Source organism: Leiobunum rupestre, chromosome 5 (genome assembly GCF_980474605.1).
Source record: "Leiobunum rupestre chromosome 5, qqLeiRupe1.1.hap1, whole genome shotgun sequence".
Taxonomy (NCBI): domain Eukaryota; kingdom Metazoa; phylum Arthropoda; class Arachnida; order Opiliones; family Sclerosomatidae; genus Leiobunum; species Leiobunum rupestre.
Genome location: NC_143388.1, coordinates 56290403 through 56362491, shown reverse-complemented (window position 1 = coordinate 56362491; position 72089 = coordinate 56290403). Strand labels below are relative to the sequence as shown.

The 72089-nt window shown below is 37.0% G+C and overlaps 2 protein-coding genes and 1 long non-coding RNA gene across 3 annotated transcripts; 1 reads left to right on the top strand and 2 right to left on the bottom strand.

The window, feature by feature from the left end:
* Positions 1 to 37285: 37285 nt before the first annotated feature.
* LOC149945348 (nose resistant to fluoxetine protein 6-like) lies at positions 37286 to 52896 on the bottom strand. Its single transcript, XM_090176529.1, has 12 exons — positions 52850 to 52896; positions 52006 to 52082; positions 46877 to 47050; positions 46711 to 46804; positions 44820 to 44921; positions 44588 to 44753; positions 44231 to 44310; positions 44034 to 44159; positions 39074 to 39200; positions 38612 to 38795; positions 37513 to 37655; positions 37286 to 37453 (listed from the first exon to the last, which is right to left on the bottom strand). The coding sequence occupies exons 1-12, from the start codon at positions 52894 to 52896 to the stop codon at positions 37286 to 37288; spliced, it is 1488 nt and encodes a 495-aa protein (XP_090032655.1).
* A 6688-nt stretch (positions 52897 to 59584) lies between these two features.
* LOC149945347 (uncharacterized) lies at positions 59585 to 60245 on the bottom strand. The gene is made up of 4 exons (XR_016480833.1): positions 60148 to 60245; positions 59926 to 60006; positions 59762 to 59852; positions 59585 to 59645 (listed from the first exon to the last, which is right to left on the bottom strand). It is a non-coding gene; the product is annotated as an uncharacterized LOC149945347 (long non-coding RNA).
* A 716-nt stretch (positions 60246 to 60961) lies between these two features.
* Positions 60962 to 61864, top strand: LOC149945346 (uncharacterized). Its single transcript, XM_090176528.1, has 2 exons — positions 60962 to 61103; positions 61428 to 61864. Exons 1-2 carry the CDS (start codon positions 60962 to 60964, stop codon positions 61862 to 61864), a joined length of 579 nt encoding a protein of 192 aa, XP_090032654.1.
* Positions 61865 to 72089: the final 10225 nt, after the last annotated feature.

Sequence of the window (72089 nt, the reverse complement as noted above, 5' to 3'; positions counted from 1 at the left end):
TACATCCATGATGGACATCTCGGTATTGAGAAATGTCGACGAAGAGCACGACAAGCTGTTTATTGGCCAAATTACAATGCGGATATCGAACGCAAGTGTAAAAGTTGTGCTGTTTGTAATAAGCTACAATATACACCGCAACACGAACCTCTTATGATGAGAGAAACTCCGAGTAAAGCATGGGATCGGATAGGAACTGACCTCTTCCACGTGGCAGGCAAGGACTACGTAGTCGTAATTGACGCGTATTCAAACTACATCGAAGTTGAAGCGATACGAACTACATCTGCAAGCACAGTAGTAAGATGTCTCAAGCGAATATTTGCGCGTCATGGAATCCCGAAGGAGTTATTATCAGACAATATGCCGTTCGATTCAGCTGAGTTTAAAGCTTTTACCAAAGATTATGGTTTCAAATCCACTACCTCAAGTCCACACTACCCGAGGTCAAATGGTTTAGCCGAGAAGGGTGTACAAATAGCCAAGCGCTTACTAAGAAAAGCAGTTGCAGCGGGCGAAGACTTTGAACTAGGACTCTTAAGTTATAGAAACACTCCATTAGATAATGGCAAGTCCCCGGCTCAATTACTTATGGGTCGTACTCTTCGAACTAGGCTCCCCATTTTCGAGCTTCCTACGAAAGACAGCTCAGTCAAGAAGCACAAACAAACATCAAAGGGTCGTGCGCTGAAGTTCTTGAGGAAAGGCGATGTGATCCGAATAAAGCGTCAAAATTCTACAGAGTGGGATAGGAAAGGCAAGGTGCTAAAGCAAGTTGCGCCAAGATCGTACAAAGTGCAATTAGACGATGGGGCAATTCTGCGTCGTAACAGACATCAGATATTGCGAACTGAGGAGCCTGCGAATATCGTATCAGATTCCGAGGATGAGGAATCTAAAGATCCTCCGGAGGCAAAGGAAACTCCTCCTATACAAGAAACGCATGTACGAACAACGTCACCAGTGACAACGCCTAAGACACTTTGTAAATCACCAACGGTAAAATCAAATCCCACAACACCAGTGCAGTCCCAGAAACCAGTGGTATTAAGACGCTCTGGAAGAGTGGTTAAACCACCACAAAGACTGAACATTTAAATTGTAAGACAATAGCGTTGTTTCAACTTACCTTAAAATTAATTAAAAAAAAAGAAAGATGTATCAATATAGTAAGTTTGTATTTGGTGGGGAAACCGCAAGTATAATTGATAATAGATGGCGTAACCATCTCAGGCGAATATTTAGTAAAACAACGTAGCTCCGCAAAAGACTGGCAGCACGCTGTAGATTGACAGACAATAAACATGTTACTAGAGTTTTATCTAAAATGTCGTTACTTTCATTAGACTGGTGATTATTAACACAGGTATGAAAGATTAGAGAAACGATAGAGACCTCTAGTCCAATCACGATGCGTGAAGAAATTGTCTAGTCGAAACGAAAAGACCTAGTCGTAATGAAGTTTTGACATGTGTAAATTGTGTCGAGTCAAGAAAAAACTTAACTCCTTCCCAGCCACGCCCAAATTAAGCAGCCAATTTCTAATGGTTGAATAAATAATGAGCCTAAATCGTCATGTTTTATTGGTGGAAACGTTGCAAATTCGATGGGATTCGGTGAATTAAAAGCCAATGAATGTCCAAAAGTGTTGCTTGTGACACTTTTGGCGTTCCATATGCGGGTCCCCGGAATAATAGCACCGGCCACTACAACCAATCAACTTGGCTGTAGTTCTTCTATATAATTCTGTCGCCAATTTAGTAAGTTCTTGTCGTATTTGAAGGAATATTATTCCATGAGAGCTTGGAAGAAAAACCTTTGGGAATGAGTTATGACAATCGTAATTTCACATACATTTTATATTACTTGTCTTTTTCCTTGTACGTTTGATGGTTATTCCGCGTGAGTATTATTTAATTATCACATTTTGATACTTTTCTCATAAAAATAAAGATTATCAAAGGCTAATGGTCCGTCGTTATTATTTACAAAATGGTGTAGCCTAGGTATTGATTTACAAGCAGACCACCCGAGGTGATATTCACCGACTTTGTTAAAACTCAGGTTTAATGCACAACTCCATGTAACTTGAGAAACCTGCAAGGTAAAAGTTGCGACGGGCTTTCGTTTCGCCATCTCAAACAAAAACGTTTTTGACAACATGATTTTGAAATGTTTCCATCGAAAATAACATGGGAATCTGATGGATTTTAAAGGTAAAACGTTTGAAAAAATGAAACATTTTGAAAATTTCAAAAATGTTAAAAATACATTAAAATTGATTTAAAAAAATTAAATTTCATTAAGTTTAAATCAAATTTCGTCAATTTGATCAAAACGACGAACCAGTCAAGGCCTATTGAAAATTTAAATGCTTTCAAAAGTGTACATAACGCTTACTTTTGGAAAATAATGATGAATTATTGAATATGAAGATAAAAATTACTATTATAAACACTGGCTCCATTTCAGAAGTTAGTTTTTTTTCCAATTTCAAACTTAAACTCGTGTACGCTCGTATTTCTCGCTTTCAACGTATAGGTCTTCGAGCGAATCTCGGATCTATTTGATCCGAGATTCGCTCGAAGACCTATCGGTACGAGTTATTAGTAATTTTTTTTAATTTCTTCAAATTTGTTTAGGATTTAGATATATTATCCCTTTTAATTATGGACTAATCTACTTTTTCGCGTATTTTATCATCCTTCTCACAGTCCATAGGTGGTCTCTTCTAACTCATTTAGTATAAGACTGGTACATTTGTAAATTTTGTAACACTTTCGGAAATTGATTTTTTTTCTAAAAATTAATTACCAATAAAGAAAATTAATTTTAAAAACGTTCATTTTTAGCAGTCATAATTCAATTTAATTAATCAAATAATATCGACCTTCCCCGTTAGTGTTTATACAGAAAATTTCACAGTTCTAGGTAATATAGTTTTAATACCTGGGGTGATCAAATTAAAACACCCTGTATATAATTAATATAAAGTGCCTTGAACTATCGTTGCGACGGTTGCGCCACCTAGTGGTGAAACTTCTGCGACAAATGCTCACGATCGTCCTATAAATAATAAATTTTTATTCTTAATATTTACATATTTTATTATAATTATAAAAACTAATTTCAATTGTTTAATTTTGAGTTTTCAAAGTTTGTCAGGTTATTTGATACGCATACGAAGTTTCCTCGTGAACTTCTCTGTCCATACATTGAAGTCGAATTTTTTAAACAGGACAAATGAACATGGGTTAGAAGATATCTCAAAAGAAAACACGTTGGCTACACATGGATCGGAGTTAAACGGGACAAACAAATTCTTCAAATGCACAATTGCGTTTCCCCCAATGAATCAAATTGTCAAAATGGTAATTTAAATTTGAAGTTGTAACCCAGATAAACACTATATTTAAATTAATAAAACATTTCAGTAGATAAACTTAATGGCAATGGAAAAAGAATTTGGGATTTAAATCCAGAATTGATATTCTCAACTAAACGCATTCAAATAGAGCATAATTATAACCATCCAAACGAAATATACACTTCAAATAATGAAAATGAATATGGTTAGATAAAAGTTTTGATATTTATGGAAATTAATTTAACTAATCTACTTAAATTATTACACTAGTACTAAATATAGGAGGGAAAGTAGAAATTGTAGTTTCCGAAAAGCAAGTCCAAATAAGTCAGTTCGAACCAAAAGATTTAAAACCAAAAGAGAGTTAAGCCTTCTTAAAATACTCAATAAGAAAAATGCAAAAATCCTAAGAATGAAAAAGCAGTTAGCATGTATGAAAGTTAAACTGGCAAACAGTAAAAATATTTGAGATGTCACAAATGCTACTAGGTTCTTATCTGACTTTGCTAAGAAATTATTTGATTCTTAATTGAAACTAAGACGAAGAAACAAAAAAGGTAGGAGATACTCAACAATGTTAAAGAAATGGGCTTTTTCGCTATTTTATCACAGCAATCAGGCATACAGAATGTGGAAAGGTGTTTTATGCCTTCCAACAAAGAGAACGCTGGAGAAATGGTTAGTTCACATAAAAATTGAACCTGGATTCGACCACAAAACGCTTGAAGCCTTGAAAATAAAATTTCAAAATAAGAAAATTAGTGAAAGAGTTGTTGTACTTTCTTTTGACGAAATGAGCTTAAAAGAAAAACTAAATTACAATCATGGAAACGACATCATTGAAGATTATGTGGATTTTGGTCCGTACGGAAGAACCAAGCAGTACGCAAATCAACCTCTTGAATTCATGAAAAAGGCATAAAGCTAAAATGGAAACAACCAATTGGTTACTTTCTTTCAAAAGATGTTTGGCCAGGACAGACTTTAAATCTTTTGTTTAACTGAATAACTCACCTAAAAAATATTGGACTCATTGTCAAAGCTGTGGTTTGTGACCGAGAGACGGGACACCAAACTTTTTTCAGAAGTATGGGGATATCAGTTGAAAAGTCATGCATTGAAATTGATGAAGAGAAAAATCATTTCTTATTTGATCCTCCCCATCTCTTGAAAAGTGTGAGGAACAATTTCAAACGTTATCCAATAATGGTAGAGGACAAAGTAGTTTCTTGGATAGATCTTAAAAATTTCTTTAAATTAGATAAACAAAATTGGAAAGTTTCGAAGCGCTCATAAGCTGTCACACAAACACATTAATTTACCTGCATTTTCCTAAATGAAAGTCAGTTTAGCAGCAATCGCTAGTTGCAATCAAACAACATGCTTTTTGGCATAAGGAGACTTAATATTAAACAGCTCACTTTCACGGCCGAGTTCCTTCTACACATGAACGACCTTTTTGATTTGTTCATTAGCAGGACTTCGAACAATGAAACCCTCTGTAAGAGAGGATTGAGTGATAAGCGGAAGGAAGGTTATTTATGATGACACAGAACAAGAGCGGTCAGATTACTGTTCCCTGAGGTACACCACTCAAAGGAAAATGTGTCTCCGAAGAAATTCCTTTCTGAACCACCCTTTGTGAACGATTGTTTATTAATTCTGCAATCCATTTGAGAGCCAACTCACAAGGAGACGACCCGAGGTGTTACACACCGATTACGTTCAACCTCGGGGGATTGGTAGACCTTCATGTAACTTGAAAAATCCTAAAGGGAATTTATTCAATGGGCAACGGTTTTGCCATGGCAACGAAAAATGTTTTTGACAACAAAGGTTGGAAATTTTCCCATTGAAAATAACATGGGATTTTGACCGATTCCAAAGGTCCCCCCCCCCCCCTGTGAAAAAGATAAAAAAATTTAAAATACCAAAATTATAAAACATGGATTAAAATTGACGAAAAAAATCAAAATTGATCACATTTTGAACAATTTGAACTAAATGGGTGAAAATGAACCGATATGGATAAAATTGGAAAAAATGTGAGAAAAAAATAAAAAATTAAAAATTGAAAAAAAAATTTCAAAATTGATTAAAATAATTTTTTTTTCAAAATTGTAATTTTTGTATTTTAAATTTTTTTTCTTTTTTTTAAATTTTTCACAGGGGGGCCCCTCGGAATTGGTCAGATTCCAATGTTATATTCAATGGGAAAATTTAAATTTTATGTAGTCAAAAACATTTTTCGTTGCCATGGCAAAACCGTTGCCCATTGAATAAAATCCCTTTAGGATTTTTCAAGTTACAGGAAGGTCTACCAATCCCCCGAGTTTGAACAAAATCGGTGTGTAACACCTCGGGTCGTCTCCTTGTCAGTTATTCCGGCTGATCGCAAGGCCGCGAGTAAACCATCATGAGGAATTGTATCGAAAGCTTTGCTTATATCAAGGAATACCACATCAACAGCTCTATCAGATTCCAGCCATTTGGTTCGATCATTGGTGCAGTGAGAAGATTACTGGAACACGATTTACCAGGAAGGAAGAAATGTTGGGAATTACAGAAAAAGCCGGTGTCATTCAGGAAATTCTCCAATTGCGGTTTCGCAATACGTTCCGCAGTACTTGAGATTTGGCTAGTTTGAGCGATACCTCTAAAATTTCCCAGTTCCGTACGACTACCAGATTTATGTATCGGAGTGAGGTTTGTAACTTACCGGTAGTAAAACTATGCGTGAAGATACGGTACAGTGGTTCAGTGAGTGAAGCCGCTAGAGATCTCAATAGGAAAGGGTGTAGTCCGTCAGGACCCGCTGCTTGGTTCATATTCAACTGTCGAAGAAGCGTAAATACAGTACACAGTTAAAAAAAAGGTATTTTAAAGGTTTGTTAAAGTATTTTTTAAGAAAATTATACCTTTTGGGTGATAATATTTTATTTCAAAGGATTACAAAAGGTATATAAAATATAAGTATACTCTTTTTATTCCCTCTTATAGTTTAAAATACCCCTAATGGAATATTTTAGGAAGTTTTCGATAATAGAAACCTTTTAAATGCCTTTCGTGTTAAGTGATAGATAGGGTACAAACTTTTTATAATCACCTTTTCAAACCTATTATTAAAAAATAATTCCATTTAAATTCAACTAAATCAAAGTGTTTAATATCAAATTTACACTAAAAAACACACGAATTAAAGTTTATAGTATCAAATTAAATAAATCTTTAATTATTGACCTAACTCTAAAGATTATATCCTGATTTGAACTTGACATATTTGATTAATACTTATGAGTTACACAGGGTGTTACGGATATGAGTACCGAAACTTTCTAAATGCATTCTATGGGTCTCTATGAGTAAAAAATGTCAAATAAACATGGGTCCTGAAGTGGTTCGTTTCAGAGATATGGGCTCCCAAAAAACGGGACACAGCCTTAAATCTGGCCAACAATATTCCTCCTTGAACCAAATTGTTTTCATTAAACTATCAATTGTTTTTTATCCGTGAGGCGAGAAACTTTAATAACAAGTGGCAAAAGTTAATTAATGTCATTTTAGAAGTAAAATGAGTTTGAAGTCAAATACAAGCCATTTTAATTTATTGATACGATTTTAATTATTAAATTTAAACATACTAATGTCATAAAAATTCTAAAGGAATGGTTTTAAGCAGGGCTTCCGCATTTGATATCTAAAATTTCGCTTTTGTGTTAATTTCATTATACGAAAAATCCTTTTTTTGACTTGGAAATTCCAATTTTTATCCCTCTCTATATTTTGGAGATTTTAATACTTATTTATGTAAATAATCAGTTTAATTCTGAAAATAATTCCAAATATAAGGTTTTATTTATTTTGAATGATTTTGCCCTTATATATGTCGCAAATGGATATTTAAATCATGACATAAAAATGACCAGAGAGATAAGTGAGTGCGTATGCCGATAAGGGGGCACCTGCGGGCGGGGGAAACGGGCCCCTGTAGGGGCCCCCATTTTGCGTACATTTCCGGCGGGTCAAAAGGTTAGGTCAATAGGTTAGATGATTTACGATGTTATACCACCTCATAAAACCTAGGTGGTAACCCCCCATTGTGGGTCAATAGGTTATCTGCCCCTATTCGACAGGAGGTGTGGATAACGATGTTATGCAAACAGCTATAAACCGTTAAATAGGGTGGAACGGGCCCCTGTAGGGGCCCCCATTTTGCGTACATTTTCGGCGGGTCAAAAGGTTAGCTGTTTTACGAGGTTGATTTACGATGTTACCCTAGGTGGTAACCCAATTTAGGTCAAAAGGTTAGATGATTTACGATGTTATAACCCATAAAACCCGGGTTATAACCCATAAAACCCAGGTGCTAACCCATTATAGGTCAATAGGTTATCTGCCCCACCCTATGGCGGTGACACGATGTTATGCAAACAGCCTACCCGTCATAGTGAATGTCACCCCCCTGTCTTTCGAGTTGGTTGGTTTTCGCCGACAAACACTTTCGGGCCCCTAAGGGTAGCGTAAAATAGCGGGCGGTCATCGGTAAAAGTGTTTTGGAAAAAAAGAGCAGAGTGTATACAAATTATAAGGTTTTATTTATACATTCAAAGTTACAGTACATTAAGCGGATGAAAACGTTTAAAGATAAAACAATTTATTTTTAATATATTTATGGTTGGTAGATACCATATTAAACAAATTGTAAAAGTTAAATACACAAAACATATTTTGGTTGGCCACTGTTTCTTTAAAATCGTCAATAATTTTAAATGCTGTTACGTAATTGGACGCGTAGCGGACAACGGTATCATACCTTTCATGTTCATCCGATATAAATAAATTGTTGGGTGCACATGGTTCTTTATACAATATTTCGTAAATTTTACGATAATTATCGGTTATAACGTAACCCATTAATTCAAAGAGTTTTTGGTTCACTTTAAGGAGTTGAATGTGCGAATTAATGAAATATTTGAGTCTGTCCAATTCTCGAGTTTCCGGCGCTTTGATTACGACCGACGCTTCGGATATCGTACTTTGCAAGGTTAATTCTTTTTGGTCAGACATGGCGGCGGTCACTAGCGCATCAGATAGCGGGAACGGTGATCGAAAGGGCAACCGTTGGGGATCATTTATTTGTTCCCAGTGGCCGTATAAATCATCCCAGGCGCGCGAAGACATTTCAAAGACCTGGTGTGTGATTTTATTGCATAGAGCTACAGATATATCGAGCTCAGACGTAAAACCCGTAGTAACGAAAAGCTCGGATGAAAGTGAATACCGAGGGTTAACTTTCCGCTGAGTCGGATCAAATTTAGACATTTTAGTAGGCGCTGGAACGTTATCTACACAGCTTCGTTTAGACATGATGCTCGAGAAACGGTTTGTAGTGTACTGCCGATGGATGACGGGGATGAATCCCTTATATAGCGATAATAATTTGATGACGTAATCAGGATGACGTAATGGGTTGACTCAATGACTCACGCGATTAGTCAAATTTTGCGGTGTTATGTGTATAGCGACGGCCATATTGGTAAACCAAAGAGATAGAAATTGTACAAGTCCCATTAAAAGTAAAATCAACGCGATTAGTAATGCGTTTTTAGGATTGTTCGCGATAAGGCGAGTAACGGGAAAGGCGGGATCGTCCCTATTCGGTAGGGCTGGTGGAATCATCTGACATGATGTTATGCAAACAGCCAGTAGCTATAAACCCGAGTAATGGGCCCCCTACGGCATCTGTCAAACACTTTTTTCCACGTGCGAGTGGTGTTATGAAATAAATCCAAATAGTTCAATGGGTCGAGCCCTTTGTGTATCTATTCATAACTATTTTCACCGACAAACACTTTCCCCGTGTAACATTATTTTCAAACACTTTTACGATGCGCAAAGCTATCCGTCTTACGGAATATCGGCCCTAAGGGGTAAAGGGTAGATAGAGGATGGCCCTTGCCCCCAGCGCGTAAAATAGACACAGCGGGTGTCCCCTCTCGCTAGCTAAAAGTGTCGTTTTTACATCAGGTGTGGATTCTTCGCGCTAAAATGGTTATAACAAACGATTGTTCCCACCAAAAATGTAAAATCCATCTCCGCTGTTCTCGGATGAGGACGTAGCCATTTAAGTTTTTATCAATTTTTATATTTTTAGCTTGGCGATGTATTCCAATATTAAATGGTAACCAGTATGCGTTACAATTTCAAGATGCAAGATACTCGAGAATGGTAAAATAGTCTATATTTAAAGTTAAAATGCGAAAACTATATTTGTATAGTCGAAATTTATTTTAATGTATTAAAATAAAAATTCATCTTTCTGACAAGAGTCTTACCCATCATACATACACCATCTAATCTGGAATCTATGTTTAACAATTGGAGGAATTCGTGTTTACGATAGGCTCTTTTTTAACGTAACTTAGTACATTAATTGAGTATTTTGAAATATTTTAATATCGGAATTTTTTTTGATGTATTAAAAGTAGAGTTAAGATGCTTTTATAGTATTTTCTATGTATTAGCATATCTGAACTTGCGGTTCAATTTTGGGTACATGGACCACTTACACGCTAATGATATTCAAATGAAGTTTAAAAATATTTCCATTTGAACGAGTCCCTCTTTTTATATCAGCAAAGTACTGAACGATTCTATCTTATGGATTTAAATAGTTCTAACAATAGTACAACTACAACATTTGAGAAAGACACTTTTCCCATTGTGAAAGTGGAATACAAAATAAGAATCACTTCAATTTAAAACGCACTTTAAATTTAAGTATAGACTATTTTACCATTCTCGAGTAACTCTTTTTTTCTTTAAAAGCTGAAGAAATATTAGAAACGACATCAGTGATCAATTAATTGTTTCTGAGTATGACAGACGATTTTTGATATTAAAGAGTCATTTTTCAAAAGTAAGATTGTTTTCGGTTATTTTTTTTTAAAGCTAGCTTAGAAATCACATTATTTTTATATATAATTATTTAGTTGTAATGTTAATTCTTAATTACTGGTAGCCTTCACTAGAAACTATAATAAGAATTATATATGAATTTATAACCAAGCGTGTATTTACCACTAGTGAATGCAATATCAGTCGAAGAATTGAAGAAAGACGGAATCACGTCATTATTAAGAACTGGTGACTACTTCTGTATATATTGTGACGGTTTAGTTTTTCATGTTCCAACTGTCGGACGGCTAGCATGGTACTGTGACGGATACTCAATCTGTTTGAAGTACCGTAAAGCTGTTTATTTCCAATCAAAAAGAATTCTAAGTATAAGAATTCCTCCAGGTGTATTAAAAGCGTTACCACGCATATATTTGTGTTTAAATTGTGATATGTTGGGCACTAAGAGAGCAGCCAATTTGTCATATTGCGAAGTAACTGGTGGATGTTGTGTATTTATAAAAATTAAAAAATAATAATAGTATGTGTGTGTTTTTCTATTATTTTTCCACCTATATTTGGCGTATTGAAAGCTATTTTAACGTATTGAACGTAGAGTCAGGGGTTTTTATAGTATTTTACTACCTATATTTACATTTTGGAAAGCTATTTAAACGTATTGAGCGTACAGAGTATTTTGCATTATTTATGGTAATAAAAGGTAATTATTGTAGAAAATAAAAGATATTTTAATTAAAACATTTCGGTGATCTATTCCAAAATTAAATGGTAACCCCGTATGCGTAACAATTTCAATATGCAAGATACTCGAGAATGGTAAAATAGTCTATATTTAAAGTTAAAATGCGAAAACTATATTTGTAGTGTTCAATTTAAAAGAAAATTACTTCAGCTTTTAAATAAGATTTTTTTTCTGTATCTACCCTATATCATTTACATATTATTTTTTTATTCTAATTTAACCATAACTTTAAAAACGTTGCACGTCTGAATAGCTGTGTAGAGTACGATTAACAGAGATAAATATTTCTGGGTTCAGTTAATGTGATGATTCGAGTGAAAAATTTGAATATGTTAAAGTTATTGGATTGAAGGAAACTTCAGTGTTTTCAGAGTGATAATTAAGGGAAGTTGCCGTACAATATAGTTGAAAATTATCTTTTTAAGTCTGTGTCCACCCATTGATTATGTTAGGAAGTGAAAAAATATCATTTAGCAAGCTTTTCTTCAATTTCGGTATCCACCCTGTATCATTTAAAAGCTCAAGCATTGTTTTTATCAAGTTAATTTCAAAAATATCTTAAAACAAGCTTCCCTAAGTCTGACTAGCTCTGTAGGGTAATAATAAAATAGCTAAATATTTTTTGGGTTTAATACTTGTGATGCTTAGTGAAAATTTTCCATATATTACCGTATTAGGTTGGCTAATTATTTTTTTCACCTGCTACCATTCTCAACGGGTGAACATAGAATAACAAAGATAATTGTCCAATATATTTAAAGCCAACTTTCCTTACATTTCTCTATGAAAACACTGAAGCTTCTTTCAATGCGATAACTTTATTACATTCATTTTTTTTCCAGAATTACAATTATTGAATCGAAAAAAATATGGAACCACCCTAGAATTAACCAACACAGGTATTCAGAAGAGATGGTGTTCAATTTAAAAAAATTACTTTTTTTGGATCCACCCTATATCAGTTATATAAAACCTGAAATTATTTATTTTTTTGAATTCTAATTCAACCATCACTTTAAAAACGGTAACTTCCCTTAAATTTCAAACTGAAAACACTAAAGTTTCATGCAATCCAATAACTTTGACTTTTGAAATATTTTCACTCAGAATCATCACATTAAATGGGAGCCACTCTGTATCGTAAAATTAAAAGCTCAAGCAATTTTTTTTCCAAATTCATTTTTAACTTATCTTAAAACACGCTTCACTAAGTCTGACTAGCTCTGTAGGTTAATAATAAAATAGCTAAAGATTTTTTGGATTCAATAATTTTGATTCTGAGTGAAATATTTGCATATATTACAGTATTAGTTTGACTAATTAATTTTTTTTTCATCTGCTACCATACTCAATGGTTGAACATAGAATAATAAAGGTAATTTTCCACTATATTTAAAGCCAACTTCCCTTACATTTCACTATGGAAACACTGAAGCTTCTTTCAATGCGATAACTTAATGACATGCAATTTTTTTGCCCAGAATTACAATAATTGAATCGAAAAATTATCCAACTCGGCTTATTACGCGGATAATACAGAAATATAAATTACTTGATCAAAACGTTTTACGAATAATTTTGAGAGCTTTATCTATTGAATAAAAGTTAACCATCCCCAACCTCAAGGGTGGTATCGCGCTTAGATAGAAGACCCGATATGTTCGCGAATTCCGACAACGACCATAATTTCAAACTATGTTTTTTATATTTTTTATTTATTTCTTTCTTTTATTTTGTTTAATTATATATATTTAAAATTGAAGCTGAAACAAATTTTAAAATTACTTTGGTTTCCCCATAAGACATGCTACCCTCCCCACCTCGCCGTCTTGCACGCGTGCGCTGATTTCCCTTGGGGGGGGGGGGGCGCGGTCTGGGGCGCGGATTTCTCGGGGGGGCGCGGTCGGGGGAACTTTGGGACGAAAAAATATTTATGCATACATATAGTGGATGCTACTGTTCTTTAGCCGCGCGCGTTTTTTCTCAAAGGCTTGTGTTACGTCGTCATAAACGGAGTATAAATTCCCGTCGCGCGACTACACCCCGTTTTATTCATAACTAAACCCTCAGTATCGTGTCGGTGGCATGGCGAGAATGGCCGTTGTCGAATTTGACTACTAGGAAAATCCGCCTCGCGCTCCGGCGGAGAGCCCCCCGACATTGTCGTGAAGGAACTAGCTATATCAACAGTATCGACCCCTCCCGCCGTTCAAGCTTGGACTTTCGAACAACCCTATCCAGTACAACAACTTCCGAACGCCATTAAAAGACAAAACGGCTGGGTGTCTAGGAACCTTCACGGTATTTGCTGGACCGCGGGGTATCTCCCCTATTATAAACTACCCGCCTGCCTTATATCAGCTGTTTCGAGTGCTGATATGATTTTTACAAAAGGAGACGTAAAGTGTAAATTTTTAGCCGATTATATTGAGACCGCCATATACGATTTGGAAACTTTTGACTGTCCCCGAGCTGTGACTTTTGATACGCCCCCGCCAGTGAAATGTCTATTCAGACATCAAACTCTAAACACCCGACAACCGTGTTCTTTGGAACGAAGTCTACTTTTCGCGCACGCGTGCAAGACGGCGAGGTGGGGAGGGTAGCATGTCTTATGGGGAAACCAAAGTCATTTTAAAATTTGTTTCAGCTTCAATTTTAAATATATATAATTAAACAAAATAAAAGAAATAAATAAATAAAAAATATAAAAAACATAGTTTGAAATTATGGTCGTTGTCGGAATTCGCGAACATATCGGGTCTTCTATCTAAGCGCGATACCACCCTTGAGGTTGGGGATGGTTAACTTTTATTCAATAGATAAAGCTCTCAAAATTATTCGTAAAACGTTTTGATCAAGTAATTTATATTTCTGTATTATCCGCGTAATAAGCCGAGTTGGATAATTTTTCGATTCAATTATTGTAATTCTGGGCAAAAAAATTGCATGTCATTAAGTTATCGCATTGAAAGAAGCTTCAGTGTTTCCATAGTGAAATGTAAGGGAAGTTGGCTTTAAAAATAGTGGAAAATTACCTTTATTATTCTATGTTCAACCATTGAGTATGGTAGCAGATGAAAAAAAAATTAATTAGTCAAACTAATACTGTAATATATGCAAATATTTCACTCAGAATCAAAATTATTGAATCCAAAAAATATTTAGCTATTTTATTATTAACCTACAGAGCTAGTCAGACTTAGTGAAGCGTGTTTTAAGATAAGTTAAAAATGAATTTGGAAAAAAAATTGCTTGAGCTTTTAATTTTACGATACAGAGTGGCTCCCATTTAATGTGATGATTCTGAGTGAAAAAATTTCAAAAGTCAAAGTTATTGGATTGCATGAAACTTTAGTGTTTTCAGTTTGAAATTTAAGGGAAGTTACCGTTTTTAAAGTGATGGTTAAATTATAATTCAAAAAAATAAATAATTTCAGGTTTTATATAACTGATATAGGGTGGATCCAAAAAAAGTAATTTTTTTAAATTGAACACCATCTCTTCTGAATACCTGTGTTGGTTAATTCTAGGGTGGTTCCATATTTTTTTCGATTCAATAATTGTAATTCTGGAAAAAAATGAATGTAATAAAGTTATCGCATTGAAAGAAGCTTCAGTGTTTTCATAGAGAAATGTAAGGAAAGTTGGCTTTAAATATATTGGACAATTATCTTTGTTATTCTATGTTCACCCGTTGAGAATGGTAGCAGGTGAAAAAAATAATTAGCCAACCTAATACTGTAATATATGGAAAATTTTCACTAAGCATCACAAGTATTAAACCCAAAAAATATTTAGCTATTTTATTATTACCCTACAGAGCTAGTCAGACTTAGGGAAGCTTGTTTTAAGATATTTTTGAAATTAACTTGATAAAAACAATGCTTGAGCTTTTAAATGATACAGGGTGGATACCGAAATTGAAGAAAAGCTTGCTAAATGATATTTTTTCACTTCCTAACATAATCAATGGGTGGACACAGACTTAAAAAGATAATTTTCAACTATATTGTACGGCAACTTCCCTTAATTATCACTCTGAAAACACTGAAGTTTCCTTCAATCCAATAACTTTAACATATTCAAATTTTTCACTCGAATCATCACATTAACTGAACCCAGAAATATTTATCTCTGTTAATCGTACTCTACACAGCTATTCAGACGTGCAACGTTTTTAAAGTTATGGTTAAATTAGAATAAAAAAATAATATGTAAATGATATAGGGTAGATACAGAAAAAAAATCTTATTTAAAAGCTGAAGTAATTTTCTTTTAAATTGAACACTACAAATATAGTTTTCGCATTTTAACTTTAAATATAGACTATTTTACCATTCTCGAGTATCTTGCATATTGAAATTGTTACGCATACGGGGTTACCATTTAATTTTGGAATAGATCACCGAAATGTTTTAATTAAAATATCTTTTATTTTCTACAATAATTACCTTTTATTACCATAAATAATGCAAAATACTCTGTACGCTCAATACGTTTAAATAGCTTTCCAAAATGTAAATATAGGTAGTAAAATACTATAAAAACCCCTGACTCTACGTTCAATACGTTAAAATAGCTTTCAATACGCCAAATATAGGTGGAAAAATAATAGAAAAACACACACATACTATTATTATTTTTTAATTTTTGGAAATACACAACATCCACCAGTTACTTCGCAATATGACAAATTGGCTGCTCTCTTAGTGCCCAACATATCACAATTTAAACACAAATATATGCGTGGTAACGCTTTTAATACACCTGGAGGAATTCTTATACTTAGAATTCTTTTTGATTGGAAATAAACAGCTTTACGGTACTTCAAACAGATTGAGTATCCGTCACAGTACCATGCTAGCCGTCCGACAGTTGGAACATGAAAAACTGAACCGTCACAATATATACAGAAGTAGTCACCAGTTCTTAATAATGACGTGATTCCGTCTTTCTTCAATTCTTCGACTGATATTGCATTCACTAGTGGTAAATACACGCTTGGTTATAAATTCATATATAATTCTTATAATAGTTTCTAGTGAAGGCTACCAGTAATTAAGAATTAACATTACAACTAAATAATTATATATAAAAATAATGTGATTTCTAAGCTAGCTTTAAAAAAAAATAACCGAAAACAATCTTACTTTTGAAAAATGACTCTTTAATATCAAAAATCGTCTGTCATACTCGGAAACAATTAATTGATCACTGATGTCGTTTCTAATATTTCTTCAGCTTTTAAAGAAAAAACTTAAATGGCTACGTCCTCATCCGAGAACAGCGGAGATGGATTTTACATTTTTGGTGGGAACAATCGTTTGTTATAACCATTTTAGCGCGAAGAATCCACACCTGATGTAAAAACGACACTTTTAGCTAGCGAGAGGGGACACCCGCTGTGTCTATTTTACGCGCTGGGGGCAAGGGCCATCCTCTATCTACCCTTTACCCCTTAGGGCCGATATTCCGTAAGACGGATAGCTTTGCGCATCGTAAAAGTGTTTGAAAATAATGTTACACGGGGAAAGTGTTTGTCGGTGAAAATAGTTATGAATAGATACACAAAGGGCTCGACCCATTGAACTATTTGGATTTATTTCATAACACCACTCGCACGTGGAAAAAAGTGTTTGACAGATGCCGTAGGGGGCCCATTACTCGGGTTTATAGCTACTGGCTGTTTGCATAACATCATGTCAGATGATTCCACCAGCCCTACCGAATAGGGACGATCCCGCCTTTCCCGTTACTCGCCTTATCGCGAACAATCCTAAAAACGCATTACTAATCGCGTTGATTTTACTTTTAATGGGACTTGTACAATTTCTATCTCTTTGGTTTACCAATATGGCCGTCGCTATACACATAACACCGCAAAATTTGACTAATCGCGTGAGTCATTGAGTCAACCCATTACGTCATCCTGATTACGTCATCAAATTATTATCGCTATATAAGGGATTCATCCCCGTCATCCATCGGCAGTACACTACAAACCGTTTCTCGAGCATCATGTCTAAACGAAGCTGTGTAGATAACGTTCCAGCGCCTACTAAAATGTCTAAATTTGATCCGACTCAGCGGAAAGTTAACCCTCGGTATTCACTTTCATCCGAGCTTTTCGTTACTACGAGTTTTACGTCTGAGCTCGATATATCTGTAGCTCTATGCAATAAAATCACACACCAGGTCTTTGAAATGTCTTCGCGCGCCTGGGATGATTTATACGGCCACTGGGAACAAATAAATGATCCCCAACGGTTGCCCTTTCGATCACCGTTCCCGCTATCTGATGCGCTAGTGACCGCCGCCATGTCTGACCAAAAAGAATTAACCTTGCAAAGTACGATATCCGAAGCGTCGGTCGTAATCAAAGCGCCGGAAACTCGAGAATTGGACAGACTCAAATATTTCATTAATTCGCACATTCAACTCCTTAAAGTGAACCAAAAACTCTTTGAATTAATGGGTTACGTTATAACCGATAATTATCGTAAAATTTACGAAATATTGTATAAAGAACCATGTGCACCCAACAATTTATTTATATCGGATGAACATGAAAGGTATGATACCGTTGTCCGCTACGCGTCCAATTACGTAACAGCATTTAAAATTATTGACGATTTTAAAGAAACAGTGGCCAACCAAAATATGTTTTGTGTATTTAACTTTTACAATTTGTTTAATATGGTATCTACCAACCATAAATATATTAAAAATAAATTGTTTTATCTTTAAACGTTTTCATCCGCTTAATGTACTGTAACTTTGAATGTATAAATAAAACCTTATAATTTGTATACACTCTGCTCTTTTTTTCCAAAACACTTTTACCGATGACCGCCCGCTATTTTACGCTACCCTTAGGGGCCCGAAAGTGTTTGTCGGCGAAAACCAACCAACTCGAAAGACAGGGGGGTGACATTCACTATGACGGGTAGGCTGTTTGCATAACATCGTGTCACCGCCATAGGGTGGGGCAGATAACCTATTGACCTATAATGGGTTAGCACCTGGGTTTTATGGGTTATAACCCGGGTTTTATGGGTTATAACATCGTAAATCATCTAACCTTTTGACCTAAATTGGGTTACCACCTAGGGTAACATCGTAAATCAACCTCGTAAAACAGCTAACCTTTTGACCCGCCGAAAATGTACGCAAAATTGGGGCCCCTACAGGGGCCCGTTTCACCCTATTTAACGGTTTATAGCTGTTTGCATAACATCGTGTCACCACCATAGGGGCAGATGACCTATTGACCCAGGTTTTATGAGGGTAACATCGTAAATCATCTATTGACCCTAAAATGGGGTGCCCCAGCTATTGACCTTTTGACCTGTCGAAAATGTACGCAAAAAGAGGGCCCCTATAGGGGCCCGTTTCACCCCCGTTTCCCCCGCCCGCAGGTGCCCCCTTATCGGTATACGCACTCACTTATCTCTGACCAGCATTTTAGGAAAGTATTAAAAATATTTTTTACATCTGTGACTCATAATATATTCGTGGACTAAATATATAATTAGAGTAGACTAGAACAGACAATGTTAAACGAAAAGCTAAAAATTCCATTTTTCTCCGTGCAGAGTACACTTTTCCCTCATTTTCACCCGCGAAATGCCGTTTTCCCTTTTAGCGTTTTGCAAGGTTGAAAAATCCAGGAAAAGGGAAAAATTCCCCGCATGTGGAAGCACTGGTTTTAAGTTTGTCTAATTCGTTCTGTAGCTATATGACACATTGGTCCAGGAACGCTTATTGCACGGATGGGCTCAAGAAAAATGGGTTAGAAGCTCAAAGATTCAACCAGCAGTAGATTATTAAATGGCTGGTGTCAGATCGACTGGCGTTTGAGTCTGTAGATAGACGGCTAAGATAAATACAAGACATCAAATGAACGTCGTGGATACGTCCCGATGAAGCTGATATTTAACCATAATGTACTAAATACTCTCCGACGAATTTAGGCTTAACGTACACTCATTCTCGGGATGTTTACTAAAAACCCGACGGACGTGCTAATACTTGAAAATCAGACATTTGCTCGTCTTTTAACCTCCGAGTCACGTCAATATCTCTATCTCCATCCGGTTATCGCGACATCATAAGGTCAAATGCAATATACCGGCTGTAACGGTTTTTATGGAAATATTAAGTTAGTTTTCCCCCTAAAAGCTGGTTCCCCTCTAAAAGCTGGTTCCCTTTAAACGTTTTTATATATCAACCGAACATTGGTTATGACAAGTGAAAAGTCAACGCATCGCATCCGCACCTGGAAAGTAAATTTCCGCTCTCCCTAGAATACTCGGAAAAACCAAGATATTTGGTGAACGCGCGGTCATCCCCGAGCTCCCAGCAGGAGGTCAAAAAGGAAGGACCAAAAAGGGGTCAGGACTCATGCAGTAGAGCTTTGGATGGAGGACTGAAAAGTCGAGTTATGTTCTCGCGACCTCGTGGTTAAATTTATGCGCGAGAAAGAAAAAAAATGAGTGATTGAGTGATACGTGGTATCCCGCAAAAGAATAACCTCGGAACCGACGGAAATTGAACCTCTACGCCAACGAGCCGCCATTATGACTGGACCTCTACGCCACGGATCGGGAGATCATCTCTAAGAGTTCATCGTCAAACCACCGAACGATAAACGATACGGTACCGTATAAACTTTTAATTAAGATGGGGAACCAGCTAAAGATTATGGTTTTAGTTTTAAGATTAGATGTAAGTTAGCTTACAGTTGGTGTTAGATTAGTTTTAAGTTTTAGTATGTTTTAATATGTTGGTGTAAATAAACCTTTTATTATTTCTTAATGTCGACAGTTTCATTAACCTAAGCTATAAGGCTAATTAATTAAATATTCCCTAGACAACGCATTAAATATCTTATCCCCTTTTATTAATAATACCATTAAAAAGCTGTCGCATTTTGGGGGTGTCCGTCCGGAACCTGAATATGACCAAAGAAATTAAGAAATTTAATTTAAATGTCATATAATGTATATTTATAGTTAACGTAATAACCCCTTTTTTTAACTAATGTTCATTTTGGCTAGGTCGCAGTCGCTCGCTACGACGATAGTTAGAACTTATGTAATTTAAAAATTCAAGAATTTAATTTTCATCCTCGGTTAATTGCTCACTTAATTTAATTACGTATTTCTTAGTGGAGAATACGGGTGTTGGTGCCAGTGTAATTTGTTTAACCGTTGGATTTGCTCAATTTTTTTTATTATCGTTGCTCGTACCGATAGCGGTATTTGTTAGGAAAACTTTCCCACTCTTTTGGTTAATTCTGGGAATTCCTTTATTGTAGGGAGCTTCAATTCATGAAGTTTACGCCGAAACACGCTAAGTGTGTTCCCCAATACAGTCGTCAAACGAGTTGTGACGTATGCTACCGCGCTTTTACAGGATTACAGAGAGACGAGCGCGCGGCGCGTAGACAAAGCGAACGCTCCTTAGTCCCCCCCGCGGTTAAGAAAATTTCTATAACGCCACGTCACCAAAATAATATGGCGCCAATCCAAAATTCCGCAAATGCAGACCCCACGCTGTCCGCTAGTGGGCCGACGATTACTATACCTAACCTTACGGGCACGACGCCTGGCGGCAGTACAGTTACTAGCGTAGCGCCATTTTCGGTTTCCAATTCCTTGCTGTCTGGGGGCCTAACGAATGTTGTCGCCGGTATTCCTAATAATACCGTTTCGATAAACCCAGGCCTACCAGTAAATACCATGGCTAATATCCCTCAATCTACTTCCAATGACCCCATGTAGGCGATGCAGCAACAATTGAGCGCTTTAATGCAACAAGTGGCTATGCTTACTAGCCAATTAGCAGCCCAACAGGCGAATTCTAGCGCCCCCCTTAACAATTGCACCCCGGTCAATTCTCTTATTCCAGCGCCCATTTCTACTGGAATACCGACGAGTACCCGTTCCCGTGACTGGTGCACCCTTTGCACCGCAAATGTTTTCTTCGGGAGGTAATGTTACGCAGGCGATTGGCACCCCTATTGTATCTCCCCAGGCAGGTCAATTTCCAGCACCTAGCGCACCGGTTCACGCCCCTAGTTTATTTCCTCCTTTGATAGGCACCGGAAATGCATATTTATTGCCCTCGGTAGCCGGCTCTGTTTTCGGTCTCCCCGCACCAGGCTTTACTCACTCGCAACCACACCCGGGATTACCGAAGTCGTGGTTACCAGCGGTATCTATGCCGAGCTTTTCGGGTGCCGCTAATGGCTCCACTGTTAAAGAATTCTTGACCAAAGCTCAGCAAATTTTGGCCGGCCGCGATTGTCCGGAAGCTGTTTTTGTTAAACGCTGGGTACCCGCTATGCTCACTGGGTCGGCTTGGGACTGGTTTGCGGGTCAGACTGAATATCAGACTTTTTCTGATTTTTCAACAGCCATTACCGCTGAATTTCAGCTCGATACAAATGACGAGCAAATCTTGGACCAAATACATAATCGTTGTCAAAAAGACAAGGAGAGTTCTAGCAATTATATAGAAGCTATATTGACCTTACTGCGCAAGCTATCAGAACCCCTTACGGTGCGCGAGCAGATCCGTTTAATTAGGCGCAATTTACGTAAGGATATTCGAATTCCTTTGGCTACAAAACAATATGCGCGCGTTAGAGAGTTGCTAGGCGACGCCGTCTTAACCGAGCACGCGTCCCAAGATCCGCGGGCAGCTCCACTACCTCTGCCGCGAAGTATTTCACTCCCGGTCCGAAAGCGCCATTAACTTGCATGCATTGTGGTAAGCCGGGCCATTATCAAAAATTTTGCCCCAATCGCCGTGAAACGTCAGCCCCGTTAAACAGTGAGGTGAAGCCTTTCGTCCCCACATGTCATGGCTGCGGCGAAAAAGGCCATATCAAGCCGCGTTGCCCAAAACGCACTCACCAGGGAAAAGATCACCCCGGAGAGGAGAAGTCGGGCACTCCCCCCGGATATCGGAAGTAAGCCCAATCTTAGAAAATATTTCGATCGAGACTAGTGGCCTTCCGCAATTAGCTTGGATTCAGATTTTCGTTAATGGTAGGGAGTGCACGGCTTTGGTGGATCCAGGATCCTCGTGTACCTTGGTAGACGAAACCTTTAAAAATAATTTAAGTTTAATTAATAACCGCCGAAATCGGCACAAACTTGTTTTAAGATTGGCAAATAAAACGCGATTAACCTCTTCGGGCTCTGCGGAAGTTGAATTCTCCTTGCCGGGAAAAACTAAATCCAATACTGTATATTTTGTTCCAAATTTAATTTGTCAGTGTATTTTGGTGATGGATATTCTCCGACAGTGTGGCCTAATAGCTAATTATAAAGAAATGCGGTACGAATGGGTTAGCGAACCAACGAAATTCTTTGATTTTTCTCAAAATGTAAATACCTCTATAAAGCAGTCCTCTCCTTTATTATGCCATGTGCAAAATGTCGAAATTGACGAGGTCGATTTAAAAAAGGCCTTATCTATTGCTAAAGTCTCTGATGACCAAAGCCAACAATTAAATGCTGTTGTTGCAAATTATAAACATTTGTTCGCGACGGTACCGAGACGTACCGGCACCGCCACGCATTATATTGACACTGCTGACGCGACCCCTATAGGCCGCGCCCCCTATCGATACTCACCCTTTAAAAAGAACCAAATAAACGAAATTGTCTATGATATGCTTAGTTAGGAGTTAATAGAAAAAAGTAACGGTCCCTGGAGCTTTCCCTGTATCCTAGTTTCGAAAAAGGATGGAGGATCCCGTCTTTGCGTGGACTATCGTGACTTAAATGACGTCACCATTAAGGACTCTTACCCCCTCCCGCGCATAGATGACATTTTGGATTCAATTCGCTCCCCTAAATTTATTTCGACGCTTGATCTCAAAGCTGGGTATTGGCAAGTGCCTCTTGACCCCAATAGTCGTGATAAGGCCGCGTTTATAACGCACAAAGGCCTCTTTCGTCCAAAAGTTTTAATGTTTGGACTGAAAAATGCTCCCGCCACTTTTCAGCGGATGATTGACCGTTTATTTGGACCTCTAGCGTACGAAGGGGTTAGCTCATACCTAGACAACTTAGTCGCGATTTCTCAGACTTTAGAAAAGGTTTTTAAAATCTTATCCGATGCCAGCCTAACTGTAAAGGCTAGTAAAACAACATTTTGCGTAAACAAAACTCGGTTGCTGGGCCATGTCATTAGTACAGAGGGAATATCAGTTGATCCAGAGAAAACTCGTGCCATAAATCAAATCAAAATCAAATCAAATAATTTTATTTTAAATTTGTTACATATTTTTGTAGTAAGAGGGCCAAGTCAGCATGTGACTTATAGCCCTAGCACCCCCTAAAAACATTAAAGCTTTAAGCTCCTTTTTAGGGATGGCCAGTTACTATCGGCGTTTCATTAAAAAAATTTCTTCCCTGGCGTCCCCTCTTACAGCCTTACTCCATAAAGACGTACCCTTCGTTTGGACTACCGCCCATAATTCCGCCTTTGATGCGCTTAAATCTGCTTTAACGTCGGCTCCTATACTCGTAGCTCCAAATTTTAAAAAGCCTTTTGTTATTCAGACCGATGCAATAGGCGCAGTATTACTGCAAAAACAAGATGGTCGACTCCATGTCATTCGCTACGCCAGTCGCACCCTCAGCGATGCTGAGAAAAATTATTGTACTACGGAAAGGGAAGCCCTAGCTGCAGTGTTGGGTGTAGCTCAATTTCGTCCATATGTTGAGGGATAACATTTCGATCTTTATACTGATCATTCCGCCCTTTTGTGGCTTTTGAAAACACCTGATCCTACAGGTAAATACGCTCGTTGGTACGCAAAACTCCAGGCTTTCGATTACACCGTGCACCATATTTCCGGTGACAAAAATGTGATAGCGGACGCGTTGTCACGTTTACCAGTGGCTTTGGACCAGGATGGTTTAGAACCACCTTGCCCAGAACCCACCGGATGTGTCGCCGTTGCTTTGGCAGCGCCACCTAATCTTATCGCCATGTCAGTGGAGGTTCTTGTTGAGGAGCAAGCTAAGGACGATCGCCTTAGCCCTCTGGTGAAATATTTTTCTGAAAACACTCCCCTCCCCTCTGACTCCACTGAGTATGCTCAACTCGTCAACCACTGCAAAATGCTTAATGGGATATTACATAGACTTCCCCGTAACGTTAAAAAGGCAGACGAAAACTACAAAATTTGGGTTCCTAAGTCACTTTATCATAGCGTTTTACAACTAACCCATGATGTTAAATCTGCCGGTCATCTAGGCAATTTTAAGACTCTTAGGCGCATGCGCGAAAGATATATCTGGGACTGGATGACCCGCGCGGTAAGAGAATACGTTTTCTCCTGTGACGCGTGCCAACGGCACAAAGTCCCCCAACAATCCCCCGCAGGTCTTATGCGTTCTGCGAAGATCACCGATCCATGGAGTGTCATTGGGATAGATTTGAAGGGCCCATATACTCCTAGTAGGCGTGGAATTACGCAACTCCTTGTCGTAACTGACATGATGACCAAATGGGTAGAGATATTTCCCCTCCGCCGTGCTACTACCAAACCTATAGTCAATTTGCTGGTGGACCAGGTATTCACCCGTTTCGGTTTACCAGTGACCATAGTTAGTGACAATGGTAAACAATTTGTGTCGCAAATTATGCGTGATACTTGTAAAGTGTTAGGTATACGTAATAGATATACTTCCTTCTATTCACCGCAATCCAATCAAACGGAACGAATAAATCGAACCTTAATAACTATGATAGCTACCTATGTGGAAGACAACCACAATGACTGGGATTTAGGCCTCCAACAGTATGCCATGGCGCTACGCACGGCCACTCACGAATCAACGGGTTTCACGCCCGCTTATCTTAATTTTGGTGAGTGATTGAGTGATACGTGGTATCCCGCAAAAGAATAACCTCGGAACCGACTGAAATTGAACCTCTACGCCAACGAGCCGCCATTATGACTGGACCTCTACGCCACGGATCGGGAGATCATCTCTAAGAGTTCATCGTCAAACCACCGAACGATAAACGATACGGTACCGTATAAACTTTTAATTAAGATGAGAAACCAGCTAAAGATTATGGTTTTAGTTTTAAGATTAGATGTAAGTTAGCTTACAGTTGGTGTTAGATTAGTTTTAAGTTTTAGTATGTTTTAATATGTTGGTGTAAATAAACCTTTTATTATTTCTTAATGTCGACAGTTTCATTAACCTAAGCTATAAGGCTAATTAATTAAATATTCACTAGACAACGCATTAAATATCTTATCCCCTTTTATTAATAATACCATTAAAAAGCTGTCGCATGGCGTACTGTCCATAGGACGCCAGAGGGATGATGTTGGGTTTTGCTGGGGCACTGAAAAACGCAGGGGCCCTCCAGTGACCGTAATTACTGTATTCGAAGGCATAAATCTATAATATCAATCGTAATTTATTTTGGAAAAATTCCTAGGTTGAAGATTTGGTTTTAAAATTATAAAAATTTCTGCCTGGCAATTTTCGGACGCAGCCTTAAATCGCCATGTTGCATAATTACCGCATGTTTATTAGACGATTGTTAAGAGCTTTTATTAAGTAATATAAGCTTAGAGCTCAAACTTCTACGCTGAATCAGGGAAATTCAGGCACAGCCTAGTTCCAGGGATAAGGGTAAATGCAGCGCGTGAAAAGGGGCCCAGACTCCTTATCTGCCTATGGGCTCAGGATCTCTAAGTCCGGCCCTGGACAAACGTCAATTCTACGAGGATAGTCAGCCTTGTTGAAGCAAGGTATGGGAGTAATTGGAGTTTATGTAGAATAAACTTAAAACCTTAAAGTGTAAATAATCCGTAATTCGTTTAGATTAACGCCAGCTAAAACTTATTCGGAAGTGATAAGCAAAAACCAGTTACAAATAATTATTATGTTTTTTAATAAATTTCAAAACCTCACAATAACTGCTCAAAATGCTCACAAGATTTCAGGCTTGTTCCGAATAGTCTCACATCCATCAATAATGCGTTGACGAAGGTCATTAATGTAACGGACATCTGTTTTATAAACAAGGTCCTTCAGATATCCCCAAAGAAAAATATCGCAAAGCTTTAAATCGGGAGATCGAGGCGGCCACGAAATAGTTCCTCCTCGTCCTATCCACCTTAAAGGAAATGTTGCATCAAGGTGATCTTGCACTGCGCGGCTGAAATGTAGTGGCGCACCATCGTGCAAGAACCACATTCGCACTCTAGTTCCAATAGCTCTGGTAACGATTCCTGGAGAAAACGTAGGTATGACTCTCCATTTAACCTAGGCGGAAGAAAATATGGTCCAACTAGATAGTCTCTGACAATGCCACACCAAACATTGAGGCTAAAGCGCTCTTGGTGAGTTGCGCCTATAGTTCCATGAGGGTTATTTTGGCTCCATTGATGATTATTGTGCAAATTGACTATGCCGTTCCGGGAAAAATTGGCCTCGTCGGCTGTTAGGATAATACTTGCGAAATGTGGGTTATTCAGTACTCTGTCCCCAAAGCACTGACAGAAGTTGGTACGTCTAGGACAGTCGGCGTCGTTCAAGTCTTGGACTTTTTTGTAGATGGAAAGGGTGAAAACGATGACCACGTAGAATTCTCCAGACCATAACATATAATTGTCTTCCAACTTGACGGGTACTTGTTCCGGGATCATCATAGAAAATTGTAAGTACCTAACATTTTAACAGAAAAATGTTAAAAAATCATAACTAAAAAGTAGTTATAAACCGAGATAGTTACCTTGCCTGTTCTTCCACGTCAAGTGGAATGTTCTGCACTCTCTCCCGAGATGGTTGAAGTTGCCCGCTCTCTCGTAGGCGCCGGTCTACAGCTTCAAAAGTTCGCCTATTCGGTACCCTTCTTAGTGGGTAGTGTTCTTGATACAACTTCCGGGCCACATCTCCTCTTCCTTCGGTTCGTCCGTTCATCAAGTGCACATCCGCCTATGCAGCGTTAGAAAAATATCGCAATTGTGGTTACAAAGTAAATAAGTTTCCCAAATAACCAGATATTTGATACTGATTTATTTGAAAAAAAGGCCAAAATACAAAGTTTAAACATGGTTTTTTTATGATTTGCATGTAACCTGGAGAGAGATACAAATAATATTTCGACTGGTTTTACCAAATAGACGAACGATTGAATCTTTGAACTTCTAACCCAAAAAAGCGTTCTTGGACGTGCCATATTAACCACAGAACGAATTAGACAAACTTAAAAGCATTCTTTTAGAAATCTTATGACATTTTATCTTTAATTTTGATAATTAAAATCGTTCGTAACGACAAAATGTTTTTATTTTATTTGGAACCTTGTAAATAAAATTAAAATGGCTTTGTCTTCAAACTCATTGTACTTCTAAAAGAGCTCTTCGGTTTCCCATTTCCATAAAAACTTGTTGAGGTCAACGGTAATAGTGAGTGTAGGGAGCTGTTGGTTCGCGTGGCATGAAGGGCTTTCCACCACCCTCCTACGCATTGTAACCCGGCCACATGAATTAATGGCTTTAAAAGTCGCTAGATGACTTACGTCTAAGGTGGTGCCTTGGGTATACCTAAAAGAAATTGTTTATGCTTAAATTAGTATAATGATTCGTGAAAAATATTCAGAATTCATTTTTACCAATTGGTATTTCCAATACGTTCATTATTTCCCGCTACTACTGGCTGTTCATTTTCATCTTCATTTGCAAAATACTCGGGGTGGTCAACAAGTAGATGCTCAAAGTTATATGGAACGGCCCCTAGGTTCTCCAATTCTTCAGCCATAATTTCCGTCAGGACCCTTTCAAAATTTAACTAAGTTTCATAAACCAAAATAAGTCTTGGCCTTGTATATTATAAATCGTGGTGAAAATGAATGTTTACCTTATAAAATCGCGTGCGTTGACTGCTGACCTAAAGAATAGATGTAAAAAAATATTTCTAAAGTAGAATAACTGATCAAAACGTTTATATAAATTAGTTATCCGAATTTATTTATGAAGAAAAGTGTCATAACAAACATTAGGCGAAAAATCGCAAAATGCAGTGGCGATGAGCGTTCGCCTAAATTCGCTCTCTCTTTGGTTGGTGTTATAAAAGTTGAAAGAGGCTTCTCATTGGATGCTCGTACAGCCGCGAAATACACAAATTTAAAGTATTTTAACGAATGAAATATTTAAATAGGCTTAATTATAGATGGGGAATCGAATAAGAGTAAGTTATTTATCGTCTTCAGCATCCCTTAAGAGAAATTATTTCATCGAAGAAAATCGTGGTCTGCAAACCTAGGCTTAGCCGTGTTTTGTTATTGATAGAGGTCAGTGAAAGCTAGGAGCAACAAACACAAGGAGAACGCAACTAGCCTTTAGACACGCTAACGGAGGGTTGTGTACACTTCTAATTGGTTCTCATGATATTGTCTAGTGATTGGCTATTTTACGATCTCCAAAAGTGTTTGCTAGAACGCGGTTTTTCGTGCCTTTAGTTAAGCCTCCTTTTTCAATTGTTTTAGAATTTTGAATTTAAACTAATTTTTGTATTAATACTTAACGTTTATCGTTATTACACCTAAAATATTTATTCAGAATGGTAGGAACAAGGCACTGTCTTTATCCCGGGTGTAAAAACGATACTATAGACAGAACTATAAATCTCACATGAAAGGGGTATTCTTTGTTAGATTTCCAAAACCGAAGACTGAATATGATAAATGTGTGCTCTGGTTAAAGCTTTGTGGTAAATCAGATCCTGGTAATGTAAAAAACCACTGGTATGTCTGTTCCAAGCACTTTGTTGGATGTAATGGGCCTACCAAAGATCATCCGCACCCAATACCGTGTAGCTCAACTAATGATGATGTCAATAAATTTGCTCAAGATTTGGGATGGTCGTGCAGGGAAACAAATAACCTGACAATGTTCTCAAAAATTGTAGATTACCAAGTTGCATTCCATGTTGAAATAAATGCCCATGGAGAAATTTCAATTACTATTTTAGGGAAACAAATTAAAGACAATCATAGTATTTGGGGAAATGTACCGAAAGTTGCAATAGGAAAAGATGAAATAAAAAGCCTTCTCGGAAAAATAAGTCAGTTTTCAGTCTGTCTTGGCAATCCTGAGACAGTATATTTGGAAAAATTTAAGGAAGCTAACTCTAAAACTGCATTCTTATGTACAAGTGGCCCTCGGGAATGTATACGCTCAGTTAGCTGTTCATTGGTGAAACCTTTAGGGTCACAAAGTAAAAGATGCCCTGCATGTTGTTCCTACCGAAATTATTTAAGATATTTAGAACACAAATTAAAAAAAAGTAAGCACAAATCTAAAACCAACAAAGTCATGAAAATAATTACACGAAAGAGATGCGAATTTTTTAATCAGAGGGCCAAAAATATGGAGTTGTTACTGGAAATTTATAAGGAACAAATGATTAGAAATTCCAAGGCAAAAGGGAAAACTGGAATTTATTGGCACCCTGATATCGTTGATTATTGTCGCACTTTGAAAGCTAAATCCTCAGCTACTTACAAGATGTTACGTAAATCTGGATTTTTGAATATGCCTTGTACATCCACAATTGCCAGAAGAACAACAAACAATCGAAGACCGGGATTTACCACTGAATCATTTTTGGAGCTCAAAAGAATAATTGGTGAAAAAGTGCAACAAGGTCATCAGAGATACGTATGTCTGACTTGGGATGAATTTAGTATTATGCCAACTGTAGAATATGACACTGCCAATGGATAACTTATTGGTTTCATATCACCAAACTGCTCCGATCCAAATATAAAAGAGCCAACTAATCAAGTTGCTACCCATATTTTTCAAATATTAGTCAGGGGTATTTCGACGAATATTAACTTCCCCTTAGCTTTTTTCCCATCTAAAACAATGCCAGCCCAGAAAATTCGTGAACTAGTTTGGGAAGCTGTAGAAAAATTAGAAGTTATGAACATTAAAGTTTTGGGATTTATCTGTGATGGCGCAGCAAGAAATAGAATTTTTTTCAACTTAGTGCTAATTGTTCGAGTAATGAAGTTCCAACTAAGGTGAAAAATGTTTACGCACTAGATGAAGACCGCTACATACATTTTATATCTGATGTCCCACACCTCATTAAAACAGTTCGTAACTGCTGGCTGCATAGTGGTTTTCAAAATAGAACAAGGAATTTGTGGAAAAATGGAAAGAAAATCCTCTGGCAACATGTAATTGATTTGTACACAAAAGACTGTAAGAGAAAATGGAGGCAAGCACCTACATTAACCTTCAGCCATATTTTTCTTAACACTTACTCGAAAATGAGAACTAAACTTGCCTGCCAAGTGCTTAGTCGTACTGTAGCTGCCGCTTTAGAAAATGAAAAAAAGGATGAACTTTCAGAGACGATAGCTTTCATTAAAATATTCAACAAATTTTTTGATTTGATGAATGCTAAACATTTGTACGAAGCTACAAATTCTAGAAATCCAGATGTAGCTGCTTACACTACCACAGATGATGAAAGACTAGAGGTTAAAATTAATAATTACTCTTATTATATAAAAAATTTTACATTGAAGTTAATATTTTTGATTTTCAGTGGTTACAGAATGATTTCTTAAAATACTTGGACGATTGGGAAGATGATGTTGAAAAAAGAGTCCATCCCAAAGGGAAAGTGTATAAGAAAATTGAAAAAAGTAAAATGCTTCTTAGTGTAGAAACGAGAACAGGACTACGAAGAAGCGGTAAAATATAATTAGTCATTTGTATTAATGTTTATTTTAATTGTTATTATTTTTCAGTTCATTCTATCGTTACTGTAATTAAATTTATGTTGGATAAAAATGCTCCATTTATCCTGACCTCGCACTTAAACCAAGACACGCTTGAGCAGGAATTTAGCCGACAGAGGGCTGCTAATGGCTCAAACACTAACCCAACTGTACAATAATATATGCACAACTCAAAAATACTTAGCTACGTAAAGCCAATTATCAAGAAATGTAAGTTATTTAACACTTTTAATACTGGATTTTGGTTAGGAATGTTTTACATACGAGACTGCGTGTGTTACCAAAAATTCTTATTTATTATGTTACAACATTCTGACTGTTGGATTGTATTCCTTTTAATGTTGGTCGGATACCTTTTCTCCCCATAATTCCATCCCTTCTAACAATTTGATACTGCTCCTTAAAAACTTTGGCCAAATTTTTTCCTTTCATTTTTAAAAAGTAGTTTATCACAATTTCCAAGTCTTTAGACTTATTGGACAGCTTAGCCCAAAGTTTTTTTATATCCCCATTTTTCAAAACAAACTTCAAGCAATATTTCCGTCTGCCCTTGTTCACAAAATCTTTCTCACAACACGTAGGATTATACGCTGTATCAGTTAAGGCATCGAGCATTTTAAAAAAATTGTAGCCTTCTTCCGTTAAACGAATGAGTTTACCCTTGTCCTAAGGAAAGAATGATAAGAGATGAGTGGGTTAGGAGAATACGTTTCGTATCTCAAAAGATATCAAAATCAGAAATACCTAAGTGGAAGACCCAATAACTTTGATGCCGGCTAAAAGACAGTTGGTGTGTGGACTTCATTTTCAGAAACGGTGGCATGAAACAAAAAGTACAATGTATCCTATATTCTTTAGAAAATATGTGTTTCCGGAACATATTTCAATCACAATGGAACGGGGAATTGGTATTCCTGATGTTGAGGCAAATGTTACTATTGGCTTTAAGGAATCTGTTGAGGAGATTGGTTTGATTAAAGGGAGTTCAAATTCTTCTACCAATGAAGACGGTTTTAATGATCATACTTATTATTCAACCAACTGTACTATTCAGGAAACATATCTACAACTACTGTCATTTAATCAGAGGAGCGAACTGGAAAAAAAGCTTTGTTAGAAGATAAGCTGGCTAAGAAATAGTTGAGCTACATAAAATCATATAAAATTTTGAAAGATTGTTACGGGAGTAGTATGCAAAGATAGCTGAAGCTAGTACTTCACAAGATAAGTTTTGCTATGAAATCATTTCCAAAAATACCCAACCGTTGAAGTTTTATACAGGTTTTCACAATGAAGAAGATTTTAATGCTTAATATAAATTTCTTGAGGACGATTTTAATAGTTTGCAATTTTACAACAGTGCTAAACCTTTCGTGCGTAAAAAACTAAGACATTAGTCTAGGCAAAGTAGACTGCCAGCGTTGGGTTTCAAAAACCAAATGTTTTTGGTGCTGTGCCGCATAAGAGTGGGATTACTGGAAGAAGATTTAGGCTATAGATTTGGAATAAGTCTACAAACTGTAACATATGGGTAACATGGGTGGATTTTTGCACCGAAGACTAACTCGCTTACAAATTTGGCCATCACGAAAGATTTTGAATGAATTCATGCCAGCCCCATTTAAAGAACTTTACCCTTCTACTCGTTTTATAATTGATTGCTCAGAACTCTTCATTGAGAAACCCAACCACTATACAACCCAGAGTGACACATATTTACAATACAAAAAGCACAACACCGCAAAAGGTCTACTAGGTATAACGCCTAATAGTTTTGTGAGCTTTGTGTCAGAGTTAGCACCTGGTAGAATTTCTGTTCAAGAAATTACGATGGACCGTGGATTAATGCACATGCTTGAAAAAGATGATAGTTTGATGGTTGACCGTAGAAGAGGAATTAGAACGCAGGGGTGTAAAGTTAAATATACCATTTTTAAGGGAGAAAAACAGCTTGCCAAAGCAGAGGTTGAAAAAACCAGACTAATTGCAAATTTGCGCATCCACATTGAACGGGTAAAAGGACTATTTCCCAAAATATTGATAATTTTCGGCAAATTTCCTTTGATTTGTTGGCATGGGCTCAATAAATTTTCCTTTTCATTTCTTTTAACTTATTTTCCCAAATTAATCCTTGGCAAAGGCATATACATGCAGAATAAGTAGTTAAGTCCATTATGAAAAGGGATAATAAAGCTAAACCCTACAAATTTGAAGAAATTTAAAAACTTACTAATAGCTCGTACCGATAGGTCTTCGAGCGAACAAAAAGCACGAAACTCGGTCAAATAGATCTTCGAGTGAAAAACTAAATTAAATTAAATTGAATAGCCAGAAATTCCAACGGTAGACTGGTTTCGTCCGATTTGGTACTCGTCAGTACCGTGCGGGAAATCTGGCTTGCGACTAGAACACCGAATAGAGAAACTTAACATTGCGTATATAAATGCAGCGTTTGGGTGGGTTGATAACGTCCTCCATCAGAAATCAAGTGCTATAGATTATACGTAAGTTATTAGCATTATAAAGCAAGTCATTAAAATATTCTTACCTTTTGGACTTTAAAACAGGTAAATAGTAAACGCAGGAAAGACCCGTTAAGCCGAGGCCTACCGTCTTCAAACGATTTTACTGCTGGAGGTACTCGTATCCCATCACCCCCTGAAACGCCAAAGACGCATGCACAGTTCAGACACCGTATGTCTGTAATTACCCATATTTTTAGGGGGGGGGGGCAAAACAGAGAGGAAATTTTTTCATTGAAACACCTGTCATGCAAGCCTCAACTTAGGTACTAATTGAAATATATTACCATTTATTTTATTTTTGTGATTAGTAATAATCGTTTTTTTATAGGCTACATTGAAAAGTTATTGGAGAAACTGATAGAAAGTGTGGCTATCAGTAATAAATCTAATAACCGCAATCCATATCACCCTTATCGAGTCAATATGTACGTCCAAATAAAGATGAAGCAGTTGCTGCTTATGAAAACCACTAAAATAAATGGTTTTGAAATAGTTCAAATTGGTAAGGCCTAACTCCCATTACTTGAGGTTCATTTTCAACTACTTCATTGCCTGTATCTTCTGTTTAATCGTTTTCTTCTATGTAATACTCGTCGTCGGTAAAATAATTATCCGATGATCCGATACTCTCTGTATCTGGTTCTTGATTGATCGATACGCGGTTAGCGTTACCAAAATCTCGTTAGGCGCACAGTAAGATGGGAAGAAAGCGAGGGGAGTGGGAACTAATATTTCCTCCTGTTTTACTCCTAAAAAGTCTTTATCCGGCTCGCTCTAGTAGCAGCCAATAAACATCAACCAAAATATGACGTCGACACTACCAGGCGACTAAAAAAATAACCGCAGGAAACGCTATAAAATTTTAATTTAATCGTGAATACTTATTTTTCTACCAAATATTTTATTTCTATAGTTTTTATTATTATACTTCATATACGTAGAAAACTCTGACACTATCTCTTTAAATATGTTTATAAATAAAATCATAAATTAAAAAATATCTTAACTTTATATTTGATTATTAATATAATTAATTGTCAAAAAAACATTAAAGATGTCAAACTCGAAAAACGCCATTAGGATCGTACAGGCGTTTCGGGAGCTTGGCTGTAGAAGAGATCGTATCGTCTACAATTCACCTATTTATCCGTCAAGAAATGACGGGCCGAGCGTATCACAACCGATCAATCGCCTCGCATTGGCTAAAAGGTCCCGGTCCAACTTGCATGACCGCAGTATTGTATCCTAAAAGATTTCTATGTATCATAGGATCCCAATAAATCAAGGTCTAAGAATTAGTTTCGACGAGCCCACCCCTTCTAATAAGAGCTATGTAATATCTTCGCAAAACATAACAATTTAAATTTTGCTCAAAAGAAAAAGCCTGAGCGCGTATTTTAAAATCACTTGAAGTTTGTTTCTATTAAAATATTAAGTATTAGTTTTATCTCTGGAAATTAATTAAGCCTAAGATCTGGAAAACATTGGGGACGAAGATCTTTTAGATATCTTTAAACCGTGCACATTCTTTAGTCTAAATTATTGTATCGGTTTCTCGTTCAATAATAATAATCAGGGCAACAAGTCATCTAGCGACTTTTAATGCCTTAAAAAGGTAGCTGGGTTAAACTGCGTAGCAGGGTGGTGGCAAGCCCTTCATGCCACGCGAGCCACTTGATCCCTACACCAACTATTACCGCTATTAGAATTTATGGAAATGGGAAACCAAAGAACTCGGGGGAAAACCCCTTAAATAGTGGAGAGGGAGCTTACAAACTGAACACAATAGTAATTTTCTCCCAGTGCCACAAGCTGGGATCGAAACCGGCATCCTCTTAATGCTATTTGATGGTTTCCAGTTTCGTAGTTACAAACTAAAACACGTCGAAAGGAACCAGAAACATAAAAAATAACGCAACCAAATACTCGTGTTCTACATTTAAGACATACGCATTGCGATCCTGGTTTTGCAACGACTCCCTTAACTGGTTACGCTAAATTCGTACATAATCTTTTCTCATTCTATACCTAGCATTACATTTAATGCATCTTGAAGCTCTGTTTGAAAGATCTCGACCTCTTCAGATAATACCAACGCTTCAATTGCCGTGTCAGCAGCAATTCCGGCAACAGCTCCCGGTAAAGTCATTTCACAAATGACAATAATAATAATAGAATCCGACAGCTAACTTATACTTAAACTATTCTTAGCTAAAGTAGGACTCGCGATAAAGAAACAATCCATTTTGACTACTTTTAACCATGAATATTGAATTATATCCTTACCCTTTCTACCATCTGGGGCTAAGATGGCCGGTGCCTTTCTGCGTTTTACGTAATCACTTAAGCCAATCAGGAGACAGGTGATTGTCGTTGACTCAATCTACAAAACGTTTCCAGGATTGCGCGACTTAACTGGTGAAGAAAATGACTCGTGATTCTTAGAAAAATAACTGTACTTAATTTATTATTAATATTCTTACATATTTTCGTTCAATAACAAATGTGTTAAAATTTTAAAAACTTAATTTCGCCTAAGCTTTGGCCCTGAAAGCTAGTCAAGTTTCAAAGCGTTGCCCTTCGATATAATATTTTAGCGGAAACGCGTGACCAACGTCATAATAGCTAAGCCCCTCCCATCCTAGTGACTGAGGCTAGAATACCTAATGCAGTTCGATATTCATGGTGGAAATGAATACATTAATGTCTAAACCCATTAACTACAAAATGTACATGTTTTCTCACCAAGGGGTAAACCATCACAAATACGAATTCGACCGAAAGCGGGTCAAATATAATTTTCTGTCGGGCCACAAGTGACAATTTTCATTCCCATCACTGGAATAAATGTTCAGATTATTTACACTATATGCAAATCATGAAAAATTAATAAACTTAAGTGGTAGTCATATAAAGCGCTCTTTAAGCTTGAACGGCAACATCGGGAGTACTTAAACGTTTGCGAATTAAAAATTCTTTAAAATTGGTTAGGCGTGCTTTTATTTCAAAAGTCATGAAAAACAATAAAGGTTCTTATAGAATTTTAACACATTGTAGACATTGTTTAGCAGGGGAGATCCAGCTTCCATCGAAACTCACTCAAGAGTCTAGAATGTAGAATAAAATTCCAATTTTCTTTCTTGTAGGCAGTGGCGTAGCCAGGGGGGCACAGGGGGCACATGCCCCCCCGAAACGTATGGTCGTACGTACAAATATTTTTATTTTTTTACTTTTTTTTCAATGGCGTGCCCCCCCCCCCCCCGAAACAAACTCCTGGCTACGCCACTGCTTGTAGGGAGGTATATAGAACTATCTTTACAGCAGGAATTTCTTCTACGTTCTAGACTGTCGCGTCACGAGTTAATATAGACCTTCCCTTCCCTACTAGGGATATAATACCTTTAAGAATTCAAATTTTATTTTGAAATCTGATTGTAATTCAGTCTTGTCACGGACGTATATATCTATACATTTGATATACAGCTATAAGCATTTCAAATTTATTTCCTGGGTCCATTGTATTTATTTTGTATTACAATTTAAGTAGTAAAATGAACTATTCAGAAGGGTTTTTTTTGGCGGTTAGAACAAATGAAATAACAATCTAGACCGAAACACACGCAGTTTATCTTTGTGCACTCGATTTCACACTAAAATGCGAAATCGGAATAGAGTGCCAGCAGCTTGAAACCCTGCGACGTCACCAATGTTAAACGTCTATTGAGAAAAAACGCGAGTTTTCATGACAAACATTACGGAAGCTACGGCTTTGACGTCACTAACTTTTAAAAACGCACTCTATTCGTATTGTCTACCTAAGCATTTCATCGTCGGGTAACCGATTACACATGTTGGCAAAATTTTAGAATTGGAAGATTGAAATAATGACAGTTGCTACCACATTAAAATAATTGAAATTTATATTTTGCTGTCCACTTGGGCTATCTCGTTGTCAAAGTTCATTTTCTTCTCTAAAATTCTTGGCAGAAAATTTTTTTCCAACTCAGTCAGAGGCGCTTCGAAAAATATCTTGACGGAGAAAGCGAAGGCATAGCTTAATCCAATCGTTCCTGTTGAGACGAACACCTACAGCAACAGCAAATCAATAAGAGTAACTTAATATTTTAAAATATTTTAAGTCTTACTAGAACGTTGTCGGAGGAGTCTATAACGCCTCGCAAAGATCCTACAAAATATAAGATGAACAGCGTGTGAGTGAGATACGTAGCGTAGGTAAGTCGGCTCAGCTGGGTGAAACCGTTCCAAGAGAGAACGCGGTTGATAAATCCTAAGTGAATAAATTGATTTCCATTAACAGTCATGCGACGGGATAAATGGTTCATAACTTAGTTTCAAACCTTAAAAAATACAGGAGAGGAATAGAAACTTTGGTAAGGCTTTAAAATGTATTTAGATTTTCGAGGTTGGCATAAAACTACCAGCAGTTAATGCAAGCACGAAGATATAGAAAGTCTAAGGGGGGGGGGGGGATGGGTTATAACACAACCAGATGAAATCGCGAGCGCAACGAGCGCGAAATTTTTCGTTAGCAATAACGCATATTTAAAGTACTGGCTAGACTCGGGACGAGTGACAATGACATTTCCGCATGTGTATCAAACGAAGTTTTTTAATACATTTGCGAGAAAATGATAATAAAACAAAGAACAAAATTGATATTGTTTTGCAAAACTTAATTTCGCAAGAAAGGAATCGAGTCCTAAGGGGGGGGGGGGTTGAACCCCCTAAACCCCCCCCTTATATACGTCCTTGAGTTAATGTCTCAAGTACCCCGAGGCAATATATTTTACTAGTTACAATTCCTATCGGATATTTTCTACGTTCATTTCATGCGAGCCTTATCTAGAAACTCTGAGAATGTCTAAAACAGGGTACACGACGAAGAAATAGTACGCATGGACTGCAGTCCTAAGGTGGCCTTTCACCATTACTGTACTATCGTCCAATCACTTAGCTCTTCATGCATAATGGTTTATTATTAAAAGTAAGCAATATCCATCATAACTACCGCTGAATCCTCTTCGCTAATTGGATCCCACGAATCAGGTTACAAGTTGAAACGATTTCATTAAAACGTCGATTTGTGTTTTAAAATGGAAAAATGCGTGCTTAGCAAACGAAAATCCAACAGCTAATGAACTTGTCGCGGTGACCTGATAATTATCTCTATAAGACTGATTTGAATGTTTAAACTAACAAGTAAGTAGTGCTACCGTTACTTACCTCCATTGCCAGTGGCGCATAAATATGTAATGGTGGTCAGCCCCAAAGCCCAGATTGTTCTAAAGAAAGTGACAAACACGAAGGCTTCTTGAGCAGTTGGTCTCCTGTGCCTGAAGGCGTATGCTGAGAATATGGATATGGATAGCAGAGTGACACCTAACGCCCAGGCCAAGTAGCTTAACCACTGGAAAGAACGAAAAATAATTAACTAAAAAGTTAGTTCTATTTCCATGATACTATTAACGTCTTAAGAATTTAACTATATAAATTGGTGAAATAGTGAGCGATTTCTTAACAAATGTCTCAAGAAATATGTAAACGCTTGTTTAATTTACTCAGAAAGTTGGCGATTCTATTATTTACTTCTTTGTAGTTATTACTACAAAAGGGTCATATCATTACTGGTCATTTCCCAGTAGTGTAAATAGGTTCTTGGTTCAATTATGTTTTAGTGCAACTTACAGCTGGCATCATTTTCTGAGGCTTTTCCTTCCTGGCAAAGTATATGCCCAAAACCATTCCCAAAGCGTAAGTAGTAAAATGGACGTGAGGCAAAAAGTGCGTGTACAGTTGTGTCTCGAAGATATCTCTAAATAGCGGAATAATGAAGTTAAGTCCGTGTTAGAAAACGTGGAGGAAAAATATTTCCCCGACATATAATCCAGGATTATTCAACTTTAGTAGGTTGGATTCATAGAGATAGAAAATAAGTAGAGGCCCAATGAAATCTGAGGGTTTGTTACGCGTTGCTATCCCCCTTCACGAGCTATGCGTTATAGGGAAGAAATACGTGCCGGATTAAGAACTAGGCACACTAGGCACGTGCCTAGGGGCCCCGGAAGATCCCACGTCAAAAAAGTTGTTGAAAAACCAGAGTATCACAAAAATATTTTATAAAAACAATATTTTTAAATTTAAAAATATACTCGAATATTACGGCATGCTTTTTCGAAATGAAAACAGACAACAATTTCGAAACTATATTGATTCTACTATTAATATTATTAGTATAAGCGAAAGATGAAATACTCTTTCGAAAAACTCATACACAACCCAATTTGAGGAAGTCGAGTTTTCTTGGATTTGGAAATAATTAAGGTAGCGCATAGCCTCTACCCCGATTTTCGGTGAGCTAGAGAGGTGCGACCGACGCGAAATCGAGTACCTTGTAGCCTTGCATAACCAATCTTTGGCCCACTCTGTGATTCCGTGTCAGGTCCGTCATCAGGGTTAGGCGCCCAATCCCCTTTAATTTGTTTGGCTCCATCATTTAAACGTATTTCCTAATCATTGTAACCGGGCCCTCTGTTACTTTATCACACACAAGCAACATTGCTTATGTGGTCGAAGGTGGTGCCTTGGGTAATAGCTCTATTGTTAAAAATAAATTAATAAACAACGTCTTTGGGATGAAAATTAACGCCAGTTGCACTGCAATAAACAAATTTGAATAGTCTAATTATATTAGCCCATAAATTGGATAATCATGGCCCACATTGATGGACAAAACTGTATAACTTTGAGCAAAATCATGTGCGAAGGGTGGACACAGATTTTCGACCTATTATGCACAGTTATTAACATGAGCTAATTTGCACAGCAATTTAAATGTTCAACTTTGCACATTATACAGACGAACTTTGGTCAAAAAGGTGCCCGCTTTAAACATTAAACCGGCCAACTTGAACGGAAAAGTGATCTACTATGAACAAAAACCTGAGCAAATTTAAAAATAGCCTGAACAATTTTAACCAAAACCCTGATCAACTAAGAACAGACACCTAAACAAAAGTGAAGTTAAACTGGCCAATTATGAAAAGAAAACCTACTAACTTAAATTAAAAGAGTGAACATATCCTAACGTTAAACAAAAACCCGACCTAGATTATACAATATTAAGATTGAGTAGAAAATAAGCCAGCTCTATATTTGAAACGCCAAAATTAGCTTTAGAAAACAAATGATATCTATTAGCAAAGTTCGTCCAAATATTACAATACTTTCGAATTGGTGTGAACTATACAGAAATTCTTTTATGTTCGGCGTTTGGAATTGGCGATCATATAGAACTATATTACGATGCTCAATGTAGACATAAGCCCAGTGCTCGTGGTTAGTATTATTGTCACTTGTGCTTTGTGATTTGATATTATTGTCACTTGTGCTTTGTGATTTGATATTATTTCAACACTTTTGTTATTGAGTGTTCAATAAGATAATGTTTAAAAATAACAAAACGACTTCCAAAAATAGTAAAGCTTCTTCGGCCAAAACCCCAAATTTATACTCAAATTAATTTTATGATATGCGCAGTTTTATTCAAAAGCGTGCAATCTTTGGCCAGTAGTGAGCAAACTTGAAATGCAGATTTTTGTAATTATACAAACTTGGCAGGTAATTTTAAAATCTGCGTCTTGTTCAATAAGGTGCAACTTTGGAAAGACCGAGGGAAAGACATAGTACAATTTTGGGTAGTACCCTTCAAAATTGACACGCAAATATACCATATGTGTGGAAAATTGATCGGTAGCGTGCAAGCTTAGTGATCCGTGCAACTTCAGTCAAAAGTGTGCAAAGTTGGGTAGCTTTTGTTAGCTTTAAGGGGGACTATGACATTTTTTTTTGTTCTAGTTACGTTGTCACTTTATTGTAGCAATGAGGGACGTATGTAAAAGTTAGGTTTTGCTTACTAAAATAGAGAAAACCTTGGGGTATTAAGAGTATAGGGGGCACACGCCCCTCAACGAAACTTAAAATTGTAATTTTTTTGGCTCATTTTGTTTAATTGCGTGTCCTCCCCCCCCCCGAAATAAAATCGCAGCTACGCTACTGGGAGCGTGGGCTCGGTGGTATATACAACAGTCTTACCATGAATATATTTAAATATATTCATGGTCTTACGTAAAACGATCCGATAAATGAACGAGTTATAACTAAAACGTTAGTAGGGGTAAAAGCTTTGCGTAACTGATATAGCACACATTTAAAGTAATTGCGTCACTCTTTTACACCACAAAAAGGTTCAACAGAAAAAACCCACGGGGCAAAGTCTCGCCCTTGAGTCCTCTACCTGTATTAAGGGGGCTCCGATAGTCTAGTGCCTAGAGGCCCCAAGGGTCTTAATCCGGCACTGCAAAGCTTCGTAGTAACCGAGGGTATTGCTGATTTTTTATTCTTCAATCCCGTTTGGTGTAAAAATTTAAACAGTTCTATTGAAGTTGGACCAAATCTTTCGTCGAAATTCAATAAAAGCTTTCGTTTTCTCATTTCATGAAGAGTTTTTTGAAGATGAATCATCTTCAATCTCGTCCATTTCAGTAAATTCAAAATCCATCCATACTGACTACAAATTTTAAATAAGGTAAATGACGGAATATTAATTATTAGGGCAACTATTTTCTTCTGTATATTCTTTATCTGAGGATGACACTTCTAACTCGGGAGTGTCGAGACCATAGAATGTTTCATATTGGACATCCGAAGACTTTTTGGGAGTTTCAATGCTTCCGTGCAACAGTAGGTGGTAGATGTATATTATTAATCTCGAGTCTCTCCGAACTGACCAAATCATTGTTAGCTGTAAGTCTGCTATAAAGTTGTTTTTGTATCACTAATATTATTAAACCCTTAAAATTGTTTACTTTTCTCCCAGTTTTGTTGAATCTCAAGGGAAAATACAATTTGGAACTTCACAAGCTTCAACTATTTTCAGATTTATTTAAATTACATAAGTACTCTAATTAAATTATTATAATTCATTCAAAATTGTATGTAAAACAAGTAATATTTCAAACTTCAAAAAAAATTACTTTATTTATGATAATAAAGCCTATTACAAGTTGAAACTTCCTTAGAGCCTAAAAAGTTTGGCTTTCAAAAGCTGTAGTTAGTTTCTCACGCCACGTAACTTCTTAAGACTTGTGTATATAGTTACGTGGATTTCGCTTTCAGGCGACGATTTCTAGTTCCTCCAGAACGATGTGATGGCGCTACGTGCTTCTTCCCTATAACGCATGCCACGGGAGGGGGGGGGGATGAAATTTCCATAACAGAAAGCAGCTCTTTTTTCCCCCTGTCTGGGCCTCTACTTATTTTCTATCTCTATGGTTGGATTACGAAAGCTTTCGAATGGCGCCTACTTGATGTAATCTAGTTCGGGAAGTAACGCGACGAGAGTTAGCTGGGTAGTTTATAAGTAGTTTTCGGAGTATTTATGTGGTAAACCAGGGTACACGAAAAACGTAAAATTATTGAACGCTACTAAAACAATTTGTAAAAAGCCTTTGGACTGTAGTCCATTTTAACCAATTCGTCATCTTGCATCCTTCTTTATTATAAAAAAAGGAAGTGAAACCGATTTGGTTTAAGGGGTAACCCGGCGAATATTTAGTATCAATTTTATTTTGCTGATGCGGTAAGAACTCCATCTGTTTGGCAGGGTAAAACACTGAATTACATGATTCTGGTGTATTGAATAATTCTATGGACGTGTTGGGGCTCTCTTAAATCCATCGACTTAATATATGAGGAGTCTATAATTTCGGAAGCATACATTGCTTATAAAGACAACTAAAAGCCTCCTTCACAAAGCGTTCACAGAAGTTATCGACTTTGTAAATTTCTCCAATATGAATACCCTTATCGGTGTGTATCAAAAACCACAGCTATAATAATAATCAGCTAGCATGATGGGCTTGCCACCACCCTCCTACGCATTGTAACCCGGCCACCTGAATTAATGGCTTTCAAAGTCGCATGATGACTTAGGCTTTGGGTATTAGCCTAGCTGATTATTATTATTATTTAAACGTCAGCCACATCGAGATGAAAATCTGCCGCGATAAGCATTCCAAGTAGAGGTATGGATTAATGTTATCTCCTTAAGTGGTCAGTATTATTGCCAAAATTGCGTTTTTAACCATATCGCCAATGTTTGGGTTTTTTTTAACTAAAAGGTTAATCAAAAATCCGTCTGATCCGAAACCTGGAGTGCATTTTATAGTATAAAAAAACCATCACTATTTTATCTTATTTCAAACGCCTACCATGTGGGAATCAAAATATCGTAATAAAACTTTTCGGAGTGTTTCATCTTAAACGTGTGCACCTTTCTGCTTACAATCGTATCTTTAGATCAAGCGAGACAGATACTTTTCCCTGTTTGCGCCCCTTTGCCGAAATGATGTTAACGGCAAATGTTTTTTAAAGATTTTGCAGTAATGAATAAACCCAGACTGTCAGAGCTTTTTCATCTAACTGCTTTGACTTGCTTATACGTGTGACTATTATCTTTCAAATTATATTATTAGTGAGTAAGTTTATATTAGTGAGTAAGTTTTGCGTTAGTAAAAGTGTAAGAACGTGCAGAGCCTGAGACCATGGATAAAGACGTCCATCGAGTATTAATAAAACTAAAACCTACTGTTTGTCGGGAGTGTTGATCACCATAATAATTGGTTGAACTCTAAGCCAGTAAATCAGCCAACCACTGCCTAACATAGAAGCAATGGAAATTATAGCCACTGTGATGTAAAACACACGTTCACTTCTGCAATTCAAATACGCTCATTCGGTTACCATTATTTTTAAAACGAGAAAAATTGTCCTAGCAATTTGTACTTGAAAAATATGATCATTAAGACCATTGCCACCAGGAGGAGTTGAACGTCCACTGATATGTACCATAAGTGAACCATCGGCTGTTTTGGAAAAGTAGGTTCTGCTACGTATGAGCTATTACTATGGTCTTCCGTTTATTATATCACATAAGTGTGTCAGTTTTTACTGAGAGCCATTTTTGAAACATGTTATCTTTGCCTCGTCGTCGCAATGACCCGTGCCTGAGCCTTAAACCACCGTGTATTTTACATATGACTTCAATTGGACGTCACTCCGGATATAGCTATCAGTAATTATTTCGACTATTTGACACGCTTATGGAACATAATTATCAACCTATGCTATAATGACTAGTACCGCTTCGAAAAGTGAATAGAAGTTGGAAATGCAGAGGGGAACCGTCCACCAGTTCTTCCTGATGAGTCTGGCGGTGGTTGATGTCGTGTCTTTCCAAATGGGTCCTTCGTTCAGCAGAGGAAGGACAACTCCAAAACCCATTGCTAACATGGCTGTCGGTAGAAGCCTGCACATTTTCAAAAGATATTTTTTTAAAACAGTGAAAATTACTGTTACATAGATATCTAAATACCTCCACAATCTTTTAACGATTACTATTGGAATATTGGCTTTGAATAGCTTCAGCCCTCTTTGATCAACGATTTTAACGATGGTATTGGACACTAAAATTCCTCTGAAAAATATTCGATTTAATTGAGATTTTCTTGAATTGCAACCTAAAAGGAGCATAGCCCTAGCAGGGAAAGTTAGTCTAAAACGTAGTAGAAAAGTAAAATTTACAATTTCGTCGTTTGGAAGACAGTGGCATACCGAGGGTATATGGCACCCGGTTAAAAGGTTTAAAATGGCGCCCCGCTATATACCAAAAAATTAAAAATAGCTTTTTATTTTTTTTTTCATTCAAGACCGTGATGTTTCACCTTTAGTTTATTATCGTCGTTGGTACGGTCTTACGTCAAATTTGATATAACCTACCGATTAATTTACTAACTATAAAATTAGTCCGTCCTTCGTAAATTGGATTTTGTTCTGTATATATCATAAATATGAGATATTTTGATACATTTTAGAAAAAACTAGAAATTTTTGAACGAAAAGTCAGAATTATCGCTGGTTGAAGGAACAATTGGACATTAAAGATAGGAGTGTTTTGGCGCCCCCTACATGATAGCCAGCTTGGCGCCCGGGTAAATATTAACCCCCTTAATCCGGGTCGGTACGCCTCTGTTGCGAGGTACACGCTTGTAGCAATATTTGCTACTACCAAGGATCCTATATGTTAGAAGGATAGGTTGCCCTAGGACCAGCCCGTGTTTTCAAAACCCGGCAGCGCCGTCGATATTAAGAGAGCCTCTAAACGTGGGACGTCTTGTTTCTATTCCCTCGAGGACAAATTTTGGCGGCGCTTCTTCCATGTTACGTCCTTGACGGAATCTAAAGACGGATTCTCTATCGCGCATGACCCACCGACGGCGCTGCCATTTTCGTCTCTCGCCTCATATCCTTCTAACATATAGGATCCTTGCTACTACGTTCTGGACTGTGAGTTTTTCAGGGTTCATACAGACCTGGGAAACCTTGAACACCTGCAAATAACAGGGAATTCGATTTTCGACAGAAAAGCCAGGGAAATATCAGCAAAATTACAATTTTTTTTAAAAATTAGGGAAATTTATGAGGGTTCAGAAAATTTGCCCCAATTAGGAATACAAATTTACATGAGTAAGTTTTTCCCAATAAAGATTTTACTTTATTTCTCCTTTGATATAATAATATTGAACCAATTTAACTTAAATTACTCTGTAAATCTTAGTTCAATTTTATGTTGCACCTGGAAAAATCAGGAAAATATTCGTGGGAAAACCTGGACATATCCGGGAAATCGGGTTGGCAATAGCTGTATGAATCCTGTATTTACTGAAGCTTGTGGATGCAGCTACTTAATTTCACAAATAGAATCATAAGAGATTCGTTGAAATTTACACAGAGTTGTTTAAGAGAATCTTCGATCGATTAATTTTTCACTATTCTTAGAGAAACACGGTAGGTGACCAATTTTTGGGTGAAGAATTTGTCGGTGATATCCAACTATTTGAAATACAACCGAAGAAATTAAACAATTACGTGACGACACTGACGTGATAAATTTGAAACCTTTGACCCGTAATCCACGATTCGCTTACTATGTTTTCTTGCTATTACTGAAAAAGCAGACGTAATAATTTTGACAGGCTTAACCTAATTTCATACAGTAACCAGATGAATATTATCAACAGGAATATTCCCATTGGAAGAACCAAAACGTTAGCCCTCTTGTGGACAATTATTGTACTATTGAGTTCAGCAAAAATTGAATATTAACTAATTTTTTGGTGGAAATCTGTAACCAATTAATTGGAACATTGGATATGAAAAACAAATTTGGTACCAACAAAATTGCAGTCGGTATTTGAGCCACCTACGTTATGAATAAGAAGACACCGACGCTCAGGGAACCGCTCGTCATTATTTGGAAAGACAATCTTTCAGCGTAATCTTTAATTGAACCTGTTTCACCTGATAAAATTTGCACGTTATTTGCTAAATGTTTTATTATCCGGGTAATTAAACCATATTACAAATACGTACGGGTGAAGGCCGGATCGACCATACAGTAGGCGTGGATGGTAATGACCCAACAAATGGAGATGACCTTCATGCCATTCAGAAAGACGAATTTTCGATCTTGACCTCCAGGCACAATGCGCACCACATTTCGAGAATTTCGCTCGAGAGAAAAAGCCCCAATGAGTTTTCTAAAAACTAATTACACCAAATATCAGTTGCTTTAAATTGTGTCATTTTTAAAAATTGGCTTCTAACTTTCCCCTCTCAAAAATGTTTTAATAAAAGTACGAAATTTTTATTTCATTTACGCACGCAACAACTTTTTAGCGCGATAGGAATGCCTTTACGCAAAGGACTGCGCACAGATCAGTTGAAACGACGTTGTTTTACTGAAATTATTAAGTGCGTTTGCTTAAGTAAGGTACCCGACTTAAAATGACTTTTCTCTTGTAGTATTGTCTTTCCACGTATTACTGCCAAAAATTGTTTAGTGTAGGGATGAACTTCTATGTTCAATCGCCAAGAAAATTTGGATTAAACATTAAATACAGCTGAAATTCACTTTCAAACATAAACCGCGCAGAATCAAACCTTTGAATAGTTTTACCGGGGTTATTAAACTTTAGGACGTTAAATTATGGAATCTTTCAGTGGACGCCTATAAGTCAGACCGGATTTTCAAGACATTAACCCTCGCTTATTGTAATAGTACGGAGCGCCATCTAGGTAACCTATTTATTAACATTGTTTGAAACATTGAGATATTCATAACTTTAAATAAATAATTACTGACAATATTTATCCACCCAAAAACCATTTGGTTAAAAATTGCAAGGTCCTTTAAACAAAAACGTCACGTTCTATATTACTCCAGGCCATAAAAGTAGTGAAATCAAATAACGGGCAAGATCTGTAATTATAACTATAAATATTAAATCTTTTAGCCATGGTTTATTATAAATTGTTAAATTTTAAAAAAGCTGCTACTTCATGACTTAGAAAAAACTTTATTTTATTCGGAGCTGAAGAAGGACCACGGTCCGAAAGCTCCGAATAAAATAAAGTTTTTTTCTAAGTCATGAAGTAGCAGCTTTTTTAAAATTTAACAATCTGTAATTATATTCCCATAAACGTCATAAACTGGACTTATTTATCGACAAGTGATGTGCTCTGAAGTAATATGCTAGACCTTGCGCGTCCTAAGTGTTATACTGAGTTAAAATCCTTTGTACAACCGTAAAACATAAATTTTCAAAGAGAATGGCTAATATTAGAAGAGACAAGTTTTCTTAGCTTAGCTGTAACGATTCTAATGATACAATATCAGTTAAATAATTTACCAAGTTAAATAAAGAAAAAGGTCAAAATCAGATAAAACATTTTCTTAAGAATGTATAAAGAGTGAACAAATCATAAAATTTACAACGTAGTGGACGAAAGGCAAGCATAAATATCAATGAATTAGTTCCTATAAACGATGTAGATGGCAGCATTACCTAATCACGGGACCATTTCAACCTCCCGACTTTAAAGTTTTCTTTCGTTCTCGCAAAACGTGGCCCGGCTTGTTTATTTTATTTATAGGTGCATATATTGTTTAGATCGAAATATATTATCTACTCTGTTTAGATTTACTCTTTTACCTTAAAAGCATAGTAAACGAGTTTCAATAATCAGAGTCAACATAACTTGGCAGTAAAATAAACGTTGGCACGTGTTTAATTCTTGTCTCGCTCAAAGTACCACCTTGGCCAACCGAGACAAAATAAAAACACTCGATAAAATTACTGAAACTGTCCGTACTAGGGGTACTCGAACATTTCTGTACATTATTATCTATTGAAACTGGCAAATTACTGAAAGCAGACAAGTTTTTGACTGCAGTGACGTAATTACTTCAGTCAACAACTTGTCAGCTTTAATAAATTATGGTTTTAAGGTAAAATAATAAATTTAAACAAAGTAGATAATATATTTCGATAGAAATAATATATTTGATACAATGCGATTCTAATATTAGCCATTCTCTTTGAAATGTTTTATGGTTGTACAAAGGATTTTAACTCAGTAAAACACTTAGGACGCGCAAGTTTTAGCATATTACTTCAGAGCACATCACTTGTCGATAAATAAGTCCAGTTTATGACGTTTATGGGAATATAATTACAGATTGTTAAATTTTAAAAAAGCTGCTACTTCATGATTTAGAAAAAAACTTTATTTTATTCGGAGCTTTCGGACCGTGGTCCTTCTTCAGCTCCGAATAAAAAGTTTTTTCTAAGTCATGAAGTAGCAGCTTTTTTAAAATTTATCAATTTATAATAAACCATGGCTAAAAGATTTAATATTTATAGTTATAATTACAGATATTGCCCGTTATTTGATTTCACTACTTTTATGGCCTAGAGTAATATAGGACGTGACGTTTTTGTTTAAAGGGCCTTGCAATTTTTAACCGAATGGTTTTTGGGTGGATTTTACGCCTTTTTGTTTAAAACAATAGAAGTGAAGTTATTATAATACCTTCAAACGAAACAAAGCGGAAATAATATCTATAAACAAAATTGGAAAGTGAACTTTCACCTATTTGGAATATTGAGAACTGCCTAGCTCTTTCACCAACATTGTGTACGTTTAGATATTGTTTACTTTATTTTTTTGAAAATGTGACGTCATTATGCTCTTTAATTCATTTTTTAATGTTAATAAATAAGCTTGTACGATTGTTATTAAACTTAACACGTTTTGTACTATGTTTATTACTCATTGGCGTCGATAACCGCCCTCTGGCGGCAAACTGCCCACCCTGACACTGGCGAGACACTTCGAACTCACTGCACCTCTTTCACTTAGAAACAACCTATAAATCAGTAGCATTCGAATGTTTAATCTATTTCCCTAGGACAAGATCTGTAATTATATTCTTATAAACGTCATAAACTGGACTTATTTATCGACAAGCCCTATGGCGGACAACCCCCACCCTGACACTCGCAAGACTATTGTTGTCGAACTCAGCACCCATTTTTACCTACAATCCACCTATAAATATGTTGCATACATAGTTTCCAAGTATATCCGTCATAGCGGGCTATTTTTTCGAACACAGCACCACTTTTTCACCTATAATCAACCCTCAAACCTTTTGCATTATTTTTTTTAAATCGCTGGTCGCTCCGGTATAGTACTTCTTATGTGTTTATTACTCCATGGTTTCGTTACCGACTCGCTGAACTGTACATTTGTCGCCATAGCTCAAGAACTATACCAGATATGAACTTCTCCTTTAGAAGGACACAATGGGAGATTAATTTGAAACTGTATACCAAATTTCATTTAAATCGGTTCAGTAGTTTTTGCTGTAGAGCGGTCTGCGAGGAGAAGATGGAAGAAGAAGAAGAAGAAGAAAAATTAAGCCTTACTTTGCCCCATTACTATGAAACGGCGCCTCAACCCTGTTCGATGGAATTCGTATATGTTTGTCGCGTGCCTGTAACCTTTCAAACGATACATCACTTGGTTTTTTACGACCTATAGTTTTTGAGATACGAGGGGGTAAAATCGGGTTCATTCTGACTGGAGATAATATAGCAAGTGCTCGGGTAGGTGCTCTACTCTATACCCGGACCTTGCATAGGGACTACCGTCCCTTTTGATTTATTTTCTAAATTATAAAAATAAATAAACTATTTTCATTTTCAAAAGAGAGTGCAAATGACTAATCAACATCAAACCCAGGCGAGGGAGAAGAAAAACAGCTTATTGTCTGACATGCGTTTCCATTACTGGTGTGGCGTCGTAATAAGTTGATTAACCCTGGTTACTTGCACTAAAAATATTTTATGCGGTTACTTGAAAAACATATTGTCAAATATTAAGTAATAAAGTCGAATAGATTCTAGACGCTACTAGTAAGATAAATAAAGACTTTCGGACCTACCACATGGTGAAGGGTAGATTTTTAGACATCTCACGCCATTAAACATAAATTGTTACAAAACTAGAGAAGGTTGGAAAACAATTCTACAAAAATATTTAATGCAATGTTACGGCTTTAACCAAACTCCTATAAAACTTGTTGAGGTTAATTGTAATAGTAAGTAAAAGTCGCTCGATGACTTAGGCTTAAGGTGGTGCCTTGTTTTTTAGCCTAGCTGATTACGATTATTATACTGTGCATGAGAAGGAATTAGAGCAATGATCAAAATCACCTCAACAGAGTCATTATCTCTAATTACACCACCTGTTTGAAATGTGGGGTTCAGGACGCAGAAAAAGATGGTTCTTTATTATAAATATAAATTTGAAGAAACTTCACCGAAAGCTAATTTCAATGTTAAATATGCAGGTCATTGAACTTATGGCAGGGTTATTCATTTTTAGCAGGTTCGTTTACGACGCTAAAAAAAGTAATACTAAGCCGTGTCACACAAACTTTCTTCGATCCCCACATGGGAACTTTCTGTTGATTTCTTAACATAGCCCTATTTCAGCTAAATAGAAATTTGTGAAAATATAAGAAAATAATAATGGAGTCGATTAATTATGAAAATAAATTTACTTTTATAATTTTAAATAATTAAATATTGGTATATATTTTCTCTTTTACCATGGTTTACGGTATTTTTCTATAATTTTAAAATAAAAATTCTGCTACTTCATTGTTTGATTGTTTTGATTTATAATATAACTCTCGGGACCTCCTTGTTCAGACGCGTGTAACGTTGCTATTTAAGTTTTGTTTTAATTATGAAGTCCCCTCACCCTTTAATGTCTATTTACAAACCCTTCTATTCCAATCCGGATCTTGACACGATACTTCTGCAGACTCTATGTTAATACTTCTGCAGACTGTGTTAATACTTCTGCAGACTCTATGTTAATACTTCTGCAGACTCTATGTTAATACTTCTGCAAACCATGAAGAAGCAGAATATTTATTTAAAAATTTTCGAAAAATTCAAAAAAATTCAAAATAAAGCTGTATTTACTTAACGAAAATAGCCTAGATGGCGCTCCTGTGCAAAAACGATAAAAGAGTAGAAATTCCGTAACATCAAGTCTGGTTTTTGGATTTTTTGGTAAACAAATAAGTTCCCAACGACTCAGGTGTCGTTGATGCCCTATCAGATAATTAAAACTGCTCTTACTTGTAGTATGATCTTGCGCCTGCTTGTCAATGAACGTAGCCAATATGGCGAAGGATACGAAAATGGCAATTGTAACTCTACAAATAATGTACATTTAATTAATTTATCGTTAATTTAAAATAATATCCTGAGAGATTTCTCTAAATCACAGGTGTTAAATAAAAAGGCGAATTTTAAAAATCAATTAAAAGTAGTTTTATGAAGCGGTCAAAAGTCAAACATTTTATTCGTAAGTTACTCGTGAGTGTGGCTCGTGTTCGTTTTCCATGGTAACCCGTATAGGTCAGCCATGACATTAAGACACCCATGGCGGTCACGTGATTATTTCGCGGTATCGCGTGGCGTTTCCCTCGTGATCTGTGACGGGAAATTAATGTAATGCCTCAGCTACGACGTATATTTCCGACGCTACGAGAAAATGCTGACAGGGTGGGATATTATCGATATGAGCAAGCACCCAATAAAAAATGCTGACATGGTGGGATATTATCGATTTCCAATGCTTGTTAGCTTAACTTAGCTACTAAATGATATAAACATAATTTGTGTTTGCCAAGCCGTTCAAGAGAAACCCCAGTGGTAATATCAAAAACAATAATTAGGTTTCTACAAATCAAAATAACTATACTGTAAAAATAAGTTTTTAGAAAAATCCGTTCGGGTCGGGCGGACACGTGTGAATCTGTCGTTAGTTACTTTCGATTTAAAATTAGCTGGTAGCAATTATTGTTAGTTCAAAGGTAAATTTTAAAAATATTTTAATTTAGGTAGAAGGTCATGTCGAAGCCCGAAATTCAGGCTTATGACAGAAACCATTGAGTGTGTAAAGAAATGATGTACTTACAGAACGGCAATTTGGTCCAACGCTATTGGTTCAGCGTCTCCCGCCATTTCGCACGATCGAACTTCGCTATTCACTCCCAGTGCACGGCTTACTGTAATTTAACAACCCTTGGATTATACAGGCTGAGGATGCTTTCAAAATATAAAACAGCTACATATAGGCTGATACCCAAGGCACAACCCTAGGCCCAAGACATCTAGCGACATATAAAGCCTTTAAACAGGTATCCTGGTTACAATGTTTAGGAGGGTGGTGGCAAGCCCTTCATGCTACGCGAGCCAACAGCTCCCTACATTAACTATTACCATTAAACTCAACAAGTTTTTATGGAAGGGGAAACCGATGAACTCGAGAGAAAATCCCTTAAACTCAAAGCGGAAGGAGTTATTTTCACCCAGTGTCACAAGCTGGAATCGAACCCGGCTCCTCTGGCTGCGAGGTGAAAATGCTAGCAAAATTTTTTTAAAGACTTTACAGATTGAATCATTTTGCCTGGTCGACAAATAAAGCGCCCAAAAGGAGTCGTGAAAGAAGCGTAGGACAGGCGTCTGCTCGTTCGTTGTTTCACCAGAAGCACTTATTCGTTGTGGTACATAATTTAGACTATGATATTTCTCTATGAACTGGATTGTGACTATGTTTAAAGGCCGACTACATAAATCTTCGGTTTAAGGGTAGTGAACAAATGTCCATACCTAAGTCTTAAAAAGTTCGATCTCCGACACAAATCAGAGGTTTTTATTTGGTGTATACTAAGAAGCTCGAATCTTTGCGCTGCATAAAAGTCACTGCTACATAGAGTTAGCTCGAGTTGGCGATCTGTCATGCTTTAAGATAGATCGGAAACTTACGTGACTTGGTTATTTCGGAAATGTCCTGGTTGGTGCACGTGGACGGTAAGCAAACTCCGATCACGTATGCTGTTAAATAAAATACGTTTGACAGTCGTAAGAGTTCGCTTCCGATCTGTCGACGAAAACATTTTCCATTTAGTTTCAATACCGAAAATTATTTTTAATACAATACAGTATTTCACTGAAACTAAACTTGCGTAATAACCTTAAAATACGTTATCACCCGGAAATTTAACAACAATCGATGAAAGATACAATTTCCGGATCAAAAGCATATTAAGGAACTCCCAGCCTGTCGTGACGACTAACGTGAAATAGCCAAAAACATGGCACCATTCTTAAATTCATTGAAGACTTATGAATTAGCAAATCTTCGTTAAATCAACAAACTGTCTGCTGAATGGTGGCTCAGCAACTAATCTAGATATTATACTGGATGATAAAATTAGCGAATAAGTATATTAGTCCATTATGAAAAGGGATAGTAAAGCTAAACCCCAAACAAATTTGAAGCCAGATTTCCCGAACGGTACCGACGAGTCCCAAATAGGACGAAACCGGTCTACCGTTTTAATTTCTGGCTATTTTATTTAATTTAATTTTTCAATCGAAGACTTATCGCTACGAGCTCTTAGTAAGTTTTTAAATTTCTTCAAATTTGTTTAGGGTTTAGCTTTACAATCCATTTTCATAATGGACTAATCTACTTATTCGCTAATTTTATCATCGTTTACAATGCAGTCCATAGGTGGTTCCTTTTAACTTAACATAGAGATTATACTACACATGTCAAAAATTTAAATTTTGTATCTGGTATTTTATAATAACCTAGAGTGGTATGCTAATAACTATAGTGGTTTAGTCACAAATCGTGAATTTTTAGAAATTGCTGAAACATAAATAACGAAAATTCGAATTTCGGATCACGAGCTTTTGTTTTAAAATGCGATTCAAATTAATTTGCAATTTCAAGTAAAAACCAAGATTATAAGAATATCACTCACCTCGGTTTTCATTGTCAAGTTGAGGAATTCTTTTGGTACAGTACTAAGCGTTAGTTCTTTGGGTTTCGGCGGCATTTGAGGCCTGAGTTGAACGAGGCAGTACTTGCCCTTGAAAAGTTCTGTGCCGGATTGCGAATCCTTCGCAGTAGTCTTTAAGCACAAAGAATGAGATCCCAGAAAAGCCATTGTTCCAGCCAATTGCCCTCCCATCGGTTTCCCCAATGCATCCAACACTGTGTTCAGAAAACCAATCTTAAATCATCCCTCCAATATAACCCAAAATTATATTTTACAATGTGTAAAATTTTTACCATAACGAAATTTATTATTTTCAAACGAAAGATATTTTTTTCAACTAAAACGTTTATATTTTAAAATAACAGATAATATTCAAATTAAAGTAACAAACGAGGTTCAAATTAAATTAACAGGTGAGGTTCAAATTAAAGTAACAGGTGAGGTTCTAATTAAAGTAACAGGTGAGGTTCAATAACATGATAAACCATATCTTTAAATGAGCGCTGAATGAAGTGGAAAATCGAGAGGCACCAATAACGTTCGGACGTCAAAATAATTCACTCCTTCTTGTATTCAATACACAGATTGATCTGCAAGAGTTCCGTTCTAGCATCACTGTGGAAACTTCGTGTTAAAATGCTCCACAGCAGCTCTAGGGTGGTGGTGTACCGTCACGTTGGAACGCGTTTACCACTTTGTTCTAAAAGGAACCTAAGTAATTATCTTCGTTCAGACGATTTGTCAGAAAACTTCACTCGATTCCCATGGGATTAGTCAAAATTTGACTATTTGATGATGTGGGATTTGGATAGAAACTTTACAGCAATGTTGATGAATGACTCATGTCTTGAAAATAAACGCTAATCTTAATTCAGAAAATGTTTGGTTTAGTCTTACATTGCGCAAAACCCGTAACAAAATTGTTAATTATGTTTCAAATCACCGAGATAAGTTGTAACGGAGTAGGGTTCTCCGGACATAGTTCCTTTGACAAACGAGGCCGTCGCTTGCACTTTGTTAGAACGAAGAATTTCTAGCATATTACTGAAATATTCTTATTGCAAAAAAAACCGCTTATATTTAACCTCATATACTATAACCGAACTGATTTTCACAGTTATTTCCGGTTTCGTTAGTGTCTAAAATATGCTCAAATAGAAATATACTAAAGCCAAGGACAATAATATACTACTGAGTGCTTATATTTCGGTGACCCCCCTTTAGTAGCACAGAACGCACCCCTCGCCCCTTAGTGCGTTACGTAACTTGTGAATTGTTCCGATCTTTCTCATAAAACGTTCTTATCTACCTCCTTCCAGTGACCAAATAATATTTTCAAAATCGTTAAAATTTTTGAAATAATTTAAAATATCCCAATAAAACTTTTGATAGATAAAGTGAATGACAGATCGATTTCAGATACTCTCTACATGGATATTTATCTGTTTATCCATAATTCAGGTATAGCCAGCTTATACACATAAATGTCCTCAAACATTTTATATTTCTGCTCTCAGCAACTTTTTACAGGGTGAAGGCTTGTCAGAGGCTTTCCTTAAAAATAATTCGGACATAGAATGTGGTGTGAGTGAACTTAACTGTTGAAGGCCCACAGCTTCCCTCGTCGCAGTCCACTGACCATTTCCAGTAGCGACGCCCCGCATTCCTCGCTCATCTCAATGTCGGAAGACATTTCCATCAAATCCGGAAGGAAACGGTCGAACGCCTTCTCGATGAGTGACATCAGTCCGTCCTCGGTTGACCTCCAGTGCGCGTGCAACACCGTAACATTGTCCAGCGTCTTCACCAAAACTTTGTCCTGAAACGCGCACTCGGTAATTGCTAACACTCCGGTTAGAAAAACGCAGATAGAAATATTTATCAAACGCTGCATTTCGAAGTATAACTGAACAGATCGAGAGCAACTGGCAACTATAAACTCATTTTCAATTTAAGGAAATACACATTTTAATATCCATAATAATGACATATTTTTTCGACTTTTTTCGCAATTGCACTTGTATTTTCTAAAGAAAGCGTATTTATTATTAATGGTAATTTTCCTTAAAGCAGTATATTTCAATTGAAGATTTCGGGGCTTTATTTTACCTGTAAATTTCTAGTTTTCCTTATACAATTTAATAATTATTTCCGGATTAGTTTATTTCGTCAATCTTACATTTCTGACGTCCGCTTGTCACAAACGCCACCATTAATGATCATTAAAACAATAGGTTGAGTTTTCAAAATAATTTCAGTTATTTTCAATGCTGTTTACATGGCCATCAACGCAATACGATTAATTTTAATCTCCTTTATACACGAAGCTTTGGAATATTTTCTAATCATATAAACTACGTTTTTGGTCTTAAAGGAAAACTGGCATCTAAGTAACAAAAGATAAATTCGTAATATTTGGGAAAACAAGATTTTAACTGAACGGCGCAGGTGCGTTCTACGTCACAAGATGTCGCATTGTCACTCCTTCGCAGTGGCGTCGCTAAGGTGTTTTAGGCGGCACTTGAGCCACCTGAAAAATTTCTGAAGCGCCACCTAAAATTTCCGAAAAGCGCCTCCTAAAATTAAGAATTTTTCCAATTCACTTGGCGAAATGTTTCTTAAACTTAAAAATGGTCATCAAAATTTAATTTTTCCTAGTCGGTCTCAATGTTTCAACGGCGCGACTAACCTCACCTCGTTTATGACCCCGAGAACGGAAATTAGAGAGAAACAAAAGTTCGCGCTTGCGCAGTAGCCGTTATTTTGATGACGGCCACTAGAGGCGCCAGCGTCGCGCACCAGGAAATTCCGAACAATTTTCAAAATCTCTCTCTCTCTACTGTGAAAGGCGTTCGTCGTGAATCCAGAGTTTACCCGTTCTTCGTCTATGGTTTCAACTTTACAAACCGTTTAGGGAGCTCCCCCCCCCCCTCCATCATATCACCCAATTTTGACGCTCCCGACCAATGCTAATGGCTTAAGCGCCACGAGTTTTGAAATCGTGGTGACGCCACTGTTCCTTCGTCTTTTCCCGTAGCGCCAGACGCCTCTACTTGTGCATCTTTTTCTATCTTCTCTCGGCAGCTTGTGACATCAATGCGCGTTTTATCTCGCCCAAAGTTTGAAATCAAAAATCGTATTCCTTATGAACCAACCTTAAAACGTGGCCAGCATTTTTGCAAACCTTCGAAACAGGGCCGGCTCAAGAAAAGTTTTTCACCCGGGCAAGGGGGATTTTTGGCGCCCCTCTTATTTTGAAACTAAATTAAACTACCCTCCCCTCCCCGTAAAAAACATAACCATGTCCCTGTTATAAATTTACGGTATTCATAACAATAAATAATCCCTTTGTTTAAACATATTTGATACCTTCTTTATGGTACCTGTAATAATATTGGCCTACAGATGCCAGCACCATCCTCGTATAACATTTGTAGACCATGCTACGACTGACATAAATGTGAAAGGCAACACTGCGGCAGTAGTGAGCAGAGATACTGACAATATAGAGATATGAAACTCCGCCTGAAAAGCGACCCCCGGAATTTAAAAAAAATCCTGAGCGGAGCGACGCCTAACGGCCGGGAGAAAGCGTATTTTTCGAAACTCCAAACAGCGGATTTCGGACGCAAAAATTTATATACGCGTTTTGTCTTAGAAATTATCATCTTGAGGGTTTGTATCAATAAAGAAATATGCCTGGAAGTAATTGTTCTGTAAAATTTTGTAACAGTTCCAAAGAAAAGCAAAGGATATCCTTGTTTAAGTTTCCAAAAGAGAAAGAACGGTGGGAAAAATTAATTAATAGCTTTTGTTAGGCCTATCTTTAATATGTGGTTTTTCAATAAACTTTGCTCTGAGAAATGGCTAATAATGTCGGAAGAAGCTATCTTTATTTGAAAGATGCGAAACATTTGCATCATAATAAAATATGCGCCCTACATTTTGAGGATTCTTGTTTTATGAATAGTAAAACCAAAAACCGACTGACATCAAACGCTATTTCAACAATATTTTCAAATGAATTTAAGCCAACAAGTAAAAATTGAGTTTTAAGTATTGTTTATTTATAAGTTAATTTAAATGCAACATATTTCCCAAGGGAATGATAATTTAGCTAGTTGCTCAAAAGTAAAGGTTCCGGAGAACTTAGTAGAAAATTATATCAAGGACTATCATAAAAAATCTGGTACAATGAAATTTATACATTGGTAACGGGGTCATAAGTTAAAACTCAATTTTCAAATAGAATCTAGTAAACGGTCTGTAGAAATGGTGGAAGAGCGTAGGAGCCAGGGGGGCAATGCCCCTCCCTAGAATTTTACCTGGAGAGGCAACTAATGTTATTGCCCCCTCCAACATTTTTGTCAGTTGAAATCTTCGCAAGGCTCAAATTATCATTTTAAAAGCATATAAAGCTTATAGAACCTCAACTGTGTTTAAATTTCAATCTTTTCCCGCCAATGTATATAGTAGAAAAATGTACAAATGCATTTGGAAAAGCTACACTCCATTAAAAATTCAAAACCATTTTCCAGAAACCTTTTGGTTTCACTTTGCCCCCTCCAACTTCTAGAACGTTCCTACGCCCCTGAAGAGCGCAATAATAGACCTACAAAAAGGACCCGTGTTTCAGTTGCAGCAAGTTCCAGCGAATCTATATCTACAGAACAGGATTGTAAACAGTTTCATTAAAAACAACTCTATTAAATTTTAACATGATTTTCTTTATCTGTGGAAATTCCTACAATTGAAATTCCGCAGGCTACTAAACCTAATATCAAGACCAATTTCTTCTTAACATTGACTTATATAAGTCCCATATAATAATTCCAGATGATTATGCAAATAATTATTATCCCAGCGCATGTTCGGAGGAAGACTTTCAAATTTGTAAAAGTTCCCTTGAAAGCCAAGGGCCTGGAAAACAAAACACACTATCTTACATTTCAGGATATGTCTTATCTCGTTGTAATAAAAACCACAATTGTGAATCATGCAAAACCAAACTTGTAGATGAAAAACAAACACTCAACCAGTCAAATATATTAGCATCATTTAAGTCTCGTGATACATCAACATTCAGTGGCTTGACAATACCAACTGAAAGATTCCAGAGCTACGTATCTGAGATCAAGGACAAGTTTGATAAACTTTTCCCAATGGTAATACAAATGAATAAAGTCAAAGAGAGGATTACCAGAATTATTTCAAGAACAATCGATCAATCTTGGTTTATTTCAAAAGATGAGATGCATCAGCTTGTTCCATGTGTTGATTACTCGAAAGAAATAATCAATTTTTTTGTACAACTTTCCATTCGTATTACATTGGAAAAACATAATTTTAACCACAAGTATGACAAAACCCCAAAACATCTAGATCGCAAATTACTTAAGGTTCAACATTAACAAATACTTACCAAACATTTTAGTCGTTAACCATTTTGATGACATATACTTGGATTAATAATATTCCAATTATTTATCCCAGAAATACCCTTGGATTAATGATCATTAATTTAACCTCTGGCCCTGATTCAAGTAACAAAGGTCTAAAATAACATAAAAAATAGTTAATATATGAACTTTCTTAAAATAATTAAATATAATTAATTAAAAACTTACTTTTTATCTTATCTTAATAAATTATATTGAAAATCCTCTAAGCAATCGTATTTCTTTATTAAAGCTGCATATATGATTCATTGAATTTCTTTCAAAACAAAACGTAAACCTACTACAAATAAACACGGGAAGAAAAAGCTTTCTCCCGGCTGATAGATGGCGCCGACGTTAACGAAAAAAAAGGGGTCGCAGCGATGTATAGGGAGTTTCATATCTCTATATTGTCAGTATCTCTGGTAGTGAGTGTGCCGCGCTATGGTTAACATTAAACTCTTTGTTGTTCAGTACTATCGTATTATTTATTTACTTTATAAATAAAGGAATAACGAAACATGGTGCCAGAAGTCGTAGGATGAAGCACTTTCTTAGTATTTATTCTCATACTATTTATTGTCGCGCTTTATCTTTTTAACGAACTACGAATGACAGCATATTTCAGTTTTCATCGCGCAAGGCCTAGAATTTTTAGGAGCCGCGACAGTTCGAATAAGGTTCAAGGTTGAATGCAGTGGGACCCGCGAGGTTTCTAAAAACTCGTGGTTGCGCAGACTATACTAAGTGAAAATTTGTTTTTTTCGAATTTTTCCCTTGACGACAACTCACAACAACATGAACAACGCTCCAGTCCTTTCGTCTAATATCCCACCACGACCTCCTGTGTCTTTTGTGGGAAATATTTATAAGAACTGGAAGTTATTTCGCGCTCAATATGCAAATTTTGAAATTGCGACGGGAATTGCAAATCTCGCTGGTAATTAGAGGTCGGTAACGGTTAATCATTATCCATGATTAAATTGATTTTTTTTGGGGAAAAAATGTAAACAAATAAATTTACCGGTTAATATTTCGGAAAATGATTAAAAAACATGTATTATTTGTAAAATTTTAGCTTTTTATCGAAAAAACGTCGTTTTTCCGATTAATTTTACAAATTTATAAAAAAATAGATAATACAGAAATATAAATTACTTGATCAAAACGTTTTATGAATAATTTTGAGAGCTTTATCTATTGAATAAAAGTTTACCATCCCCGACCTCTACTGGTAATGTACGACTCGCTACATTTTTATCAGTATGTAGACAAGACTGTTTTAGAGTATATCAGTCATTCACAATCCCAGCAGCGCAAGCCAATGATTTAGATCACATTATCACTGCTTTAGAGACACACTTTCAACCTCAAAGAAATGTGATTTATGAGCGTTTTTTATTCTACTCTGCGAAGCAAGATTCATCTGAGACAATTGACCAGTACGTGCACAGGCTTCGACAAATTGCTCAATCCTGTAGTTTTGAAAATTTGCTAGATGACTTTATTCGAGATAGAATCGTCTTAGGCACCTCTGACTCCAACTCTAGATCTCGCATGCTGAGAGATCCGAACCTGAGGCTAGCCACGGCGTTAGATATATGTCGAACTAACGAGCAAGCGGATAAACAGCTGAAACACCGGGACGACGGTGAATCTGTTAAATCTGTGAAAAAAGCCAACAATGCTAACTCCCGATAACTTAGAGGCAAAGCATCACGTAAGGCAGCGTTGACTACATTACTTCACCAACAAGCCTCGTCTATCGCTGACGATGTTTTAAGCAAATTAACTCCTGTTCTAACTCAACGGGATTCAGACTCTTTTAAAAAACTGGAATCAACATTTTGCTCCGAGACCAAAGTGGCTGAAATGATTTCCAAGTCTTCATCCACGATTTCTGCCGCCATTGACACTGCCTGCAGTGAATCTGCCTCAGCCGTTTCGCGCTGGCACAACGTACTTCTTTTCGGAGTCCCGGAATCCTCTTCCGCTGGTGATCATGCTGACGTCGCTAGCTTTCTCTCTCAGTGTGGTATTAATAGCTTCGTCCGGCTATACCGACTTGGTCGCACGATTCCATCAATTACTTCTCGGCCCCGCCCCATCAAGGTGGTATTGGAGCTCCCTCACCACAAGGAGAAAGTTTTTTCCTTCGTCCGCCAGCAGCACATGGCTGACAACTCGTATCCCTTCGCTGCCCGCTCTGATTTTACCCCAAATCAGCGTCGACGTTTCATCAAGGCCAAAGACGAACTGAACGCGAAGATCAACGCCGGCGAGCAGGGCTGGACTATTCGTAACTTCAATGTTGTAAAGTGGAACCAACCCTCGCTTCCCTTGCGTCCGCTTTCCAGTCTTGCCAACGGTGCGGTCCCAAAGGCGTCATTTTCTCATCATCCACCGCACTCTCATGGAATTTCGTCGCCTCTTCGTGTTAGCTCCCAGAATTTCACGTTCCCTACTCTGCAGCCGGCACCTTTCCAACAGAACTCGCCAGGATCATTTCCTTACTACGGTGCCTCTTCATACAGTGCATGATGTTCCCCAACTCTCGTTGCTCCCAGAACTCCAGACAACTCAACTTTGAACTATCCCCTAGTTGCCTTTCGTCCTTCTCGACCCACCTACGTTAAATGTTTAACGGACCAACTGTCCACTTTATACCATCGGACCTCCGACGCTGTTTTAGGTTTGCCCCCTGTTACTTCCCCTAGAGTCTCTAATGCTCTCTTTTGTAATGCTGGTGGTTTATCGGGTTATAAAATTGATGAACTGAACTCGCTGATCCTAAAATTTGGAATAACTCTTGTCGCTATTACCGAAACTTGGTGGAACAAAGACATTTCTCGCGCTGAACTAAACATACCGGGTTTCTCGCTGTTTCGCCACGATCGTGTTAAAGACCCTATTGGGGGTGTTCGTCGCCCTCATGGAGGTGTTGCGCTGTTTATCCAAGAGTCTCTATTGGTTCGGCCTTTTAACTTTCATGATGTTGCTATTGACTGTTCAATGGGCACTGATCTCTATGGTGTCGAATCTGTCGCAGTCCAGGTCGTAACCTCCGATCTAACTATTGTTATTTGCGTTATATATCGTTCGAATAATGCTCATTATCACAACCACGCGTATGTTATTTCTTTAATCTCTGCTCTTTGTTCTCATTGTGACGCGAAGCGTTATAGTTTATTACTCTTAGGAGACTTTAATTATCCCTCTATAGACTGGCTTAATAATATTCCGCGTGTAGGTGCCTGTGCCCAAACGAAACTCTTTTTTGATTGTATAACTGATTCCTCCCTCTCCCAGTTTGTTAATTTCCCAACTAGATCTGGCGGTGCACTGTGTCGCGACAACACTCTTGATTTAATTTTTTCCTCTGACCCCGGTCTGGTTTCGAACACTTCTCTTTTTCCTCCTTTGGGTACTAGTGACCACGGTATTATTTTCTTCAATTTTGCCTTGCTTTGTATGGCAACCATTTTTCGGCCTAAACCTAATTTTTACAAAGGGAACTATGACGCTTTTAATGACTTTCTTTCACGTATTGATTGGTCTCTGACGCTTTCCCGTGATTCCCTCGCTGACTCTTGGGTTGCCTTTAGTTCCCTCTTAACTGCCGGTATTTCGTCCTTTATCCCATTTAGTAAGCCGAAGCAGCGTAATAATAACTCTAACCGCCGCTCTGCCTTAAGCAGAAAAGCTAAATCTATTGCCTGGTGTCGCCTAAATCAATCTAAAAAACGACACGCTTCCCAGTCAATTATCTCTGGACATGTTGCCTCTTATCGTAAGGCTCGCAACGGCCACACTAATCACTCGCGTAATTTGAGGAGAAAATCTGAGGCAGCTCTTTCCAGTCTAGTAAAGGTCAACCCTAAAGCTTTCTATTCTCACGTCAATCGATTTCGCGTTACTCGCCATAAAATAATTGAAATTAAAAAATCTGATGGCTCCTCTACGACTTCTTCCTTGGGGGCCGCCAATGTTTTTAATCAGTATTTTGCCTCTGCTATTCAACCTCTGCCCTATGTCCCGTCTCCTTCTTGCGCTGCCCCTCTCTCTACTTTTGACAAATTTACCTGTACGCCAGCTGATATTAGTCGTCTACTTGGGAAACTAAAAATTGACAAGTCTCCGGGCTCCGACGGTATTCATCCACTCTTATTACGCAATTGTGCCGCTTCCCTTGTTTTTCCCCTTTACCTTCTTATTTCATTCTCCTTCTCGAATTGTTCGTTGCCTCCTTCTTGGAAGGAGGCAAATGTCACTCCAATTCACAAAAAGGGTCCCCGCGATCTTCCATCTAACTTTCGCCCCATTTGCGTTTTAAACCAGGTTCCTAAATTGTCTGAAACCTTGGCTTTTGAACAGCTGCTTAGCTTCCTCTCTTCCTCAAAATTTTTCAGTAATGCCCAGCATGGCTTTCTACCTAAACGATCCTGTCTCTCTAACCTCCTGTCTGCTTCTAATCGTTGGTCAAGTTGGCTTGATCAGGGCTTCACCGTCGACGTAATTCTTCTGGATTTTAGAAAGGCGTTCGACTCCCTCCCCCACGCCGCTATTCTTTCCGCCCTTCAAGACGCCGGTGTTTGTGGTGATGCGCTTGCTTGGCTCGCGGATTACCTTTCATCTCGTAAACAGCGTGTTGTGATTCACGGTGAAGTCTCTGATTGGGCTGATGTCCATTGTGGTGTCCCCCAGGGTTCTGTCCTTGGTCTCCTTCTGTTTAACGTCTTAATTAACTCCCTCCCTGATGTTGTCCGTGATGCGGTCATTGAGCTCTTTGCGGATGACACTAAATTATTTCATTGTATAAAATCCTCTCCTGATTGTCTGTGTCTTCAATCTAACCTTAACGCTGTTGTTCTCTGGGCCGACTCGAAGGGGTTATCTTTTAACACCGACAAATGCTCCGTCTTACACTTAAGAAGGAATAACCCCAATCACACATATTTTATTAGGGATGCCCCAATTAACACCACTCTCTCTGAACGCGATTTAGGCATTATTATGGATCTTTCTCTGAAATTCTCGAGTCACACTAATAAAATTTCTAAGAAAATTCGCTCTATTACTGGTGTTGTCCGTCGCAATATTTTCTTCCGCTCTCATAGGCTAATTCGTACCCTATATAATTCCCTAATTCTCCCCCACTTGGATTACTGTTCCCCAATCTGGCGCCCTCGTCTCCAATCGGATATCCTTGCTCTCCAAAAAGCTCAAAATGCCTTCGCTAAGCTTCCCCACAAAATTTCGTCTCTCCCTGCCGCCTCTCGCTTGCAGTAACTTCGCATCGACCCGGTACATCTTCGACACCGTGTTAATGATCTCTGTTTGCTTCACGATTTTTTTTATAATAACTTAAATCTAAATTTTGACGATTTCTTCTCTCTTAGTTCCTCCCAAACTCGGGGTCACTCACTCAAACTCTCCAAGCCCCGAGTTCGTACCGCTCAGCGTCTAAATCATTTTTCCTGTAGTGTGATTAATGATTGGAATTCCCTTCCCCAAGAGATTGTTTCTATCCCCAATCGCCACACGTTTCGCCGCCATGTCTCTGCCTTTTTTCATTTTAAAGATACCTCTCGCGTTACTTGATTTTTAACCAATATTTCCAAATTTACTCATTTGTTTTCGTCTCTCCCTTTATTTAATTTTTTTTTTTTTTGGTTTTGCGTCTTTCTGTAGCGATGCTCAAACAAAAGCCCACCTGAGGCTTATTGAGCAATTATATAAATAAATAAATAAATAAATGTTAATAAATGATTGTTATTACTGTGGAAAACGACATGAACGTGATAGAAAAAGCTGTCCAGCCTGGGGTAAAACGTGCAGTTCTTGCAAAGGCTTAAATTAATTTCCAAAAATTTTGTAAATCTAATGCGAAGAAAGGTTCCATGGAAAATGTCAAGAAATCTAAAGGACGAAGACGCAAAAAGGATTTACATTATGTTGAGGCCGCTCAAGATGAAGATTCCGAAGAATCTATTTACGCAATAGAGTATTTCATCGATTCCCTATCGACCGGTGCAAACAAATATTTTGCAACGCTTAAAGTGAGAGACAGAGCTTAAGTTCATAATGTCAGATTTCAAGTTGATACTGGTTCAACGTGCAATGTTCTTTCAAAATCTATTTACGATAAATTACCTTCTACTATGAAACGTTTTCGCACAACGCATGTGACTCTTCGCTGCTACGATGGCTTAACGATTAAGCCGCTAGGAGAAGCTACTATTCAGTGCACTTATAATGACAAGTCTTACGGATTAGTCTTCCAAGTAGTCAAAGAAGACAAAATACCGTTACTTTCTGGAGAAACGTCTGATAAATTAGGTATCATCTCTATTAATGTTCCTCGTAACTAAGAACGTATTCACGCAATGACCACTCCGTCAGAAACCAAGAGTCTTTCAAGTCCACTCACCAGAGAGAAGATTTTAGAAGAATATCACGAAGTCTTTGAAGGTCTAGGATGCTTACCTGGTGAATGTCATTTAGTCGTTGACAAAAGCGCGTCACCAGTACAAGATCGTCCACACAGAGTACCCGTAGCTATGCGAGAACCACTGAAGATTCGAATAGACGAACTTGTTGAAATGGGTGTCCTGTCTAAAGTGACCGAACCCACCGACTGGATATCGAGTATGGTTGTGGTGAAAAAACCAAATAAAATTAGAATCTGTCTGGATCCTCTAGAGCTCAATAAGATCTTAAAACGAGCAAAGTTTCCTTTGAAAACAATCGACGAGTTTCTCCCTCGAATGTCGCAGGCTATGGTGTTCAGTGTTTTGGACGCCAAGGATGGGTTTTGGCAGGTGAAGTTGGACGAAGAGAGTAGTCTCCTAACAACGTTTTGGACGCCTTTGGCCGATACCGCTGGCTACGAATGCCGTTCGGACTTACAACGTCACCAGAAGAGTATCAGAGACGTCAAAATGAATTACTCGTTGGTCTCAAAGGAGTTGATAACATGACGGATGATATTATTGTGTTTGGGTGTGGCGTGAATTTAGAAGAAGCAATAAAGGACCATGATATAAATCTTCGAGCTCTCCTCGAACGAGCTCGTGAAAATAATTTTAAACTCAACAAGTCAAAAATGAAGCTTCGTATGACGCAAGTGCCATACATGGGCCACTTGTTGACCACTGAAGGTGTTAAACCTGATCCAGATAAGGTGTCCGCAGTCAAAGAAATGCCTATGCCACACAACATACAATCCCTTCAAAGTTTTATTGGGTTTGTCACGTATTTGGCTAAATTCCTTCCAAAACTTTCGGAATTCACTGAACCCTTGAGGCAACTCACTCGAAAAGGAGCCGAATGGAAGTGGACAGACGAGCACACTCAAGCCGTCGAATCTGTCAAAGCCTTGGCTACAGAAATTCCAATATTACGTTATTAATTATTAAACTCTTTGTTGTTCAGTACTATCGTATTATTTATTTACTTTATGAATAAAGGAAAAACGAAACAGTACGTGGTCATTTTACATGGAGCTTGAAACACTAGGTAAGGTGGCAAGACTATTATACCTTAAGTACTTAAATTATAATGTCCACACTGAATAGTATCCCGGTTAATATATGTGAAATAAAATAATTAAGTTTACGAAGAACAACCCGTGAGTTAAAGATAAAAATAATGAATATTTTTATTTTTAACTCACGGGTTGTTCTTAGTAAACTAAATTCTTTTATTCCTTACATTAATTGCTTTAACAACTTAATTAAAACACTATTTTGCGGGATATTTTAAGGCCTACACTGATGAACGTTTTTAAAGCTGTCGCTTGCTTTTCTACTTCAACGGCTTCTCTTCATTTCATTTCATTATAAAAAGAAAGAGAATGCTACTTTTTCTCGGACATCTGAATTCAATTCAACGTGACTCCAATTAATATCTAAAACTATTTAATTAAAACTAATAAATGGCTTTCAGGTGAAATCGTACCGATAGACTGCTTTGGAACTAGCCATCGAAAACGGTTTAAATGCATTTTAGAATATTGAATGCCGGTTCTTAAGAGTCTAAAAAAACAAATAGAATTCTTGAAGACGGCCTGCTAGTCTATATATCATAAAGCTGGATAAACGACAACGAAATAGCACGTAACTACATTGAAGTACTGTATTCTTTTGGGCTTCATTCTATTCTTGTAGTATCGCCCAATCACTTTTTCTTCTTCATATAATATACCCTGATTTTAAATGAAAATACCAGGAAAATGCTTTATCCGTCAGACCTATCCACTGTAATTTTATGGTTTATTTACTATTGTAAAGTAAATAGTAGTGAAAAAACGTTCATCGTCGATGTTGGATATTTTCGTTGGGAAAACGATTTGTATTTCTAATTAGCTAAAGATTTTTCAAATCATGTTATACTTTCATTAAATTTTTTATAAACAAATCCAATTCTTGGTAAACGAAAAAGACGCACAGCTCCATTTCGGCGCCCCTCTCAAACCTTCAGCCGCCCCTGCTTCGAAATAACCAATAACATATATACAAAAATACACTAATGGTACCCAAAAATGACAAATTAAATATTATACAGTTGTTATTATGTATTGGATCAATTCCAATTTAAAACAATTTACATTTTCTTTGGTTTTTAGGTCTAGTGGTATATCGTTCCAAGCCTTTTTCCCTTGGCATTGTATACTATTATTTGCCTTACCTTTTACATTATACCCGTGTATTTTATACCTTGTCAAAGGGTTATGAGCTAAGTTATTATAAAAAATATTTAATACGTATTTTGGAAAATTTCCATCAAATATTCCGTACATAAAAGTAAACAGATTCGAAGTATATCTCTGTTTCAGAGTAGGCTTCCACAATTTATTTAGGTATTCTGTTGCTGAATCATATTTTCTTTTGTATAGTATAATTTAAGCACAATGGTTTTGAGGGATTTGTAGTTTTTTAAATGAGTATTTGTGCACATGTTGTGCAAGATTGATCCATATTCAAAGATAGGTTGGGTTAATACATTTTATAACTGGGAGGCTAACTCTATTTTGAGACTATACAATAACGGGTATATATTCCATATTCTATTGTGCAGTTTTGTAACTATATAGTCAACCTGAGGTTAATAAGATAATCTATCATCCAGGTATATCCCCAGGTATTTCACTGTATCAACTCTATTAATATCGAGGGTTCCCAACTTAGTAATCCCCTTACGTTGGTCTTTCATATTTGGGGGTGAAAATAGCATAAATTCAGTTTCTTTAGTATTCAACTTTATATTTAGGTTTTCCAATTCTGGGGTTAATATTAAAAGATAATTATGTAATTTAGTTATAACATTATCAACACATTTATCTGCATATACAAATGAGTCAGTGCTAATTAGGTATTTCTGTTAATTCTTGTACACTATTTACATTGACATTTTGTTTTCTGTTTAGTAAATATGATTCAAATCATTCTAGTGCTTTTGATAAATCTAGGAACACAATTGCAACAATATTATTTATTATATAAACATCAGTTTTTGATGCGAATTAGTTAAACATGTAATAGTTGAGTGTTTAGGTACAAAGCCAGAACGGTTATTATGGAGTAATTAGTACTTTATAACGTGATTCAATAATTGGTCATTAGCAATTTTATCGGGAGTTTTAGTGAGACCTTGGAGAGCAGAGATGCCTCTATGCGAACTCGAGTCTGGTATATCGCCATCTTTAAAAACTGGGATTATTTTAGATTTATGATCTAAGTCACACTGGTGAGATTAGTATTGCTAAACCTTTAATTATGCTTATCGAGATACCATATATGCGTTTCACCTCACTATTCCTTAATTTTTTAATTTAACATTGCTAAAATAAAATTGTGGAACCAGAGAGAAGCTATTGTCATTAGATTCAATGACTGGTTCTTAAATTATGGGATTGGTTATTTATAAAGTAATCATTAAACACCTCTGCAATCTCATATGGGTCCGTTAAACATGCATTGTCTGTACATTCCGTGGAGCAGGTCGTCCAAACCTCAAAATTGAAGACATCGTTCTTCCTTACTTTACTGCGTAAGAGTAAGTTAGCGTTACTGGCGCAAGTGACGATCTTGGTGTATCAAGGTACTACGTGCGGAACACTCTTCGCAATCACCCGTTTCGAGCGACCCTCCACCAAGCACTGCACGAAGGAGATACGAAACGTCGCGTCGATATTATTTCGGTAATTGTCTAATGATCATGTCTGATGAGAACCAAAATTTCCTCAATCACCTTGTGGTGACCGACGAGTGTTCCTTTGAGAGAGATGGGCCTTTCAATAGACAAAATAACCACATGTGGAATGATGACAATCCTCACTAGGGTTTCCATCACCATCACCAACAACAATTTAGACTAAATATTTGGTCAGGATTGCTCGTGGCACATTTTTTCTTCCAAATCGTCTTAATGGACAAAATTACTTCTGAAAAATGCAGTAGCAGGCGTGTATGACGACGTTCCGGGTTTCGCCTTACTATTCTTTATTTTTTTGATTTAACATTTCTAAAATTAAATTGTTAAGCAATGGATAAATTATTGTCATTAGATTTAATGAGGGGTTCTTAAATTATGGGATTGGTTATTTATAAAGTAATCATTTAACGCTTCTGCAATTTATCTCATATGGGTCCGTTAAACATACATTGTCTACCTTAATTGTTATATTATTGTATGGTGTTGGCATCTTGCTAGTATTTTTTTACAGCTTTCCAGAATTCATTACTGGTTTTATCTGAGATATTTTGGAAGTAGTTTCTCTTGGATTCGCATATATTTTTACTAACCAAATTACGGTAATGTTTATAGACGTCGTGCCATTTATTATCATTATACGATTGCTTTATCTCGCATTAGTCACCACCCGGAAGGAGGACTACCGTGTGGTGACGTTTTAATTCCCTCCATACTCGTGGGATCGTTCATGGATTCTGAAAAACAAAAAAACACAAAACCCAAACCAAAATGAGCAAGGGTCTGCTTCCAGCAGTACCCGGCTTGATAGGGAGTCTGGGTCATACTCCGATGTTACCCGACACTAAAAACTTCGCAACGCAATGCACGCCGCAATTCAGCAAGGCTTGCTAAGAAGGAGGTTCAGTAACCCTTGGGTGACAGAAAAGCCCCTTCGTTTAAGAGACTCAGGTCGGAGGACTCCAATCACTCGCCTGAGTCTTCCCAATCTGCGGTCAAAAGGGCTAAGGAGCGTCTGCCTCCTAAGTCTTACAGTAACGCAGTAGGGTTGCTTAAGATGTAAAAACCAGTTTTACTTGTTATATCCTTACGCTAACAAATTATTAGATTATTAAATAGAGATACGAGAAAATGCGTAAGTTAAAATATCTTTTTTTATTAAATAATTTAAAAACAATAAAGGCAGTTGACTAGTTTCGGCAGTGTTAAGGCCATTTTCAAGACTGAACAGGGATGTGTCGCATTACTCCATTTTATAGTTTTAACAAAACGATTATTAGGGGGGTTACAAACCAGAAGCTAGAACGAGAAAAAATATCAATAAGAACAGGCATAAATTTAATTTCGTCTTTTAAATTTTTATTGTTTTATGCCAATTGCCGGCTCAAAAGAAATGCATTGATAAATATAATATCTGTAGATATACATTCAATTCAATTCGATAATTTTTAATCAAGGATTTTAAATGGCCTATGACTGGAAATTAGTTAAATCAACGATATATCTTTAAGATCGAGTGGACATGTACCTTATCGATTAATCCCATTTTAATGGTGGGTTGGAGGGATATATTTCACAGTTGATGCAAACCAATACTACATGTTGATTTTAGCCAAATAATGAAGAAGCTTATTCTGTTTTTAAAAAAAAATATATATGTGAAGTCATCTGTTTTGTAACAAAGTATTTACAATACATCTAAACCTAGATATTT

What these genes read in the sequence shown, in the direction of transcription:
- LOC149945346 (XM_090176528.1), top strand. Translation starts at nt 60,962, where the DNA reads ATGAACAACGCTCCAGTCCTTTCGTCTAATATCCCACCACGACCTCCT. An exon ending in GGGAATTGCAAATCTCGCTG is followed by an intron (nt 61,104 to 61,427) that starts GTAATTAGAGGT and finishes CATTTTTATCAG; the next exon opens with TATGTAGACAAGACTGTTTT.
- LOC149945348 (XM_090176529.1), bottom strand. Translation starts at nt 52,896, where the DNA reads ATGGCGGGAGACGCTGAACCAATAGCGTTGGACCAAATTGCCGTTCT. An exon ending in ATCAACACTCCCGACAAACA is followed by an intron (nt 39,201 to 44,033) that starts GTAGGTTTTAGT and finishes TCCGCTATTTAG; the next exon opens with AGATATCTTCGAGACACAAC. An exon ending in ACTCCTCCGACAACGTTCTA is followed by an intron (nt 37,454 to 37,512) that starts GTAAGACTTAAA and finishes CTGTTGCTGTAG; the next exon opens with GTGTTCGTCTCAACAGGAAC.